The 72,089-nt window shown below is 49.4% G+C and overlaps 1 protein-coding gene across 1 annotated transcript; it reads right to left on the reverse strand.

Moving 5' to 3' along the window:
- Positions 1–6,598: 6,598 nt before the first annotated feature.
- On the reverse strand, positions 6,599–56,354 carry LOC125758304 (uncharacterized). Its single transcript, XM_049415343.1, has 3 exons — positions 56,032–56,354; positions 53,838–55,756; positions 6,599–6,732 (listed from the first exon to the last, which is right to left on the reverse strand). Exons 1-3 carry the CDS (start codon positions 56,352–56,354, stop codon positions 6,599–6,601), a joined length of 2,376 nt encoding a protein of 791 aa, XP_049271300.1.
- Positions 56,355–72,089: the final 15,735 nt, after the last annotated feature.

Below are 72,089 nucleotides of genomic sequence, written 5' to 3' on the forward strand. Positions count from 1 at the left end.
CTTCTTCTGTCCCTCATTCCCATTAGCAGCCATTGTTTACCTCCAAGGTAGTGCCTGGTGAGATTTCTCCTGTGCGTGATTAAACAATAAAAATTTTGTTCAAAAACGCCGTTGATTGATGAAATAAACCAACGAAAGACGCCAGATGTTTTGTAAAAGCAAAACGAAAGAACGCCAGATGTTTCTAAAGCAAAACGAAAAGACGCCAACTGCTTAACGAAAGACGCCAGATTTTTCTAAAGCAATGGTTTTCTAAACAATGAAAATTCACAGCGTACATGTAAAATTAAAGTGAGCTGCAAGTCGTCATAACTCATCTAACCTTTAGTATAATAGTATAAACGCGCCCGATCTCACGTCGGTGATGATGTACTGGGCAGAATTCACGGAAGATTCACGGTTTACCGATGAACCTCCGCAGCTTCGCCCACTCATCATCATTCACTCCGTGGATATGCTGTGATTTTTTTTACTTTTGGTACAGCGGCCACGCCGACTGACATATTCGGCTCCGCATGAAATGGCTTGAAACGGCAGAGCGCCGGAGGCAGCCTTGTAAAACAAATCGAATGCACGAAATAAAATATAGGATACGAAGGGTGCAAACGCGTTAGCATGCATGAGCTATAGTTACTACGTGCATATGTGCTACCCCCGTTGTCCTGGTTATCTCCCGTTTATTCTCTCCTGCAGCAAGTTTACGTTCGTCATTCCACACGAAAGTAAGTTAAGCGCCTTTTCTCACGATGAAGTGCGTGCAGGATGCGTTCATCAAACAGCCGCGGAACTGTGGACCAATGCGGTGAAAAACCAGCTGAAAGGATATATACAAAGTCCCCGTTTCACAACATACAAACTAACCGTTCCCTGTGTGATGAGTCGCTGCTGTATTATCTTGCAGTGACACAGTATCAAATACTGCCCAAATGTCCGCAATTTTAGCTAATAGCGGCCAAAATATCACGCGCGTAGCAGACGCTCGCCGCCTTGACGCGGCTTCCGCCACGGAGAAAGCCCACGGGTCCTAGAGTCACTGTATATGCTACCTTTAGGTAGCAGAGTAGCGCATAGGTTCGGCTAGCAACCACAGCTATGCGGTGAAGTCGCACTCCATTTTTGCAGGCGACATGCCTACCGCACCGCCGATAAACATGTCTGGCGTGTCGAAGGCCGGCGATAAACATTGGCTGTCGATGACTAGTGTTAATTGAGTGAGCTGCAGCGGCGGCGTCGAGAAATACAAAAATTGGCCCGAGCGTCAGCTTCTCCGGAATGCATGGTTGCTAGCGGCGTTGGAAAACAGATGCGCAACTCTGCTACCTAAAGGTAGCATATACAGTAACTCTAACGGGTCCGGCACGGCAGCGCCGCGGCGCGGGAGTTCACCGCAAAAGACCCTCGCTCCTCCCCTGTATTCGCGCGGCGCTTTGGACACTCCCCCTATTCTAGATCACTTGACCGTACCGAGCAACGCGCTAGAACGTACATGCCGACCATGACGATTATTCACGTGGCCTCGGCTGTGAGCTCCGGCCGCGGTGTTCTAAGGCACTCAGTCGGAGCAAATCTTAGAGGCCACGGTGCTGATTATTCTAAATGATACATAGCGCAAACATTAAACGCCTGAAAAAGAATTAAACAGCCCGTTCCTCTAAAAAATATCGTTAGTAAAAGTGTCTCACACTTTTCTTGCACGAGTGCACTTCAGCACTCTGTGGAATGACAAACAAATGAATGAATATGCCTCTGGTTTGAAGACACCACCCAAGTTTGTCGACCGCCCTTGACATGACGCCGCATTTCATCGTAACCAATGAAACGCAGCGCGCGCTCATGGTGGGATTTGACCTTTTTTGTACTAATAGCTCGTTCAAAAGGGGGCGTCGCCAGAGCTCGGAAAGATTCCCAGTTTTTCCAAACTCAGGCCATCCTGCATGGCACCCCTGATTCATCGCCTGCTGATGTATTTGGTTCCTCGATTGATGACAACCTTAAATCGGTCGAGCGTTCCCAGCTTCTATGCCTCTTGGAAGAATTTCATTCTTCGTTCGATGTCGAGTAAACTTCTCTCGGCCGTACGCCCGCTGTCACGCATCGCATCGACACTGGCGCCCAATCACCAACGTCCATGTCGCGCACCTCCAGCAGAGCGTCGTGCAACTTGCTTCGCCGCGATGTATATTCATGCTTCGCCGCGATGTTTCGCCACGATGTTATTCGACCCTCAAACAGCCCGTGGGCGTCTAATGCTCTCGTTGCGAAGAGTGACGGTCCTGTGGAGCTCTGTGTGGACTACCGACGACTCAATAAGATCACCCGTAAGGACATTTATCGCCTACCACGAATCGACGAAGCCATTTACAGCCTGCAAGGAGCAGAATTTTTTTTCACTCGATTTGCGCTCAGGGTACTCAGGGGCTCGAGCCCCCATGGCTGATGACGCTCGACCGAAAACAGCGTTTGTCACGCCCAACGGCTTGTACGAATTCACCGTCATGGCGGTGGGCTGTGTAATGCGCCCGCGACCTTTGAGCGCACGATGGACACCGTTCTGCGAAATTTGAAATGACACACGTGCGTGCCTTCGCTCCCTCGACAACGTCGTCGTTTTCGCCCCCGGACTACTCCACGCATCTGCAGCGCCTGCGGCATGTTTTGACGCGTGTGAGCGACGCCGGGCTAACGTCGTCTAAAGAAGTGCCGATTTGCAGCACGGCAGCTACAATAATAGAACACATCGTTTATAAGGACGGAATTCTCCCCGATCCACACAAGTTACGGGCCGTGACAGAGTTCCCCCCAAGCCTACGTCGGTCAAAGAGCTGCTGCAGTTTCGTAGGACAACACTCATACTTTCTGCGCTTCACGCGAAACTTCGCGACTATCATATCGCCGCTGACGAAGCTCATTGGCAGCAACGGATCCCTCAGTTTGTGGTCGTCAGAGTGCGACGACGCTTTCGCAAAGCTCCGTCGTTTGTGGTCTTCTCTACACATAAGGCGCCACTACTACCCTGCGGCCCCTACAGAGGTACACACGAACGCCAGCGGTGTTGGCCTCGGCGCTGTCCTTGCGCAGCCCAAACCTGGGTTCCCGAATATGTCGTGTCATTTGGAAGTCGTACGCTTACTAAAGCCGAGACCAATTACACCGTCACGGAGAAAGAATACCTGGTAATCAGATGGGCCCTTACGAAGTTCCGACCTGATATGTATGGTCCCACATTCGGTGTCATCACCGATCATCATGCACTGTGTTGGTTGTCTTCATTGAAGGATCCCTCAGGCCGTATCGCCCGTTGGGCACTTCGCCTGAGAGACTAGGACATCCGCGTGCTGTACCGCAACGGACGCCAGCATGCTGACGCCGACGCCCTGTCGCGCTCTTCCTTTCGTGACGACAATGCCCACAGCTCAGTGTCTCACCTTCCCGTTTCTTCCATCGACATTCAAACCATCGCTGGCGAACAGTGCAAGGATCAGTGGATTGCCTCACTGACAGACTTGCTGACGCCATCCATAGGCACCACCATCCACTCTCGCGTCGTGTCGTCATGCCAACCCTTTCGCCGTTCGCGATGACCTTCTCCACCGATGCAATTCTAGTAATACCCCGCAGTTAGCGTTCTGACATATGCGAGTAGTTCCATATCCGATCCGCAGTGTGCGCACTCTAGGGTACCGAAATTTTACCACCGCATACGCCAACGGTACTTTTGGCGATGGATGTAGCGCTGCATGGAGAAGTTCGTTCGCTCCTGCATCAATTGTCAGCGCCGCAAAACTTCAATGCACCTGTCGCCAGCAGGTCTGCAACCTCTACATTGCGCTGAGCGGCGGTTTGGGCGCTTTGGCATTGATTTGTGTGGGCGATTTCCTCTAATGTTGGCTGCTAACCGCTGGGCCATCTTCGCCGTTGACCACCTCATGCGATACGCCGACACCCTGCGGCTACAGCGTGCGACTCCCTGCGGCTACAGCGTGCGATGTTGCCTCCATCCTGCTCCACCGATTCATGCTGCGTCACGGTCCACCCCAGGAGCTGCTCAGTGATCGAGGCCGTGTCTTTATGACGGAAGTCGTCGAAGCCATTCTCAAAAAAAATCACAGCATATCCACGGAGTGAATGATGATGAGTGGGCGAAGCTGCGGAGGTTCATCGGTAAACCGTGAATCTTCCGTGAATTCTGCCCAGTACATCATCACCGACGTGAGATCGGGCGCGTTTATACTAAAGGTTCGATGAGTTATGACGACTTGCAGCTCACTTTAATTTTACATGTACGCTGTGAATTTTCATTGTTTAGAAAACCATTGCTTTAGAAAACACCTTGCGTCTTTCGTTAAGCAGCTGGCGTCTTTTTCGTTTTGCTTTAGAAACATCTGGCGTTCTTTCGTTTTGTTTTTACAAAACATCTGGCGTCTTTCGTTGGTTTATTTCATCAATCAACGGCGTTTTGAACAAAATTTTTATTGTTTAATCACGCACAGGAGAAATCTCACCAGGCACTACCTTGGAGGTAAACAATGGCTGCTAATGGGAATGAGAGACAGAAGAAGTCGGCTTTTAGCTAACACTTACACTTCTACAGAGACAGAAGAATTCGGCTTTTAGTTAACGCGCACGCTGCGAATTTTTTATTGTTCAACAACGCACAGGAGAAATCTCCCACCGGCACCACCTTGGAGGTCAAAGGGTAAGACTTGTTACCCACTACTACGAGCACGACGAGGGACGAACGGGTGCCGCCTTAAGGAGCTTCGCCCCTAAAAGTGCAGCGTTGTTCACCGCAAAACTACTGCTGACTACCCGCAGACGATTGGCCTTACCGAACGCTTTAACCTTACGCTCGGTGACATGCTCTCCATGTATGTACATCACCGCCGATCACACAGTTGCTATGCCATTCTGCCCTTCTTCACCTACGCCTACAATACCGGCCCTCACAACACTATTGGTTTTTGCCCCCTTTTCCTTATTATATTGTAGCGACGCGTCGCACACAATCGACACAATCCTTCCATACAAGCCGTATCGATCTGAGTATGCGCCTATTTCTGCCACAGCTAGACTTGCTGAAGAGTGTCGCGAGCTTGCTAAGACCTTTACTACACATTACCAAGAGCGGCAGAGGAACATTCGAGGCGACACCACCAATTCTGCGCCCACGTTCCTCCCTGGAGCGCTCGTATGGCTCTCGATCCCTACCACTGCAACTGGTCTCTCTTCAAAACTACTGCCGAAATACGAAGATCCCTAACCTGTCGTCGAACGCACATCCCCTGTGAACTACCGGAACGAACCCATTGAAGCATCTTCGGACATGCGCCGCCAAGGGCGCGACATTGTCAACGTGGAGCGCCTCAAAGCCTACTATGACCCGCTCAGAGTGACAAGATGTTAGTTCGCCAGGCGACTCCCTTTTCGTACCTGGGGCAATAGTATCGAAACCTTGGAACTCTGCCGCGGGTCGTCCTCTCCAGCACCTTCTAGTGGGTCGCCCTCTTCTTCTCCTTTCGGAGAGAACACAGCTCGTGCCGAGAGTCGGGTCCCGCCTTGACTGTCGCTGCCATCCATCTTGGCGCCCCGTGCCGCCTATAACTGCCTTGTTAGACACAATAATAATGAGAACTAGCAGACAATAACGCCAAGGAAAGCATAGGGGGTGTTATTTGTAGTATTTAGAATATAAATGTGAAGAAAGTAAAGTAGACGAAAAGATGACTTGGCGCCGGCAGGGACCGAACCAGCGACCTTCGAATAACGCGTCTGATGCTCTACCACTGAGCTACGGCGGCGGTCATCCTCGCGTCCACTTTCTGGGGTATATATGCTGATTTGGACGGGAGGATGACCGCCGCCGTAGCTCAGTGGTAGACCATCGGACGCGTTATTCGAAGGTCACAGGTTCGGTCCCTCTAAATACTACAAATAACACCCCCTATGCTTTCCTTGGAGAGTTCCGGGGTGTACTCTCACGCAGCTCTCTAACCAACTGAGCTGCTTAGCATCCACACTGTCCGTTTTTTTCGCCTGCCGTGCCACGACCGCCGGCTGCCTCCGAACTACAGGAGTTTAACGGCTTTCAGGACGACGCCGACAACTGGGTGGCGACCATGAACGCTCTCCGAGCTCGCATGCCGTGGACGGAAGACCAGAAGTGGTGTGTAGCCATAGACCGCCTTCGAAATGGTGCCGAGGCGTGGAATAGGTACGAAAGCGTGCGGCAGCAGTCCTGGGCGGAGTGGAGCTTCAAGCTCATTGCTGCTTTTGCCAGGAATCCCTATCACATATCTGCCACCACCCAGTCTACCATGACCGTCACCGCCGATGGAGCTCAGGTGAGATTGCACCTTGATTCTTCAGCTGTGCGCTGCAGTTCACCACTCTTACATTCAGATTTCGCGTCGGTATCCGACGCGCGTTCATCACAGCCAGAGACCACTACCGAATACGGACCTCGGGAAGGGCGTGACTCTGACCACGTCACTCTGAACATTCCCGACTGTGCAGCTGTGCCCTGCAATACCTCCAGGGACTGCTTGGCGTTCCGTCAAGCGGAAGGCACAGAAACATCCTACAAGGTGGGCTTCGCGGTTCAGATCTCAGGTTCCACATCGGGATCCACCTCACGAACTTCCTTGCAAGCGACCAGTACCATCTTAAAGTCGGAACTGTCGTAGTCGCGGGCCCCCAGTTTATCTTCGCTCGGAGACATGGAGCTCCGACCACCTGTACAACAACGATTACAGAGATCAGACTTCGCAATGAATTTCCATAACCGGGTGGACGTTCCAACACAACAACCTGACCTGCGCGTAGATAGCAGGAACATCCTCTCTGACCAGTTGGCGCCACATCTGCAGACTTCACGGCAGGTCGATTCCACGAAAGATCAAAAAACGGTGTATATTTGATGTTTCTGATTTTCCTGATAATGTTGTATGTTGTGTACATATGACTGCACAGCATGAAATCGCAGTTCATTTTCAAATAAAAATTTTTTTCACCACAGGAAAATTCGACAAGTGTCGCCGGTTGACGACGACCATTTTACGAAGAGTGCGTTTTCGTAAATTCGCAATCATGCTGGCAGCTACTGAAGCTATATATTACAAATATCTTTCTTTTTGGTGGAAGTAGAAGTAATGAGGAAGTAGCTGGCATGATTTCATGGAATTCTGAGCAAATTATGTATTTTTAAAAATTCACGAAAAACGCTGCTTTTTTGAAAATCAGTCTAATTTGGGACGCTATGGCTACTTCTGTTAACATCTTAGCTTGCTCATATTTGCAGTATGAATAGGCCTTTATGTGAATAATGAACCTCTGCATTTGTATTTCTCTAATAGTTTTCAAAGTAGTAAATTTTCATGCTCGAAACACCAAAAAAAGAAAAGTGCTCCTCGATTAAAAAATCTATAATAAAAAAAACCCAATCTCAATTTTGCTCAAAGTCCCCCAAAATGTTCTCAAAGGACTGCAGAATGATATTATGAAAAAACATGTTGCAGCATTTTTATTAGGACAAAAGCAGAAAATGTCAAACATTGTGTTTCCAGAGCGTTGTGGCTACTGCGTGAAGGACATCTCTAGTAACAAGAAAATACAGTAACACATCTTTATTCTCCTCTGAGCTTCGCTAAACAACAGTAATGATCTATTGTCGGAAGCATATGTCTTCACCACACCAGCATGGGCGCATTGCAGATCCGCGTGAAAGGAGGCACAGACGTCGGAACGTAGATGGCGAGGAATTACCAGCAACCATTTGCGGCCATCAGACAGGTAGTTTCGGCGGTACAGGAGGCCATCACGGATTTTAAAGTGGCGAGCAGTGCGTCGAAGCGAGCGGTTGGTTGTGTGTGGAGACGCCTGAGACAGATACTCTAGGAGAGAGGCTATCCATGGATCCTGGCGTTGCTCAGATGACATGTCGGCATGTTCAAGAGATGAACAATCGCAGCTCGAAATAGACGCAACATCATACTCATGGGGAAGTGGCGAACGAGAAAGAGCGTCGGCATCCGAATGCTTACGGCCTGACCGATAGATGACACGGATGTCATAATCTTGAAGACGGAGCGCCCAACGAGCTAGGCGACCAGATGGGTCTTTTAATGACGATAACCAGCACAAAGCGTGGTGATCAGTCACGACGTCGAATGGGCGGCCATATACGTAAGGTCGAAATTGCCCAAACGATGGCAAGGCATTCTTTTTCCGTGACTGAGTAGTTCTTTTCTGCTTTAGTGAGAGTGCGACTGGCGTAGGAAACGACATACTCGTAGAAGCCAGATTTACGCTGGGCAAGAACAGCGCCGAGGCCTACTCCACTAGCGTCCGTGTGGATTTCGGTTGGAGCATCCGGGTCAAAGTGGCGTAGGATAGGTGGGGATGTCAGAAGATGGCGTAAGGAGGCGAATGCTTTGTCGGAAGCGGAAGACCACGCCGAAATGTCTTGGTTGTCGGCAAGTAACTGTGTGAGTGGGGCGATTATCGTCGCGAAATCACGCACAACTTTGCGAAAGTACGAACAAAGGACTATGAAGCTACGGAGTTCTTTTAGTGTAGACGGCCTGGGAAAGTCGGCGACAGCGCGAAGCTTGGCAGGATCGGGACGGACACCATCCTTGCTGACAACGTGCCCTAAGATGGTAAGCTGGCGTGCGGCGAAATTGCACTTCTTCAAGTTCAGCTGCAGTCCCGCGTCCGCAAGGCAAGTGAGGACGCTTGCGAGGCAAGTGAGGTGGGAGTCGAAGTCCTTCGAGAAAACGACGGTGTCATCCAAATAGCACAGGCACGTGTTCCATTTTAGGCCTCTTAGGATGTTGTCCATCAGACGTTCGAAAGTGGCAGGCGCATTACAGAGGCCAAACGGCATCACGTTGAACTCGTACAATCCGTCAGGAGTTAAAAAACGCAGTCTTGGGGCGGTCGGCTTCATTCATAGGAACCTGCCAGTAGCCCGATCGAAGGTCTAAAGAAGAAAAGAACTCTGCTCCTTGCAGGCAATCGAGAGCGTCGTCAATTCTGGGCAGCGGGTAAACATCTTTTCGCGTGATCTTATTAAGACGCCTATAATCAACGCAGAATCTGATGCTGTCGTCCTTTTTTTTTTCGCCAGCACAACCGAGGAGGCGCAAGGGCTGTGTGAAGGTTGGATTACGCCACGTTGAAGCATGTCGCTCACCTGCTCGTCGATGACCCGGCGTTCAGCGTGAGAGACTCGATACGGATGCTGGGGCAAAGGTGCGTGGGTGCCGGTGTCAATGCGGTGAACGATGGCAGACGTGCGGCCCAAAGAACGTTGGTTATGGTCAAATGACGTCTTGAAGCGATCAAGTAGCGCCAAGAGTTGCGTACGCTGAGCAGGGGGGAGTTCAGAATCAATCGATGGAAGGAATGCCTCGAGAGATGAAGTGGTAGTGGTATCACAGGTAATGCTGTTGGCGTGAGGAGTTGTCGAGCCATCAGGCAGGTGACTGGAGTAAACAGAGACTATTTCCTCAAGGTGACCTATTAGTTCGCCGTGGAACAAGGTGGCTGGGGAAGAAAACGGGTTCGTGATATAGATGGCGCCGCAAGAGTTTTCTATAGTGACGACTGCGAATGGGAGAAGGAAGCTCTTGCGAGAGCCAAATGCTTCGGAGGGTGTAAACAGGGCAGTGACAGAGGACGCGCCGTCGCAAGAGAGCGGCACAAGAACAGAGGACAGAGGAGGAATGTGAGTGTCCGCAGCGACGACGACTCGAGAAGATAATGCCTGGTCAGAGGGCCCGTCATACATCGGCGTTTGACACAGCGGCAGTTCATACATCGTTGACAAATCTAGTTCGGCACGCGCACAGTCAACGACGGCATGATGAGCGGAAAGGAAGTCCCAGCCCAAGATGATGTCATGCGAACATGGTGAAAATACGACAAATTCAACTGCATACAAAACGTTCTTTGTGACTAGCCGAGCTGTGTACGCCATAGAAGGCTGGATGTGGTGCGAAGTTGCCGTACGGAGAGAGACGTCGGAAAGCGGAATCGTAATCTTCTTTAACTTGCGGCACAGTTCACCACTCAGCACAGACACAGCAGCACCAGTATCAACGAGCGCTTGCACAGCTACACCATAAATATACACAGTTATTTCGTTGGCGGGTAGAAATCGAGGCCTTGAAGTTTTCGATATGAGCGCAGCTCTTGCCTCGGGAACTGCGACGGTTAGTTTTCCGCTGGGACGGATGGCGGGCGACGAACCATAGGCGAAATGGAACGGCGCCGTGGTGAGGGTGACCGATGCCTGTCGAAGCCGCGACGACTTGACGATGACGTGTCCGACGTGGGGTGGAAGGAACTCGACTGAGGTGGCTCTGTACGATAGTAGCCGTACCCTTCTTCGCCAGCACCTTGGCGGGAATCACGGCGACGACAGAAACGGGCGACATGGCCAGGGAGACGGCAGGAGTAGCAGATCGGCCTGTTGTCGGGTGTGCGCCAAGGATTGGAGGACGGTGGTGCGGGACGGCGAAAAGGGGGCGGGTCCTGGCGTACAGGCGGACTTGCTGCGTAGAAGGCATTAGCCTGTCGACCAGGGTCCGTGACGAGTGGTAGCGACAGCGATGGTCGTCTGGCGACCTCAGCGTAAGTCAGAGGTGCGGAGGTAGGCGAATGATGGTAGGTGGAAGGGACTTGCTCCTCTATCGCTTGTCTGAGCGTTGGGGTCAGCGTATGCGCACTGGCCGGAACGTAAGGCACAAGAGACAGTTGTCGCGCCACTTCTTCGCGAACGAACTGCTGTATCTGTTGCATTAACGTGGTCTGGTCGGTAGAAACAGCGCCAACGGTTAATGCAGACGTTGCGGCCGTGTCGAAGCTCGGCTGTTGCGTAGAAATGCGCTGTCTCCGCAGCTCGTCGTAGCTCTGACAGTACTGAGTCACCTCTGCGACAGTTTGGGGGTTTTTGGCAACGAGCATGTGGAAGGCGTCGTCTTCAATACCTTTCATAATGTGCCGGATTTTGTCAGTATCAAACATGTCTGGATTGACACGACGGCAGAGGTCCACAACATCCTCGATATAAGACGTGGAGGTCTCACCAGAACGCTGTGCGCGGCCGCGCAAGCGCTGTTCGGCGCGGAGCTTGCGAACAGCGGGTCGGCCGAATACTTCCGCGAAGCGTGTCTTAAAGGACGACCAGTTAGGAATGTCAGCTTGGTGATTGTTAAACCACAGCTGTGCCACACCCGCGAGATAGAAGTGAAGGTAGCCAAGTTTATCGGCTTCATCCCACTTATTGTGCGCGCTACTATTTCGTATGAAGATAGCCAGTCTTCGGCGTCTTGCTCGTCGGAGGCGTTGAAAATCACCGGATCCCGCTGTCTTGGCATGCCGGAACAGGTAAGAGATGGGGTTGGGATAGCAGCTTGCTGGGCCATGTCGTCAGGAATCGACGAGGCGGGGGGTAGAGTCCGAGAACGAAGTTCCAGGGTGAAGAACCCAGCACGCTCCACCAATTGATAGTATGCGTTTAATAGTTTAGGTACGGTGAGCGTCTTAGAGGCGAGACAGCGACGGGACAGCAGTCAGTTCCCCGAAACGGAGCCAGCACGAGCACCAACCACAACAACCGTCTTCTTCATCGTTCTCTACGGTCACCGTATTTATCACTACAATATATATATATATATATATATATATATATATATATATATATATATATATATATATATATTGCTGGAGCAGGGTTCTGAGCTGTCCTTGCTTATGCTTCGGAAGGCTCAGATTGACGTCGAAAGCTGATTGAGGAGCACAGTTCGTGAAAGTAGATTCAGTAGAATGGGTAAGGGCAAAAGCACTGGTGGCTTGCACAATTGCTTCGATATAGGTAACCGTCGTGTCTTTGTTCACGTGTTTGCACTCGTTGATGAAATTTGTGATCACCACTGTTGCTTTCCCTCCACGCAGCTCGGCTATTCCGCTATTCCTCATGCGACGCAAACCTCGCGGTTGATCAAGTGCAGGTCTCCTTCATCGACGCCTTCAAGGTTTGCTGATTTTTGAGTGCCGACGGAAATGATGACGCTGGTACGAGGGGGGAGCGTGACATGGTCATCCTGTATATTCAAGGCGTGGTTTCCTGGTGGCGTGTGTGGTGGTAATGCTTGTTCTGTGGATGTTAGCGCCTCTGATATCAGGTCCATGACTGCACCATGTAAGCTTAACAAGCCCATACTAAGGATGACATCTCTAGAGCAAAGCTGTAGCACTAAGAAGCTCGCTGGATAAATGCAGTCGTTTATGGTGACTCTCATTGTGCAGATTTCCGCAGGCGTCACTAGGTGTCCTCCAGCGGTCCCATTTTCGGGGCCTACCCAAGCAGTCCTAACTTTCTTAAACATTGCGGCGAAAGACCCACTGATGACAAAAGAGCCGGCTCCAGTATCTACGAGAGCGGCGGCGTTGTGGCCGTCGATGAGAACGTGAAGATCTCTAGTTCGTCGCCTTGCGTTATGGTTAGGTCGCGGCGTCGGATCACGACTACGTCGGTTTGACGCGCTGCTTCGACATTGCCTCGTCAGGACTTCTACGGACAGCGAAGTTGCGACGTCAGGGCTCTGTTCGGCTTGCGTCGTGTTCTTTAGATGTCGTTGCGTCGCCGTCGTCTGCGGCGGAGGATCTTCTGTATCTTGTCGTACAGCAATCGCACATCCATCGGTTGCTGCCCTTAGTTTTCCAGATACGGGCTAGGTGACCGGCCCCGGGTGGGGCCAGAGTATGGTCGGCGTTGGGAAGAGACGTGGCGGCCTGGCGAAGGCGATCGGTAAGGTCCTCGGAGTGTCCACTGCGCTCCTGCGAGGTAGTCGGCGATGTCGCGTGGTCGTTCACCCCGCTGTGGACGCGACGCGTCAATGGCGAACCCACGCTGTCCCATTTGGCGGTATTGGCAGCGGCGGTAGTTGTGGCCAGCTTCTCCGCAATGGTAGCAGAGGGCGGTGGTTGGGGGCGCGTGAAACGCCGGTCTTCCTCGGGGCGTTGCGCTGGCTGATAGGTAGGCGGTATAAGCTCCGTGCGGACGTAACTCCGCTCGGCGTCCCTAGCGGCAAGAAGCGCAGATTTGGCGGGATGCTCTGACGCGCTCGCAATGGGGTGAAGTCGAGGAAATATGCCTTTTACGATGACTACACTTTTCGTGCTTCTCGCGCTTGGCTAGTGACCAGAGCGACGGTACGTCCGGTTTATCAACGCGATCAGTCAGCCGCAGGTGGTGGACGAAAAGAACAATATAGCATACAACATGGCTCCGCGATTGCACCCTTGCTCGCTCCACGCTACCACTGTGACGGCGCGAGGTATTTTCGCGGGCAGTTCGTTTTTTGCCGGTTCCGCTGTTCGTAGGAATGCCGAACTCCAGGAATAATTGCTGCGTTGTTGGGTGCAATAACCCCTACAGGAATTCTCTGGGCACGCGTTTTTACCGGCTTCCATTTAGAGAATATGAACGGAATCGGCGTGAACGGTGGATCGCACTCGTTCGACGACAAAAGTGAGTTTTGTAAATAAATGTTTTTTTTCTGGGGTTGCATTTGCCCGTGATTGTTGATCTGCCGAGCAACACCTCTTCCACGACGCCGTGAACGTGTCCCGCTTCGAGGAGGTCCCTGCCCTTCTTCAGATTAGCTCCTCGGAGGAAACTACATCACGTAGCTCTGTGAATCCAAACGTAATAATAATTGGCACGCTTCGCAATGCCATGGTAGCAAAACACGAGCCACGACGACGAACTTGGCTGCACTGATTAAGTCGGCGCAGTGAATGCAGCGCCATGGCCGTTCGATGGAAAGCGTTTTTTCATTCAGTGGCCGTGACAGTGCAATTGCTGGTATCGCCAGTTTCAAGCTGCCGCTGAGTTCGCTGCCGCGTTAGCCCGAGGGTGATAAGCTGTGATTGTTTAGTGAGCGAGGCGGCCCGCGTTATACGTGCGCAGTTTCGCTCAACGGGCTCGTCAACTCCGTTGTCTTCCGCCAGCTCATGCATTTAATGTTGCCGCGTTCGCCTGAGGATACACGAGGTCTGGCGAAAAGAAGCACCGGCGCTAACGCTACGTTCTCGGACAGCTGCTAACAATTTGACGTCTTTTGGAAGCAAACGGGAAAGGAAACGCCTCAAGCGAAGCACCAAAGCACGGCGCAGTGGCTTGCCGCCGCCTGCGTTGTCCCGCCAGATCTGCTGCCGTGGCCGCTTTGGCGCTGGAGGCAGCGCGCGACTGTGGCGGCTCCTAACGTATGCACGTTGCCCATGGCGTCGGTGGTGGCGGCGGCGTCTGGCGACGGTACTGCGGCTGTGCGCGTCTTGACGTGGGCGTGAAGGGGGGGGGGGGCGATGTGTCGGGCTGCAGCAGCGTAGCTCAAGGCTTGCGGCTGTGGCGGTGCTTGCCGAGGAACACCCAGTGACTGTTGAATTTCCTCCCTCACAACGTCAGCGATCGAAATCACTTCAGGCTGCGGAAAAGGTGCCAGTTTCGCAGCTTCTCCCGCACGATTGATCGGTTCAATTCGCGTAAATCGTGAGAGCCGAGGCCGTGAATAGCTGTGCTGTCTTCGATTGAGCGGCGATTGTACAGCCCGGAGCGCATTTCCTGCCTTCGTCGATGTTACGACACCGTGATATCTGGTGGAGGTGCTGTTCGTCCATGTTACGGACGCCCCCGCCACGCCGTGTACCTATCACTGCCACCAGATGTCACGGCGTCGTGACGTCAACGAAGGCAGCAGTCGGCGTGTTCGAGTTGAAACTCTTTATTTGGTCGAACTTGTGGCCGGGAAACTGAAAGTCAAACTACAGCAATACACACTGTACACTGATAGCGGCGAACAGAGCATCGGTGGTCAAAAAACTGCTCATGGATGGGACGCGCCGTCTTTTATACATCACGCATTGAACCTTCCAGTCTTATCATTGGTGGGCGCGGAAGCTATGGAATAATCTGCACTATTTGCATCATGTGCACAGCTTTAACAAAGTGATCTTCTCGAACACAACCTTCTCGAACACTGCAGCGCGGTCAGCGTCGAGCGCTGCTAACCGTCCTTGCGGGTCAAACCCGAATACATCAAAATAAAACAAGAATGGGCGTGGCAATATATATATATCCCTGATCCCTACATCAGGGAATTCTCTGACGAAGGCGGGCCCTCCTGATGAAACGTTCGAAGAAAAAATTTACCAATTTCCTCCGTTGTTCCGTAATTTCTAAAGTGTGCAAAGAACTGGATCCGGAAAAACATGTCTCGCTGCGCACAAGCACACACACACACACATATATGTATATATTATATATATATATATTATATATATATATATATATATATATATATATATATATATATATATATATATATATATATCTGTGTGTGAAGCGAACTTGACGTATAGCTTCAGTGGTTTGTGGGATAGAATAATGCAGTGCGTTTTTGAAACGTCACCGATTGCATCACTACGGAAAAAGTTGAACATACCGGATAGTAAGGTTCCTTGCTCTCTTCGGTAGTAATATGCATTGAAAGCAGTACGTGCGTGCCTTGCCAGATTTTGAATTTATAGTCGTTTGCTGCAAAGAAGGAATGGTAGTGTCAGAAATAAATACATATATGTTCAAGAATTACTCTTCATAGTTCGTATTTATATTTCTGAATAGAAATGTTACAAGTATCGGTTTTACAGCAAAGCTTTCTATGGCTAGGACCGGAGAAAAATGTGTCCGATATGCTGAAAAAACACCATGCGCACGGCGTGGTCATAGTATCTCTCAGATGATGCGCGAGCGCGCGCGCGGATTGTGGGGCGCGGGTTTGGTGTGACGAAACACGCGCCGCACGATCAGAGATGGCGTGATCACGCTACGCAGCCTAGGGTGCCTTGATGAGCATCGCGCACCTAGGCACCTTGCGCGTCCGATTGACGCCACCAGGCTAAATAACTGGCAAAGGTCGGACCCATGGCCTTAATTGCAAACACATTGCCCGCTAAGCTCCTTAGTATCACGATGCCGAAAAAGACCGTCGGCGAGTTGGTCACATTCCAGGCAAGCGCGTTTCAGGAGCTTCGCCAAGATTGCAAAGGGATTTAGTGGAGAATCTGGGTACCCGTGCGGAATCTGTGATCATATGTATGCGCACATTTGATTCCGAGCAAGTGTCGGTTGTGCGGGATGTGTCGTGACTGATTGCTTATGGGAGTTGCACTCCGATTCGCCACCACTAGCGGCTACGTGTTTCCACTCCTACCGGAGCACCTCCCAAAAATAAGTACAGTCGGGGATATGCTGGTGTCACTTCGCCTTTTCGTGATGCGCATGATGACCCACAGCCGTGGCCAGTATCGTATCAATAGGCAACTGATGACGTTGCTAGGGGAATGGTATGCCACGGGGAGAAAATTTCAAATATATATAATCGAACAAACAGCTTTCTGGTCTCTTATTTTCATATAGCGGTAGGGCTGTGTTTTTGTTTCACATTCATGATTGCCTACTCAGGCAACTGGAGCGTTAACATTCAGCAACACAGATTTAACGAAGGTATACCATCAAGTTTTTTTCGAGCCAGTGGCCATCCTATAAACGGCAATGGCGACACTATTCAGACTTTTCGAGCATGTTCACACGCCGTTCGAGGTACACCTCTGCAGCCCTGTTCGAATGTTCCAGGTGTTTTAGGAACTTGGACATCCGTGGACGTCCCTTTGTCTTTGAAAGCCTGAGTGTGGACAGCCGTGAACGTCCCTGTCTTTTTATGCGTGGGTGACCTCCCGGTGGCTTTGGCTTCCCCGAACAGTGGTGCACGCACTTGTGCTCGCTGTTTTCTGGGCTTCAGTAACGTCACCTCCTCAACAAGTCCTGCAAAGTGTGTTTTGTTGTTAACGACACTGAGTTCCCTGGATGCCGCGTGCCCCAGAGGGAAGGATACAAAAAACCTAAGCCTTGCACGAGTTTCATCAGCCAATGTCGCCCCACATGAATTACTGTTAGCTAACACAGCATCTGAATAACACTAAATATCCGTCCGCTGCATTGTCCCAGATTTCTGACTACGAAGAGTCCTTCCAAGCACCCGAAAGCTCAACAGCAGAGGCCACTGTGGTTCATCATCTGAAGGTTTCACAAGTGCATGTTAACACTCTTCTAGTGCAGCTCCAGGCGCCGCATCACACTTCCAGCACAACTCCTCCCTTCTCTCGGAATGATCTCCGAGAAGCTCAGGCATCCATGAACGTGCAGAGCACATGCTGTCCTGAGGCACCGGGGAGATCTTAGTCACGTGCTTTGGATGCTCTATTTTCCTGGCAATCAAAACACCCCACTGAAAACGGGGTTCTCGGTGGACACTTGATACATTGCAGTCCCTGTCAATACAGCGGTAAATGCGTTCTTCCGTGCGGGCATAATACCCATGTCCACAGTTGACATCGAATAATCGCCACGTAGAACATGAGAGCCGTGAAGATTTAGTACCTCTGGTCCTGCTCTACTTAACAAGCGTAGTCCTACATTCGTTTCGCTTTCCTTCAGGTGTCATCACGTGTGATGCGTCAGAATCAAACACGCCCACTCTCCCCATTCCGGGTCCGCAGCGCAATATGTCTGAAGTTTCACGGTGCGACTTATACTGAGATTTGTACCAGCTAGCCAGTGTGTAAATACACTAAGCTTTAAGTGGCCGAGCCCGAACTGCGATGTTGGCAGGTTCAAAGCGATAACTGCCTTCGCTTTGAACCTACAAAGTAAACATGACGCACGAATTTGCCAATTCGCTTCTTTTTTTTTTCATGAATCTTACTCCCGGTCAGAATGGTCGTAGCGGGCTTTTAATGTCAATTTCAATATCGACACCGCAGTTCGGAGTTCCCAGAATTCCTACGAACGATCACTACCGACTGTTTCAATACAATTCCTTCCAAAGCCAAACCTAGGGATTGTATCAATAGGCACAGCCAAACACTCTAGGGGTAACCTATATAGCGGAACCAATACAAACCATTTTGTGAATTGCTAGGTGACATCCAAAAGGTCTTCGTTTCGACGAGGGTTCATGAGGAATGGCCCCAAGACATACCAGGCAACATTTGCTGTCGTGATATTCGCTTTACCGATTTTATGTTAGCGTACGGAGGCCCACCACACGGTTGATCTTAATGGCAAACTGGACGTGACTAGGCAGTTCCGCATTACGCCGTGCTTCATACGTTGCTAGGCTAATGAATAGCATAACTCTTGGGAAGTCATCACATCTGAGGAGTAGACAGCGATATTGTTGCCGTGGTAAGATTTCGTAAAATTGTTGCAAAATTTACCTGTTATCGCGATTCGAAATGGGGAGCCGTCCGGGTTGTCTACGCGAGACAGTGTGAGTTTCTGCGTCTGGTGGTCAGCCTCGTACCAAACCTGAGGGCACCTTGCGAAAAAATTCATTGCCCTGCTGCGCTTACGCAAGTTGCCTTCTCCCGATTAGTGTTCCCTGACGTCACTCCACAGCTACTAGCACTTGTAACTGCATCAATTTGCTGCGGTTCCACATCGGCTTTCGCAGAAAGGAGCAAACGTATAGCACGCAAGCAACAATATCTGTCGAGGCCTTCGCAACTGAGTGACAGTCGTAGGGCTGCAATTTGAAAGCCCTTTGTGTAAGTTCTCCACAAGTAGTGTTCAAGTGCTTAGGCTAGAGTAACAGCCGGTGATCAGTTTTTATAACAGAATAAGTACCACCGATGATTATACCGAATGTTTCAAGAAAAGTATTACGGCCAGTTTCCCCTCGTTAGCTAAACAATTTGTTCGTTACAAGTGAGGGCGCGTCTCATGAACGCCACTGCGTGTGAATCATCTGCTCATTCATCTCAAAATATTCCTTCGGTGAAATCATTACTGGCATCATTCTGCAAGAGATTTAGTTCATTAGCGTCAGACAGCGAATGGATCAGTACCTTGATCGACTTTCTTCAGTAGCGTTTCAAATCAACCTCGCTATTTCGTTTTTGAACGTCACTTCCTGCATTTGCACAACAGCTTGCTGTGTGGTTAGGACGTGTGCGCGCAGCGCGGAATAAATCCGTGGTGAAACACTACCATATCGAAAATGTTATGCGACATTTTATTCTTAGCTGGGGCGGTTACCAGAGATTCGGATTTTCGTATTTCCGGGTAAGCGTGTCTTGTCTACAAGAAAATCGAACAGATTATTTCATTCAATTCCAGCTGATGTTTTCGTGGATTGATTTATAAGTCGGCTGCATGCATGGGCCGCACAACGTTGCCTAGCCGCTCTTCAATGATACTGGAGAAACAGTTCTTGGTTTGCTGACCTGTTTCATACCTACAAGCGCGTTTCGAAGCAGCAGAGAACGGAGTATATGGAACACTACAGAAGTTGCTATTAAATTCGAACTAACAAAGCGTCGCAACATTGATCAAGCCCTCCACACATAGACTATCTGATGGCAGGGCATTTCAGTACGTTGTGGTTCTGTGAAAAATATGAACGTCGCAAGGCGTCTGCCTCTTAAGAACTGTTCATGAAGTTTGGAACGATGGTCGCGTCTGCGTGAGATATACGACGGTGGCTTAATATGCGTTTCCTGTTAATACCTATTTTACAACATATACTATGAACAAAATTTAATCTATTCTAAGACTCTCTCGTTAGTCCCTTAATTCCTGCCAGTGAAGCTAGGGCTCGCCTATAGCGATGTTCAAATTTTGGCCATTCTTTTTCAACACAGACCCGAGGGCCTTTTACACTGGATGTTTTTCAGACATATCATCTCACTAGTATAACGGCCCCGACGAACAGAAGCGTACTTATGTACCGTAAGTACGAGGGAAAAATAAAGCCGTTTTTTTCAATTTAATGCCTAGTTGATCAGCATGTCGACGTCATTGGGCTAACTTGCATGTCGCCTGTATCTTTATCAGCTGTTCATGGCTGTTCAGTCCTAAATCTGACGTAAATAAAAAAACCTAAATATTTGCATTCTATAACCTTGCGTATAGTAACACTTTAGATTGTACTCATATGAATTGTATGAACATTTGCTTGTAGAGGTGATGTTTAAACATTGTAAAACATTAGGTTCCAGTTCTCAGTGCTTGCACCAAGATGACACATCCGTCGCACAGAAGATAATAAAGTCAAAATCACTCTCAAGAAAGCTATTCACGATATGCACAGACTCTTACGCCGACAGGAGGATGTCACGAGGACCCTCTAGATATTGGCAGACGAAAAACTGCAGGCGCTCTCTCGTTCGGATTCGCAGTTCGGAACACTGCGAATTTTCATTTTTCGAGCATCAGTGATGAAATATTGCCCTCTGTGACAAAATTTATCTGATTCTTTTTTGCGAGGCGCCAAGAATTTGTGAAAATACGTGGTGAAGAACCCTGGGCATGACATGCCGTTAGTGGTGACCCATAGCGTACACATTTCAGTTCCAGGAAGTTTTCTGCTGCCAGGCAGGTGAGTGATGTTCGATTTTATGTTATTTTTAGTTATTTTTCGTTCAAGCTCACGCTGTTATGCTGATACATAGCGTCAGTAGGTGTTACTGTAGTGCATTAGACCCGTAATGTGTGTAGTCGAGTGAGCTGGCGATATCCTATTTTATAACTGATAGACATAGCTTATAGTTTAAAATAAGGCGATTAATGTTTTTGTCAGAAAAGGGCTGTTATCAATTGTGTGAGCGACATATTCGTAGTAATTCGTGGCGGCGTTCGCTCCACTGTTATCGTGAACTACGACCAAATACAGACCTCGTCGCCGGATCAATGCTGTCCTCAGAAGCCCCCTTCCGATGGAGATTCAACGTGACTGAACGACAGAATATGTTTACACCCACGTTAATGGACGCCAGCTGCCCAGATCCTATCGGTATTCCCGCTGTCTACCTTGTCCATCATTACCTGTGTGCTGGTTCCAAGTCCAGCGCTTTTTTTTACATTGTTGATAGGTGGCAGCATACTGCAAGCCTTTTGTTGTTGTTCCGGCTTGTTGACACCAAATTAAAATACTTGTTCACTGTTTTCAGGGCGAAATGTTCTCCGTGCACTGACACGCTTCTCCCATTGAGAACACGGTGGCATGGAGAAGTCTAGGACGCTCACAGGAGGAAATTCTTGAGATTGCTTATGACAGTGATGTTGAAAGTAATCATATTGAATGCGATGATTTCTCGCTGGCCACAGAAGGCTGTGAAATCGCTGACAGTGAAAGCGACGATGAAGGTGCTCCTTCGCACACACGAGGGGCGAGTTGTGTTTCACGTCCCGTCGGGCTTCAATGTTTTTTTTTTACACTCGTAAGGTAGCTTGAGTGTACTTAACGTATATTATATTGCTGACACCCAAAGAAAAGCATTTTTCTTAGTGGATGTTTGTAGCGCAAACTGTGAATTTTATGGAGCGCCGCTTGCCGCCAACAGGCCCGATGAGCGGCAGCAAGTGCTAAAGTGAGGAAACCTGGAGTCGCGGCCACAATCCGCGCTGTGTATTTCCAAATGAACTTTTCTTGTGCCGCGTCATTCGGCACTTCCTATGATTTGGTCGAGTATTTTCGTGTGATATACATTTCAACGCAGCTTATTTCGTGTGCGCCGGTGAAATTGTCACGGCGTGTGCGTCCGCACGTTCTATACGTCCATATGCTAGCAGACGCGTGGACGCTCGTCCGGCAGCCATGTTGAATCGCCCAGTGCGCCACCTATAGTTAGTGAGCATTTCGAGTAGTCCACATAGTCTTCTGCGAAAATCCTGAAAGATAACGTGATGAGTATAGTATTTTCATTGATGTATATTCATTTATACATAAAATGGTCTTTGTACTCCATATAGGGTCACTGCAACAACATAACGGTTCATGCCGTTGGGAACCACAGTTTATTGGCTATATGAAAGGTATTCATATATAACGTGTAATTATATTTTTGTTCAATTTACATTCGTATTTTTCTTTAATGAATATATCATACGCCACAACGTCAAACGCTGTTCGCAAATCTAGGATGACGGAATTAATTATCTGCCTTTTGTTCATTGCTAGAGATAAAACATTCATGAATTCTACAAGCTAAGTACAACGGGAAAAATCATGCCGAAATCCGGCGTGGGTTAACTTTGGTAACTTATTTTAACAAGATATCACATAACTCTACAGAATATCCTCTATTGTTTCTCCATGCGCTACTGTTCTCCATGCGTACTATCGAACAGCACACGTCTGTATTTCTTAACATAATTTTTAGCCCCACTGTTATGTGGAGTAAAATCAACCGCTAGTTTGGTTTCAGCAGGCACTGCGCGCAGTAACATAGAGTGAAATATTCAGAACAGATACTAATGATTGCAGCTGCCATATCACCTGGCCTACTTGCCCTTGTAAGTGAGGAATTTGTTAATGGGTTCCGTACACTTGACAAGCCAGGCAAAGATTCACTAAATTGGAGATTCAAAGTATTGTAGAGAGAAACAGAATTGTAGTCCTCACAATTACGCCTGATGTGCTACCAAAGTGCGAAACGTTTTCCAAGCCAAGCAAAATAGGACTGCTTTGTCAAGTTTCCTAAGCTCTCAAAATCAAACTTTAACATCTTTACTTCGGATAACTCCTCCGAGGTCACATGTTTATTTTTTTTACATTAAATACACCCGCGTTGCCCCCCCCCCGCATCATGATGCGCACTTGCTGATGAAACGACTTATCTTTGTCACGTTTAGACAAAAGCACCGGCGTCCGCGCCTTCCTGTCACGATGATGATAAAGGTTTGTTCATTTGTATTAGCACTCAGATCATCAGCTAATATGTCAAACGTAATAACAGTTGTTGGGGTTTAACGTATCAAAAAGCACGATATGCTTATGAGGGACGCCGTAGGGGAGGGCTCCAGAAATTTTCACAACCTGGTGTTCTTTACCGTGCACCTAAATCTAAGTACACGGGCCGCAATCATTTTTCACTCAAACAGGATAAAACAGGCAGAAAATGCAATAGCCTAGTCTAATATAACCTCAGAATGGTCTCAGAATGTAAATTATGCTGCACATGACATGCGTGTCATGATTTACGCGTTAGGACCTGTCATTATGTTCGCCATGAGCTCTTGTCACGCCATACCAATTTTAGTATATATGAAATTAGCAAGGGCCCCAAGGCCGTGGAATGTAAATCATGCTGTCCATGACATGTTTGTCGTGATTTTCATGTTAGAACCTGTCATTTCTGTCCGTGATACGGTCATGTTATGCCGTACTAATTTTGGTATGCATCCGATTAACGAAACAGCCAGGAGAGCACAAAGTCGTAGGCGGCTACATAGATAGATAGATAGATAGATAGATAGATAGATAGATAGATAGATAGATAGATAGATAGATAGATAGATAGATAGATAGATAGATACGCTCAAAGTCGCAGAGGTTCGCTTTTGAAAAAGTGCGCAGCTTGCACTAGTGGCGCAAGTCTGGAACCATCAGCGGTGCTAGTGTTCGACCTGCCTAAGTTTTGCAAGTAATTCCAAGCTTTTGCTAGAGATGCTAAGTTTTTGCAAATATTGCTAAGTTGGCTAGTCTCGGCAAGACATGTCACGTGACTGCAGTAGAATGGAAAGGTGGACTAGGGGACTACGTGTTACATGATGTGATTTTAGTGACGCGACTACCTGCTACGTGGTTTTTGGCGGGAACATGTCACGTGACTAGCTTCTCCGTGGTTTATGGAGAGAACATGACACGTGGCTAGCCAATGCGCGATGCTGCGTGATTTCGGTTATGTGATCAAACGTTACATGATTTTAGAAGCGTGAGTAGTTATTTCGTGATGTTACGTGATTTTAGTCACCTGACTAATTGTTACGTGATGTTACGTGATTTTTAGTCGCTTGACTAGTTGTTACGTGTTGCTACGCGTTTAATGTCCCATGAGCAGTTGGTACGGGGTTTTACGTGATTTTTAGCCCCGTAACAGTCAAGCCATCATAGTTATTGTATTCCACGCTGGACGAATCGGCGCAAGCGCTTGTGGGAGCGAAAAAGTGGTAGAGGGCGAAGCGAGCGCGTACCGGTTAATGATGATGATAATTATTGTCTGCGCTACACGGCTCTACGAAAATCTTGTAAGAGCTCCGCTCTTAAAAATATTAGGACTCTGTCATTCTGTTTCGCACTGCGAAAACGTCAGAATTGATATAGCGCGCCGACTTCGCCAATTTAGTCGCGGCAACATGCATCCATTGAATACAAAGTTCTTTACATTCAAATACTAGCAGGCTGTACTGCCAAAGGAAAGGAAATTAAAAGATACAGAACTGAGGATTTCTCGGAGAATACTCGAAAAAAGCGGAAAGAGATATATGTCAAAGCAGACCGAAGAAAAGGTGATATTGAGCTTAAAACACGACATGTTTTTTCTGAATAACGTCGAATACAACTATAATGATTCGATTGGACAAATTGTGCGAGATGGATGACTGCAGCCTCGTGACTTACTAATTAGTATGCTTGTTGTTGACTTTCGTAGTCTTAAAAGTAATGTGACGAATTTTGCTGTCTTCTTAACGCTTCGAAGCCTTCCATCGTACATGTTTCTGAATCCTGGCTTGATCAAAACGCTACTGACAACGAGGGGTTCCAAGAAAGTTATGTTCGCTATCGTAAAAGCAATACTCTCGAGGAGGAGGTGCTTTCGTCCTCGTTGACAAAAAATATTCATTCTAGTGCACTTGACATGCCTTTTGAAAAAAAAACGAAAAAAAAAACCGAGGAAATGTGGGCCGTCAGCCTTCGAAATAGCAAATCACTATCGATGTGCTCACTTTACCGCCCTCCTGGTAGTACAGTTGAGGTTGTGCACGACCTAAATAGCGCATCAGAACTAGTAAATCTGATTACACGATAATATGTGGTAATTTCAATACTTCAGAGCTCGACTGGACAGTTCGAAACCCGGTTTCTAGCGTTCATAGTACATTATTTATTTATTTATTTATTTATTTATTTATTTATTTATTTATTTATTTACTTATTCATTTACTTATTACAGCAACTTCAGGGCTTGAAGGCGTTAAAGGAGGCAGTGGGTACAGTATATACAAAGTGAAGAGAACAACAACAAAAGAAGAAAAAGGCTGCTAAGAGTATACATGCTTTCAACAGCGGCTTCAAAGCAGTGACATTGGTCAGTTGGGCAATGGAGGTGGGCAGGTGGTTTGATTCGTTCAGTTAATGGGAATAAAAGATTCATGCACAAACATGGTACGTGAAAAGGGAATGTGTACTTTGTGTGGGTGGTCACACGTATGATATATGTAGTGTGGTTTCGAAAGCAGGCCTTGTTTTATTTGTGCATTGGTAAGACTTTATAAAAAAGAACGAGGCGAGACACTTTTCTGCGTGTACAAATAAGAGCGACTTCAACGCCTACATTATGACAAATACATTTCGGAAACATGCAGCTCTTTCACGTGACCCAACGCAGTTTGTGCAGCATCCTAGCCATGTAAGAAATATTCTTGACCTATTTTCGATAAATGTTCCCGAGATTGTTCCCTTCGTACTATTACTGCTTGGCATTCGCGACCACAGCACTGTTTCTTGGGAGTTGGCCGCTGTGGTGGTGTAGCGCTTCCAGTGCGCGGCTGGTGATCCGACGTTCGCGGGTTCGATCCCGGCCTCGGCGGTCGCACGGTAACTCTTTCCGGCATGGTGGTCCCCCCAGGTAACCACCTTTTCTCGATTTTTGTTCTCTTAAAGCGCGCGGCCCCGCATATCAACGTTCAAACTGCGCGCCGGTTGAACCTTTCCCATTTCGCCTTGGAGTTCGAAGTTCGGTTCGAGTTCGGTTGGAGTTCGAGTTCGGTTGAACCTTTCGCCTTGGAGTTCGAAGTCATGTGTCATTATTGTTTTCTTCCCGCTGGTCTCGACTCGAGCGCGCGGTACACGATGGACCCGAGAGTTTACAGGTAAGTCCTTTTCTTTGTGAATTCATATCGCAGGGCAGTATGTCACAGATGTAGTCAATACCATGGAAGCTAGAAATGAAGTGCTGCGCTCATTTTTTAGAGAACGCTTTGTCGCTGAAGTTGGTGGTCCCCTAGGGTAACCACCATGCATGAAGGGTATGGATGGCTGCAAATATATTATTTGTTCTTGGTGTTTCAGCGGAAGAGTTTGTCGAAATACCATCAGAATCTGACAGTTCCGCAGGATGTGACGACTACAGTGACAGTGACTGTGACTATGAAGTGAATGATAAAACTGTCAAAACGTGTAAAAAGAGACGTCAGGAAAGAAAAGCCATCTCTTCGGTGTGCGTGTCCTCCGATATAGACAGCGACGAAGATGACGCTCCTGTCATGGCTGCGAAGGTACCTGTGTGGAGTCCTTCCTATAAAATGTCGCCACCGTTGGACTTTCTGTCACGCGGTGGAGTGCCACTTTCTGTCCAAAGCACAGATAAAAGAAGACCTTATGACATCTTCAGCCGATTCTGGACGCCGTCTTTGGTGGAGCTGCTGGTGTTTCAGACAAATCTTTACGCTCAGCAGGAGGACAAGCCATACACATCCACCACATTGGAAGAAATGCGGTCATTTTTAGGGCTCAATCTACTGATGAGAATAAAGAGGAGTCCAAGGTACAGGGATTACTGGTCCAGCGCGCCTGACTTGCAGGATCCTTTCATTTCGAAATTAATGACCGTCAATAGATTCGGCTGGCTTTTATCACACCTGCATCTGAATGACAATATATTGCAGCCATCGAGGGATCACCCCAACTTTGACAAGTTGTACAAAGTCCGTCCACTCCTCACTGAAGTAAAAAAAACCTTTTGGGAAAATTACTTGCCCACCGAACTGCTCGCCATCGATGAATCAATGATAAAGTTCAAAGGGAGGAGCTCGCTCAAGCAGCACATGTCCAAGAAGCCTGTGAAGCGGGGCTACAAGGTGTGGATGCTTTGCGCCAGCAATGGTTATAACCTGAAATTTGATGTTTACACCGGCAAATCTCAGAGCGGTGTCCAGAAGGAGCTAGGTGCACACGTTGTGAGGAAGTTATGTCATGGTCTAGTGGGTAAGCATCAACGTGTGTTTTTTGACAATAACTTCACGAGTTACAACCTCTTGAAAGATCATTTGCAGGACGGCATTTACGCATGTGGGACAGTCAATTCCAACAGGAAGAACTTGCCATGCTTGCAAGATGATAAATCAATGAAAAGAGGCGACACAGACTGGAGTGTCAGCGACGACAGCCTCTGCTGTCTAAAATGGAAGGACAAGAGGACTGTTTACCTGCTAACGAATTTTCATGACCCTTCCATTGAAGTTGAAGTGAACAGGAAAGAAAAGGTTGGGACAGTGAGCAAGGTGTCCTGCCCGGCGGCTTTGCAAGACTACAACCATAACATGAATTTTGTGGACAAATATGATCAGCGCAAAGGGCAACATGAAGTAGACAGAAAATCACGGAAATGGTGGCACATGATCTTTTTCGACCTACTGGATTGCTGTGTCGTGAATGCTTTTCTCGTGCACCACGAACTCGAAGGAGTTCCCCTCTTCACCATGTAAGAGTTCCGGAGAAATGTGATGCTATCGCTTACAGTAGAAGCCCAGGTTTGTAAGAGAGGCCTAACACAGTGCACTAACACACTGCAGATAAAACAATCTAAGCCCCATGTAGATACGGCCGTACGTCTAACTCACAGCAAACACCAGCCAAAGAGATGCACGAAGCGGAGGCGCGCGATGTGCAGCACGAAATCTCAGCCTTCGAGAACTACATGGATGTGTGAAACATGCAACATCCCGTTGTACCTGCGGGAAAACAAGGACTGTTTTGCAGCGTTCCACCGAAAGTGACTTCTAGACCCTCGCGGCACGGTGGTCACCTCAGGTGACCACCTCATTTCTCTTGAACTTATGTGTCAAATTTTTTTTCTTTTGTTATAAAAACCTTTTTTGGAAGAAGATCAACGTATATTTTCAATAAAATATAGTATTCCTCCAAAAGTAAAGTTCTGTGCATGAAAGAGTTAAATGACACCATCTGGTCAAAATTTTCGGAGCCCTCTCTTCGGGGTTTCTTGCGAATTGAACATCGAACAATCGCGCATTGCAAAGGGTATTCAGTGGCGTATTCGCAATTTACTCAAAATAGGAACAAATTAAATATTACCAGCTCTTGGTGTCTACCATGATGTTTTCGAAACATGCGCAGAAGATAGAAATGCTTGCGGCCTGTGGCATATTGTCACGTGGTCGTGACGTCGACGAAGACAACAGTCAGCACGTCCGAGATGAAACTGTTTATTTGGCCGAACTTGTGGCCGAGAAACTGAGAACTAGAACTACAGCAATACACGCTGTACAATGATAGCGGCGAACAGGGCGTCGTCCGTCGATCAACTGACAAGCGGTCAAGCGCGTCGGCTTTTATACAGGCGCTATGGAACTTTCCAGCAATATCGCTGGTGGCGGCGTTATCTCTCGACAAAGCTGGAACATTCGCGTGCGGCGAGAAATCTTAACAAAACGATCTACTAAAATCGTGAAGCTTCTCGAACACTGCTTCGCGGCCAGCGTCGAGCGTTGATAAGCGTCCTTGCTGGTCAAACTCGAACACATCAAAATAAAAGAAGAAGCGGGCGTGGCAATATATTCAGAACTATGTCATTTGCCTACGCGACATCTAAAAAGACCATGCATCTCCACGATGTGAGTCATGACGAGTGGGCGAAGCTCTGGGTATCATGGGTGAGTAACCGTACGTTACCCGAACGTTGCCCCATATAATGTAAATTGAGTGACATAAAGTGATATAATGAGTCGACGACAAAGCTAGGTCCATAATGTCTACGTTGAAGTCGCCGAATAGTGTAAAGGGTTTTGCTTGTCGGGGTTTTATATTGTTGTCACGGTTATGATTGATGTTCGTATATTGTAAACCTTTTTTTTTATTCACATGGACACATCTATGTTTCGACTATACCAACGGTTTTCTATATATCGTGACAGCGGACAGTAACCGTCGACGACAAAGCTAGGTCCTAAGGTCCATAATGTCTACGTTGGAGTCGCCGAGTAGTATAAAGGGTTTGTGCTTTTAGGTGTTTTATATTGTTCTGTCGCAAATATGATTGATATTGGTCTATTGTAAAACCTGACGTTTCGATTTTACACGGTGCTGTGGCGTGCGCACGGACGCCAAATGGACGGACAAGCCTCGGCCTTAAGGTGCTTCGCCTCTAGAATTAAGGCAGCTTCGTACCAGGTGCGCCAAGCCTGAAGGCAGTGCGCAGCTGGGTAGCCTTATTTGTTTCTCTTCGGTCTTCTTTCCTCATTTTCTGTTTGTTCTGTCTTTTTTCTCTCTTTATTTATTTCTTCCTCTCACTTTATCTATCTCGTTCTCTTTCTTGCTCATTCTATTTTTCTTCCTATCTTTTGCATTTCTTTCTACGTCTCGATGGCTTCCTCTCTTTTTTTTATTTGTGTACCTGGTTTTGACTGCGTTACACCAAGCGACGACAGCATACGACAGCCCGCGCCCCTAAAGTGTTACCAACTTATCGTCATCAAGGCGCTCGAAGAAGAAAAGAAAGACTTCTCCTTGGCGCGAGCTAGCGCTTGATATGCTACAGATTGCTTTGCTATTTGTGGTTTTATGTACTTAATTTTTATTTATTCGTTTATTTATAGGTACTGCGACATGGCACCAGAGCGGATAACTGGGCTAGTTTGTGGGAACTCATGTTAAGGCAGGTAGCGCAAAGAGACACGGACACAAGCGAAGAATAAGTGCACAAGACAAGCGCTTGTCCTGTGCACTCATTCTTCGCTTGTGTCCGTGTCTCCTTGCGCTACCTGCCTTAACCTGGTACCAGACGTTGGCAGGGCAGGTACACATGAAAACGTACAAGCATTAAAGCACATACAAGCTCTTAGCGATTGCAGGCATTCTTCGAACATTTGTAAAGAATTCAATAAACATTGCTTGTGAACGCATGACAATATACGAACACAAATTCATAACATTTACAGATATTTTTTCACATTGCTAAGGAGTTTAGTGTAACAGTTTCGGCATTGAGGTTATTCCAGTCTGTTATTGTCCTAGGAAATAAAGAATATTTAAAGCAATTGTTGTGTTGAAGGCGCAACGGCTGCATTTTCGATGGAGGCTAAAATGTTTGAGGCCTGTGTACTTAGATTTAGGTCCACGTTAAAGAACCCGAGGTGGTCGAAATTTCCAGAGCCCTCCACTAGGGCGTTCCTCATAATCATATCGCGGTTTGAGGACGTTAAACCCCAGATATTATTATTATAGTTGTGTGAACGGGAAGTATGGTTTGAGCATGCCTGTGTCTTGTTTGATAACGTTATAAGTAAGTCAAAAATAGTGCAACTGTTAACGTTATAATGGCCGTTGATGAGCTGAAACAAACTTTAATCGGCAGACACAGTTGCGTACAGTCACCAGGGGTAATCTACAGCGTATGATCATCACTGAGGATCTTGAAAAAGCATACCATTTTAATTTCTAATTTAGCTCAGTGTTTTCTGATCCGGAGGGTGCCCAGCACATCAGCACTGATAAAGTTATTCATGTCTGTGATTTCATGTGTCCTATCCTAATCGATCAGCAGGGTATACAAACCCTCTTAGAATGGCTTGATTCATCTAAAACAACCGTTCCCAATGACTTGTCATGCGCGCTACTTTCTTGCGCACATGAAATTCCAGAATATAACTGCTATTTTTGTAAATCTTTAGAAATAAAACACCTGGCTGATCCCTCCGTCATGGGAATCGGCATAATACGAATGTGAAACGTGTCTACACAGAGGTAGTGCTTATCGTGTAGTGATACATGAGAGCTTGTACAATGTATATTCGTGTTTGGCAGCTATAGCACCAATTGGCGTGGATCACCCATGTTGCCGCCTAGTTTGTAGAGGTTTTAGCTAGAGCCGTAAACGCGTGCGTCCCATTGGCCTCTGCCTCGCACCACCAAGGCACGACATTCGCCCCTTGAAATCGTGTCCTTTCTGCAACGCGTATTGCAGCAGTTTTGTTAGTCGGTGCTTTCGCAGTCGAAGTAGTCGGCGGCGGAGAAATTCTGTTGGTGCATGTGGAAGCCGCACTACTCCGATGAGCCGGCGCACACTCACACGAAGAGAAAGACAAAGAACGTAACAGCGTCTAGGCTGCCTCGGCGACGCCAGCGCGGCCATGCAGTGTCCCTCGCTGGTATCGAGACGCGTTAACCATGACATGCGATATCGCGCGCAATCTCGGAGTAAGCGCTAGAAAGTGTCGACCGTGACACATTACTTCTTTTCACCTCTCACAGACGGCGGCACCGCCCCGCTCCTCCCCGCCTACCTACACCGCCAGCGGAGAGCACCTTGCGAGATAGAATGTGTGAAAGATAAAGGCGCGTCCGTGCTGTGTCCAGCATCTGCGAGGTAGCTTAATTTTACACTCTTCAATAAACTAAAGACCCAATTCGAGAGTGGCTCGAACATCTTGAGCCACTTATCCGTATAAAGGAATTCTAGTCACTATGTAACCATTCCGGTCTTTACCTCTGTATGTACTGTTTATGCACTGTAATATTATTCTATGATGTGCAAAAGTAAGTAATAAAGAAAAAAAAGCGAGGTAGCTTAGTTGGTTAAGCATCGGGCGCTTACCGTCGCGCCCGCAACGTCGTGGGTTCGATTCCCAGTGGCGGATCTTTTTCTTGGTTTTTTTTCTTTCTCACCCGTTGGCGTCCATTTTATGAACGTCGTATCCGGTAACGGAAGTACTTGGTGAACCCCGGCATCAAACACTTTCGTGTTAAAAAAATTTTACAAGACGAGAGGAAGACAGGGAACGTCAGACCAGTGCACAAATTTGCACCACGTGGTCGTGTACAGAACCATCGCCCGATTTCTTTGACCAATGTTGCTTGCAAGACATTCGAGTAGTTTCTTTTCAGCAACATTATGGATCATCTCCATGCATTGTCATTACTAAGTTCCAGGCAACACGGCTTTCCAAATGGTCTGTCCTGCGTTTCACAATTAACTGAGTTCGTCCATGATGCAGCCGGTGCTATTGACAATGGTTATTCTGTTGACTGTGTATAAGATTTAAGAAACCGCTGATGTGGCACGTCATTCCTTGCTAGTTGAATAGTTGTCGTGGTTCAACCTTGACCACACTGTCGTAATTGGATCAACGAATATCTATATAACAGACGGCAAAAAGTTGTGATTGGAGGAACTCAATCAGGTGACACGGTGGCATCATCTGGTGTGCCACATAACAGCGTCTTGGACCCACTTTTGTTTCAATTTATATCAATGACATAACTCAGGGAATCCGGTCTCATGTGTGATTATTCGCTGATGACCGCGTCGTATACCGCGGTATAAATAGTGACTCTTGTGGTCCCTAGCATGACTGGAACATGATTGCCAAGTGGTGTAAGATGACGCGTATCCCTCTCAATTTAAAAGAAAGCTGTACCTATGTATTTCACTAGGAAAATGAAGCCAAATTAATATGCTTTTATTATACAAGGCGCTAAACCCTCGTCAGCAGCTGAATTGAAATATCTTAGAGTGTGTTTTACCTCTGACCTTTCTTGGCGCCGACATATTGAATATGAAACAAGGACGGCTACTCGACCTCTCGGCTTCCTGCGCAGAAATGCCAGAATGTTACCCTTGCATTGTAAGAAAGCATTGTATTAAACAGACGTACGGTCTGCAATGGAATATGCCTGTTGTGTGTGGAACCCCTGGATACAGACATTCATAGACAAATTAGAGCGGATGCAAAATTGTGCAGCGCGTTTCATATGTGCTAACTATGAACTAGGATTTAGATTGTCAACTGCCAAACAAAAACTCAGCCTTCAGTCTCTTCAGGAACGAAGAAGCTTCGTCTGAAGTTCTGGCATAATACATCCCACTCTAGGACTGGCACATAATGTGAAGTATATATTTTTACGCCTTGACCGGGCACATAAAAGAAATGAGATGTGAAGCAGAATGCTATAGGATGTCTGTCGGAAAACAATCCATGACTGGACTATATTACCGCAAGATGTTGTTAGTTCTACTTCAAATGATGTTTTTTTTAAATCTCTATAACTCTATGTATATTTGTTTGAAATGCGAAGCATTTCATAGCGAACCGTTGGTACTTTGGGCGTTTTTATCTATCTATCTATCTATCTATCTATCTATCTATCTATCTATCTATCTATCTATCTATCTATCTATCTATCTATCTATCTATCTATCTATCTATCTATCTATCTATCTATCTATCTATCTATCTATCTATCTATCTATCCGCCTGCGTCTGTGTGCTCTCATGGTCGCCTCCTTAACTTGGTGTAGACCAAAATTGGCATAGGAGGGTAAGAGGATTTGACGAATATGACTGTCGGGTCATAACTTGAAAAATTCGGCAGATCCCACGTACCGTGGGAATCGATGTTATGGGAAGCATGCGCGGGATGGTCACTGTGGCGTAATTTTTCACATAGAGCGAAACGTTACGGAATGACGCTAGAGAAATGTGGAAGTGGTATAGGCACACTCACATATTGAAGAGTCGCATATGTATTATATAACCAGTTGTTTACAGTTGCGTAACAATGCCAATAGAAATATGGGTGTTACCAACACCAGACGCGGTAAGCTGATATTCAGTGCTTATATTCTTCAATACTGGATAGCGCGAATCCGAATAGGACAAAGAAGGAACACAGATGCACAGGACAGGCGTTACTCGCAACTAAGCTTCATTCAGGAAAGTTTCCCTAGGTATATGGCACGTAGCTGAGTGGCACGCGCAGGCGCACTGCGCGTACGCTACGGTCACAGTTGCAGTTGTTATGGTTGCGTTAGAGTTGTTATGCTTATACTTGTCCGTTATAACGGTGAACGCACGCACTTTTCACGAAGCCGTATGTGTAGAAGGGGTTCTTGACAGTTGTTGAACAAGGTCATCATCACCGTGATCAGTGAGCACCAGCAGCTGGACCGGGATTGTTATCGGAACCGCTCGTCATCGCGGCTACGAGAGGTCTAAGTGTAGTGAAGTGCGAGGTATATAGTGCAGGTAGTGGAAATCCTGGAAGCCTCTTACGATGCAATGATCCATCAGGCCTCCTGCACTGAACGTGGCAGCGAGGTATTTTGATGTGGTGCCCGCATCCAAACCGTCTTTCACCCAGTAAAAAGACCAGGCGTTTTTGGGTCTTGATAAGTCAATGTTGATGTCACCGGTAATGTTGAGAGGCCTGGTTCTCCCGGCAGAATTATTGTAGGGAAACATTGACCCCAGTGTTTTTGTAATCCTCATGGTCCACGTTGCGCACCACGTGGACGAGTGGATGGTAGGTTTATATATACCTAGGAATGGCAACAACAGTCATTGGTAATTTAAATGCGAGAGCGTTAAGAAAAAGCGACATCGGCAGCGTTGACACTACGAATGGAAAGAATAAAAATTAGGATCCCACCCGGAATCGAACCCAAGCATTCTGCGTGGCAATCAGGTATTCTACCAGAAAGGCGCTCCAGGTCTATAAACTGGTTTGAAAAAACAGCCTTTGCAGGTGTAATGTTGGTGCAATGTCAATTGTGGTCGTGGTGATGCTATCTAATTTTACAAGAAAGCAATAAACACTACATATGTACTCCTCCGATACAGGCGTCATATCGGATTTACGTACGTCAGTGGTTCCAGTGACGGCTCTGCTTTTATAGCAGTCTAATAAAGATCACATTTGTATTTCTATGATTCAGGAAGCTATATTGAAGTATTGCTCGAACCCGGAGGAATACAATAACGAAAGTTACGTATGATATTCACATGATTGCACCCTAACGCGCAGTAAGTTTACATAATGTTGACTTATGTACTCTAACGTGAGGGCTGACGTCACGTCGCACCATAATTAACACCTTTAAGCGCCAGTGTTGTTGACGTACCTGCTAAACCCACGATGTGCACTCAGCTACTACACTTACAAAACACGTCGATCCACCTTGTAATGCTTAGCTCAGTCATAAAATACGGCATAGAAGTACTCGCTGACTGTTTCACATGAAACCGATTTCCACAACGCGTGGGATCTACCGCGTTTTTTTAGATGCGAAGCATCTTATGGCGGAGTTCAAACCGGTGGTGTACAGCCTGACCACCCTTACTGCGCATGCACAAACCCTCTCCACATACCTCATCACCACTCCCTTTCCCCCTGTCCACTCCCCTCTCCCCGTTCCCCTGTCCCTTCCCCTCTCCATTTTTTCCCTCTCACACTTCTCCTTTCCACTCCCCCTCTGAAACGTGGGCTCGACATGCCGAAACGCTGCTGCGCATCGCCTCATGGTGCCCATTAGCGGGAGATGGCGTGATTTTTTGTGTAGTGCTCTCCTGGCTAGGAAAGCAAGGTAGTTTATTGGTTGTAAAGTGGTAAATTATGTGTTTGTGTTGATATACATATGTACCTACTACCTCTATTTTTATTTTTTTCTGTACATTTCCTCTGGACTCCCCCTTTCCTCCCGACTGTAATGGCTCCGGCGCTGTGGGTAACGTGATAAATGAAAAATATATGAAGCATCATCAGCGTTTAATAAAACACCACGCTCCGCAGGAACACAAGGGCGAGGTCAGTACCAATATCACGAGACTCATTGTAGACCTCACTTACGACATCAAGAATGAAGAGGGCAAGCTGGGATTTCGGCGGCCCATCTTCCGCTGTTATGGAATCGGACTGTTGGACTACCACTGAATGTGTTGTCACTGTATGAGCCAAATGTGGTTCGCAATGGCGTTCATCACTCACCCCAGTCTTTTTGCGCGTACTTGTATGAGTGCAAGGCCTCTCTGACCTATACTTTACTCATAAACGAAGTAATTCCATGCATGAACTGCAAAACAAACAGCGTGCTTATAGCTGTCGCGCGCGGCTGAGAACATTGGCAGCAGCCCACACCAGACGTGTAAAAGTTGTATTATGTAAAACAGGTGAATTAGGAGCGACACTTACGATTTATTATGCCCTTCTGATAAGACCATGGGCCTCCTGTGTCATTGGCGAGTCCCTGAAATGTAGTAAACATTGGAATCACTATTTCTGCCTTCTCTGGCTTCGGAAACCTGTGCCAGTAAATTTCTTTTTCTATTTTATTCATCACTCATCAACACTGGTAACTTACTGAGTAGAACATGTTGAAAAGACAAAAAATTTATAATTAGAATGTAAGTGGGCAACAGCCAATTCGCACAACAGATGCGCGCAGTACAATAAGTACTGTGGTATAGCAGTTCTACGTAGCTGTAAATATAAAGATCAAAGCCACATCACCTGTCGGCAGGAACAAAGCCAGTAGTCGTTTTCCTTAAAAAAAAGTGGTGGGGGGCGCTTCTAACCTCGGCCTGGACGGGGCTACGCATTCTGATGCTTCTCCTCGTGATCGATAATGTGCACGAAGCTCATCGTTAAACTCAGGATATAGACCGGTGCGCCACCACGCTGGTTCCGCCGCCGCCGAAGTCCTGACAGTGATGATGACGCCGGCGCCACCGCCGCGGAATAATTGCGGCGCGCCGCCGTTTGTGTGTTCTTTTAACATGAACGGGGAATCTGGACATAAAATACACCGCTTCACCGGGGGGTTATTATAGATGCGTCCCCCTAGTTGGCTGTCCCTTTCCGCTGCCGCTGATTGGCTGTACTTCGGCGAGCAGCGCACCCGTGGTTTCCGGTTCTTCTTCCGTAACCTAATTTTGACGTCACGAAGCTTTCACACTCTCGCCACAAATGAGTGGGACGGAATGAGCTTCAGTGCAACAAAGCATCCCGTATAGATACGCGTTTGGGCGGATATTTTGGAGGCCGTGCATAAACTCTCATGGCGTTAGCCATCGAATTCGGTTTAATGCTGTCACCCGCCTTATGCACCTGTGAAGGTCTGTACGCATCCCATGCACCATTCTCAAACATATGGAACACACACATATCTAAAGTTCTGAATTGACAAGTTCCTGTTTCTGTACATTTCGTTCACATTACTCTTACGATGGGAATGTATTGGCGGGTTCGGTGCGTCGTGGTGGTGAAGAGCGAAGTAACATCACGGCTCACAGCTTTGTCCAAAAACTGAATGCGCTCTGCCGAAATGGACTGTGGACATCGCGTTTGCATGGACACACCGAGAATAGCTCCCCGGAAGTTGTATATTTCTCTCCTCGAGAAGTCCCACAAGTATTTCATGATCTCAATGCTGCGGTGTCCTCCAGCCCTAAAGGGCGACGAAGCAACTCGGTGGACAGCATATTCGTGTAGTCTTGGACCTATACTCCATCTCGCAAGTTGACTGCATAGGAAGCACGAGCACTCCTCACAATGTATTCATTCCAGCCGCGTCGTCTGCTCGGCGACCCCACAGCGTCTGCTCTCGCGCTTTCGGCGAGTAAAGCGAGCCCACGGTAGTAACCAACGCTCTTAGCGTTGGGCAGAGCAGCAGAGCCGCAAAGAAAAGAACAATGCGCGTTGGGCGAGTAGAGTGACCACACGTCAGCAACAAAGGCTCTTAGCGTTGGGCAGCAACGACAATGGCAATGATAGCGCCGAAAACAAAGAAACATTGCCGCACACATTGAAGCTGGTTCCTTCCGCCTCGTAAATATTGTTACGAGGCATTGTGTATGAGCACGCCGTTCGAGACCAAGAGACAAAGAAGAAGCCAAAATGCCGCGCGAGATGCTGGCAACCATTCGTTGGCACAGTTGCTCGTAAATATTGTAAATATACTCGCTTGTGTCTCTCTCGTGTATTCCTGATCCCCGTGACAATTTGGTGGAGGTGCGGGGTAGAAGAAGCGCTGTACAACAAATCTGCACAGGAGCAACGGTGTTCTAATATGCTCCCGTCGACGACAGTGGTCATCAACCTGAAAGAGTACGGTGCGCCCTTGTCTCCTGATAGCGCTGGGACGTGGTTGTGCGTGCCACGTGCGGTTCAGCGTGGCCAAGGGTAATGGCCTCCTCCCCTATTAAATACGAAGCATTTCTTAGTGCACCTCAGGCACTCTGGGCGTTTCTATCTATCTATCTATCTATCTATCTATCTATCTATCTATCTATCTATCTATCTATCTATCTATCTATCTATCTATCTATCTATCTATCCATCTAGCTGCTTACGTCTGGGCGCTCTCCTGGTCGTCTCCATAACTTGTAATATATCAAGCTTGGCATAGCAGGGGATCAGTGTATGATGAACACGATTCTCTGGTCGTGACATGAATACCGCAAAGTACATGTTGCCTACGTCATGAAACCCTTTCTCTCAGTCACGTGTAGCACATACCCGTAAACAACAGTTAATTTTATACGGGTATGTGCCACTACTGACACAGTTTCAACCAATACAGTAACCGCGTACACAGACACTGACACGCAGGGAAAGCGATAATAATAATTGTTGGGATTCTTAGTCCCAAAACCACCATATTATTATCAGTGACGCCGTAGCGAAGCTCTGGAAATTTTGACCATTGGGTATTTTTTAACATGTACCGAGATAGCACAGAAGACGGGTATCTAGCATTTTGCCTCCATCGAAATGCGACCGCCGCGTCCGGGATCGAACCCGCGGCCTTCGGGTCAGCAGCCTAGCACCTTCACCGCTACACCACCGCGGCGGACGCAAGGAAAGTGAGGAAGCTGAAGACAGAACACCCCTCGATGACGCTCAACTACCATCTACACGTTCACGTGGTCCGCAACGTGGACCACGTGGATTACGCGAAAACCAAGGTGAATGTTTCCTACAATAAATCTGCTGAGCGAACCAGGCATGTCATCATTACCGGTGACTCCAACATTGATTTATCAAGACCCAACAACGCTTGGTCCTCATACTGCGTGAAAGACGGCTTGGATGTGGAGAGGGCATCAAAAGACGTTGCTGCCACGTCCACCACAGGAGGCATCATAGTTCATTTCATCGTAAGAAGCATCCAGGATTTCCACCAGCTGCACTATACCTCACCCTTCACTACACTTAGACTCCTTATAGCCGGGATTACGAACAGATCCGATGAGTAAGTCTGGTCCAGCTGCTGGTGCTCACTGATCACGGTGATGATGACCTTGTTCAGGAGCTGTCAAGAACCCCTTCTACACATACACACGGGTTCGTGAAACGTGCGTGCGCTCTCCGTCGTAATGGACAAGTATAAGTATAACAACTGTATCTGTGACTGTAACGTACGTGCAGTGTGCCTGCGCGTTCCGCTCGGCTGTGTATATATCTATAGGGGAAACTTTCCTGAATGAAGCTTAATTGCGAGTAACGCCTGTCCTGTGCAGCTGTGTTCCCTCTTTGTCCTGTTAGGATTCTGCGCTATCTAGTATTGAAGAATATAAGCACTACATATCAGCTTACCGCGTCTGGTGTTGGCAACAACCATGTTGCTGTTGGCATCGTTACGCAGCTGTAAACAATTGGTTATATAATACATTTGCCAGTCTTCAACATATGAGTGTGCGCATACCACTTCCATATTTCTTTAGCATCATTCCGTAACGTTTCACTCAATCTGAAAACACGCAACACTCACCATCCTGCGCATGCTTCGCATAGCATCAATTCCCACGGTAGGTGGGATCTGCCGAATTTTTTCACCAGAGGGGACAGTGTGGGAACGCTCGTAGAAGAGAACAATGACGACGGGGCGCTGTCAAGGCACGCGGTCACGGCACGCGCTAAACGGCTGCTGGTACGGGATCTGACAGTTTGCTCGGGCACTTTCTTCTGTCATGATTAGGGCTCCGTGTTTCAGGAGCGGAGCTCCTTATAGCATCACCTTGTCGGTCGTCGCTCCATCCGGCGTGCCCCCGCCGTCGCGTCTCCCGTATCATTCAATAGATGGCGCTGTCCCATAGAGATGCATGCAAACTGCAGTTGGGTGACGATATTGTCACGTGGTCGTGACGAAGGCAGCAGTCAGCACGTCAGAGATGAAACTTTATTTGGCCGAACTTGTGGCCGGGAAACTGAAAGTCAAACTACAACTATACACTGATAGCGGCGAACAGAGCGTCGACCGTCGATCAACTCAGAAGCGGTCAAGCGCGTCGGCTCTTGTAGAGGCGCTATCGAACTTTCCTGCAATATCGCTGGTGACGGCGTTATCTCTCGACAAATCTGGAACATTCGCGTGCGGGTCGCAATCTTAGCAAAACTGTCTACTGCAGTCGCGAAGCTTCTCGAACACTGCTTCGCGGACCGCGTCGAGCGTTGATAACCGTCCCTGCCGGTCAAACCCGAATACGTGAAATCAAGACAAGAAGTGGGCTTGTCATTGCCACCCTCTGAAAAAGCATCGTCCCGATGCTTGTGAAAGAACATCGAAGAGAAAAAAAAAAACAAGTGCATACGCAAATAAATTACAATAACACAGGAAAAAAAATAGAGTCCCCAGGTTCGCTAACGCGCAAAAAATGGCTTAAGGTGCACGACATGGACGGCTTGAGGTCGTGCGCGGCGTCGCTGGGAGTTCGTAATGCCGTCCGGGATGACCTCGTAGTCAAGATCGCCGAGGCGTCAAAGAACCTTGTATGGCCCGAAGTATCGCCGAAGGAGTTTTTCGCTACGCCCACGTCGGCGTATCGGCGTCCAGACCCAAACACGGTCGCCGGGCTGGTAGTCCACGAAGCGTCGTCGAAGATTGTAGCGACGGCTGTCGGTGTGCTGCTGGGTCTTGATGCGCAGGCGGGTGAGCTGTCGAGCTTCTTCGGCACGGTGTAAGTAAGCGGCGGCGTCGAGATTTTCTTCGTCGGCGACGTTCGGTAGCATGGCGTCGAGCGTCGTCGCCGGCCTCCTTCCGTAGACCAACTTGTACGGCGTCATCTGCGTCTTTTCTTGGACGGCCGTGTTGTATGCGAAGGTCACATACGGAAGGATGGCATCCCACGTCTTGTGTTCGACGTCGACATACATGGCCAGCATGTCGGCGATGGCCTTCTTTAACCGCTCGGTGAGGCCATTTGTCTGTGGGTGGTACGCTGTGGTCCGGCGGTGGCTTGTTTGGCTGTATCTCAGTATTGCCTGAATTAGGTCAGCAGTAAACGCCGTAACTCTGTCGGTGATGAGGACCTCTGGGGCGCCAAGACGCAGGACGATGTTCTCAACGAAGAACTTCGTTACCTCGGCGGCACTGCCTCTGGGCAGGGCCCTTGTCTGGGCGTAGCGGGTGAGGTAGTCGGTAGCTACGACGATCTATTTGTTTCCGGTATTGGACGTCGGGAACGGCCCCAGTAAGTCTATCCCGATTTGCTGGAACGGCCGTCGAGGTGGCTCGAGAGGCTGCAGAAGTCCGGCTGGCCTAGTGGGCGGTGTCTTGCGTCGCTGACAGTCCCGGCAGGTCTTTACGTAACGAGTGACGTCGGAGGAAAGGCGCGGCCAGTAGTACTTCTCCTGTATTCTTGCTAGCGTGCGAGAAACACCCAGGTGTCCAGACGTCGGCTCGTCGTGCAGAGCCTGGAGGACCTCTGGCCGCAATGTCGAGGGTACCACGAGAAGGCAATCGGCTCGAAGCGGTGAGAAGTTCTTCTTTAGGAGAACACCGTCGCGCAAGAAAAACGACGTCAGTCCCCGCGTGAATACCTTCGGAATAACGGTGATCCGGCGCTCGACGTATTCCGCAAGGTCCCTGAGTTCTGGGTCCGCTCGCTGTCGTTCGGCGAAGTCCTCGGCACTTATGGTTCCCAAGAATGAGTCATCCTCCTTGTCGTCCAGCGGTGGTGGGTCGACGGGGGCGCGAGACAGGCAATCTGCGTCGGAGTGTTTTCTTCCGGACTTGTAAACGACGGTAATGTCGAATTCTTGAAGTCGTAGGCTCCACCGTGCGAGGCGACCTGAAGGGTCCTTCAAGTTAGCTAGCCAACACAGTGCGTGGTCGTCGTCACAGATTTAAGGGCCTGCCGTAGAGGTAGGGGCGAAACTTGGATGTAGCCCAGATGATCGCTAGGCACTCCTTTTCTGTTGTGGTATAGTTCGTTTCTGCCTTTGATAGCGACCGGCTAGCATAACTGATGACCCTTTCCTGCCCGTCAGTCTTCTGCACAAGGACTGCGCCGAGTCCTACGCTGCTTGCGTCGGTGTGGATTTCCGTATCGGCGTATTTGTCGAAATGCGCTAGTATCGGAGGCATCTGAAGGCGTCGTTTCAGTTCTTCAAATGCTTCGATTTGCGCCGTTTCCCGCTTTAATGGCACGTCGGTCTTCGTGAGGTGAGTTAGCGGTTTGGCGATTCGTGAAAAGTCCTTGACGAAGCGCCTGTAGTAGGCGCACAAGCCGAGAAAACGGCGCACGGGTTTCGTGTCGGTGTGTGGCGGGAAAGCAGCGATGGCAGCTGTTTTCCGCGGGTCTGGGCGAACACCACTCTTGCTGATCACGTGACACAAAAACAGTAGCTCCTTTATGCAAAGCGGCACTTTTCAGGCTTCAATGTGAGGCCAGAGGTCTTGATTGCTTGTTGTACAGCCTCAAGGCGCCGCAGGTACTCGTCGAAGCTTGAAGCAAACACAGCCCCTTTCGTCGGGCTGCAGTAGCATAGCTCACTGCTTGCAGCCTCGGCTGTGCTGACTCGGGGGTGCCCAGAGATTGCTGGATTTCCTCTCGGACGATGTTAGCGATCGAGGCAACTTGAGGCTGTGGCGGCTGTGGCGATTATACTGGCGGTAACAGCTTGCGCAGTTCTTCCCGCACGATGGCTCGGATCGTTTCACGCAGGTCATCGGAGCCGACAGCATGAACAGCTGGGCTGTCTCGAATCGATCGGCGATTATACTGGCGGTTGCGCATTTCCAGCGTGTTCTCAATCGTCGTCGCCTTTGAGATAAATTCTTGCACTGTTGAGGGTGGGTTCCGCATCAGCCTAGCGAAGAGCTCTTGGTTTACCCCTCGCGGTGAGCAACCTGACATTCTTGTCCTCAGGCATGGCTGGGTCAGCGTGGCGGAACAGTCTGGTCATTTCCTCTCCAAAGATGGCAAGGCTTTCATTTGGAAGTTGGACCCGTGTGTCTAGCAAGGCTGCGGCCCTTTCTTTTCTGACGACGCTTGCAAACGTCTCCAGGAAAGCGCTGCGAAAGGCGTCCCAAGTTCGAAGAGTGGACTCCCGATTCTCGAACCAGGTCCTTGCTGCGTCTTCAAGGTAATAGTTCACGTGGCGCAGCTTGTCCTCGGAGTCCCAGTTGTTGAATGTTGAGACCCCTCGAAAGTGTCGAGCCAGTTTTCCGTGTCTTCGAATGACGACCCGCGGAAGGTTGGCGGCTCCTTGGGCTGCCGGAATAGGATCGGCGCAGGCTGCACGGGATCGGTCATCGTCGCTGCGGTCGGTGTTGGGACCTGGGGCTGCCTGGTTTGTTCGGGAAGTAGCCCGTGCTCTGGTTGCAGTCCCTTCTGCCTGCGGCTTGTTCGACGATCCGGGTTTTCTTTGCCGCCGTCCTCCTCGTGGCTTGGGCTTGGGTCAGCGCTTCGCGGGGGCGTCCGGATCATGGAAGAAGCAGCACCTCCACCAGATGGCACGTGGTCGTGACGAAGGCAGCAGTCAGCACGTCAGAGATGAAACTCTTTGTTTGGCCGAACTTGTGGCCGGGAAACTGAAAGTCAAACAACAACTATACACTGATAGCGGCGAACAGAGCGTCGACCGTCGGTCAACTGACAAGCGGTCAAGCGCCTCGGCTCTTATACAGGCGCTATCGAACTTTCCATCAATATCGCTTGTGGCGGCGTTATCTCTCGACAAAGCTGGAACATTCGCGTGCGGCACGCAATCTTAACAAAACGATCTACTACAATCGCGAAGCTTGTCGAACACTGCTTCGCGGACAGCGTCGAGCGTTGATAACCGTCCTTGCTGCTCAAATCTGAATACATCGAAACAAGACAAGAAGTGGGCGCGGCATTATACTAGATGGCGCTGTCCCATAGAGATAGCAAAAAAATTAAAAAAAAGAAATAAAGTAAAAATAAAGAAATAAAAAATAAAAAAGAAAAATTACGAAATTAAAAATTGGGCGACCCAGCAGGCCCGCGAGGCGGCGGAGAGGCAAGACCTCGACGTCCCCACGTGGGAGGCCTAGGCCCAGCCAAACAAATTGCTGGTCTCAATAAAAGTTTATTCCTCCTCCGAAATTAAAAAAGACAAAGAAATAAAAAATATATAAAAAGAATAAAAAAAAAATGAAAAATATTCAAAGCGGCGTATCGCTTTGAGTACTGCTGGACGAAACCACTGAACATTTCACGGTGTAACCATGATTGCTTCAGGAGCTTCGCCCAAGCTCTTCATTATTCACCTGTGCATATGCTGTAATTTCTTTTTTGGGGGGGGGGATTCGGCGTTTATTGGAGTTGATTTCTCGTAAATATCCGTTATCAGAAATTCGGAGCGTAATTTTTCATTATTCGCAACGCTCCATATAAAATTATATCTGAACACGAAAAACATCACAACACATGAAGCGTATTTAAGTTTTCTGGAAGGTCTAAACCCACAAACACATATACACACCAGCACATAGGTCTGAATGAAAAACATCCCGGCGCTCGTGCGTATTATAACATTAAAGCTTGTTGTATAGATGAAGACATACTTCGGAGAAGAACCTACGCACCTAAGCGCCAACAGCCGAAAGAAGAAGCACAATAGAAGAGCGTGGTGCTTAGGCATCTTGGTTTTTTTTTTCGAAGTTATGTACCAGCTATCCCAGCAACAAGTTCTGCTAAGATAATTTACTAGGTTGCGGTCTCTGATGGAAGCACACTCCTTTCGATAAAGTATGGAAAGGGTTATATTGGCCCTTAAATCTGGACTTTATCGGATGAATCTCAATTGTCAAAAAATTACCAGCGAGTGTTCGTCGGATTTTTATCAGATTTATGCGAAAACACGGAGCCCTAGTTATGATGCGTGTTTAGGAAGTGGCGTTTGTTGAAGCCTTGATGATGACGAGAAACAGTCCTTGTATTGCTGCAGAAGGCATGGGAGCTGTTAGGCAAGCTGGAATTGGGTTGGCGTGGAAGGATGGTTGAGGTTGTGGGGTCGTCGATGTAGCTTCTTCAGAATCTGGAAAGGCAAACGCATCGCTGATTGGCACGACTTCTTCGCTGTATGCTATCGTACTGCCCTTGCTGAGGTTTCGGTATTCTCGACAGCAGTTCGTTATCACCACGCTTCCTTTTCCTTTATGCAACCGAGCAATCTTGCGAGGCATATGTCACGGTGTAGCACCAAATGCGGCTTGCTCTCGAGCACGCCTTCAATATCTTCAGGCGGAATGACGAGCACGTTCAAGGCATCGTGACATGTGTTCGTATCCAGCGGTGTCGCTTTGTGCGATCATGGCCTCCTAGATGGCGGGCGCCCGGCGTGTTTCTCTCCGGCCGTCCCAATCGCACGCAGAGAGCGTGTCTCCAGAGGTGAACGTGACCCGCTCTTTTCTCTGCACTGCGGCGCTCCCACAGAGGATCGAAAAGGCTGCCGCGCTTTTGACGCAGCTTGCTTGTGGCGAGAAAAAAAAAACGGTTTTGCGCTTTTATATAACCTCGCGCTCATTTGGGAATGTCGGGTCAAGGCGTACGAGAGGCAATATCAATGCTGGGGCGTATATACTATCAAATGCGGTTTTTTTTCTGTGAACATGCGCCGCCCATATTAGAGCACTTATAATTGCGATGCCTCTGCAAGAGATCCGCGTGTGCTGGAAACTTACTGTACTTGGAAGTGTGCTGGCTGTATAGTATAGGCACCGTGCAGTCGGGTTCTCAAGTGTGACTGCAGCGCCAGAACACACAGCCTAGCGGATAAAGAAAGCAACGTTGAGACGGCCCAGGGACAAAACAAACGCGTTGCGCGTCTCTCCGCCTCTGTATGAGTGTGCAGACTGTGGCCGGGCCAGAAGGGGGGACGCGTGCGAGCGTCTGTTTTATGCCTGCCCCTAGCGGCCAATGTCAGTCAACCTGAGACGGCCCACAGCCAGCAATGCCGCTCCCTCTGGTCAGTGGACGGTGAACTGGCGAGGAATAAAAAAAAAGGCAGCCCAATCCGCAAGCGAAGTCAGTGCCGCGTTTTACGCTCACGGGTTACACTCGAATAAACGGGTTCCTTTTTATTTCCTTTCATGGAACTAGCGCTGCTTTTCATTGTAAAGCCGTTTCAAGAATTCTTGCAGACGCGCTGATGTAATCACAGCTGCGCCGCGACGTGGCTTTATTGCTTTTTAGACGCGTTCTACGTTCTAACAAAAAGAAGCGTTCTAACAACAAAAAAAGACAACATTGACACAGCTTCAACTGTATAGCCGTAACTAGTCGGCAACTTAATTAATAAATTGCTACTATTGATTCAAACATTGATTTCTACTTTCACGCCGAAATTTTCTCTCCTTTACGCAGAACGCCAGCGACAAATGCACGCAAAGGCATCAGATGCACGCAAAGGCCGCAGCATGAGCGCGTTACAAAGAAATAAGGTAGAGCGCACGCTGGAGAGGAACGCTTGCTGAGCCGGCGATACTCGGCACTCAGCATCAGCAATCGTCATGCTCTCTCCTCGCGATGTCGCCGACGCCATCGAGTCTGGCGCGAAAGCCGCTCTCGCATAGCGCACAACGCTTCCAACTCACCCGCGAGGCTTCCCCAGTTTCCCTTTCCAACTACCTCCCGTCGCGCCAGAGAAGCAGGAGACAGGGAGGGGGGTACAGGCGGTCGCGATACGTCTAGAACTGAACGTCGCCCGTTCTGCGGCGGCCATGGGCTGGTTACAGGCGCGTTTCGGTCACTTATGGTCGCCCATTCGCACTGTGAGTTTTACGGTGTTCGGTGGATCCGTTGGGCAATGTAAGAACGATCGATCATGGAAATCTTTTGCTTGTTCAAGAATAACGCAACACGCGTTCAGAGTTTGGTGTACCTGGTATAAGACACTTAGCGTTACATAGCAGTGAGAATTTGCACTTTTTCTTTCTTCAGTAGACCTCGACGAATACTTAGTTTTCTTCAGAAAGACGCCATTGTGCTGCATGTGCGACCCTTTCATTTGGATGCAGTCAAGAGTACAGTAAATAATCAAAATACAGATGCGTACATACACATTTAAAGTACATACAGATAGAGAAGTACAGATAGATGACATAATCAAAATACAGATGAAGAAAATGGAGACGATGACAATTCGGGCATATTCACTGTGAAAGACGTGGGTAGTAAATGTATGGTGATGAAACAGCGCTAAGAGACGAGGACGGAAGGCCACACAGACGAGCACACAGAAAGCGCTCATTTGTGTGTCCTTCCGTCCTCGTCTCTTAGCGCTGTTTCATCACCATGCCTCCAAACCAACTAGCCCACCGACAAGCACTAGTAAATGTAGGTCGGCTAATGGAAGGCTTCTACAATATTCCGGCAAAATTACTTATCACCTTAATTCAGTGTCATGACCAGGACACTCAGTTATCTAGAGCGCAACTGTGCTTCGGTTGACCACCTCATAAATATCCGTATGCGATAAAATAGTAAAACGATGTGTCGCGATAGGAGGGCAATATCATTCAACGACGATAACTAACCCAGTTTTTACCCATACACGTCTCCAGAAAGGAGGAATGCTAGAATGCCTCTATATTTCTCAAATCGAGGTATCTGGCAGCGAGACAAAATGGGCCTTAATGAAAAAAATACTGCTATATACAAACTGATACCTCCTTACAATGATCTATATCAGCAACATTCAGCACTTGCCATGCTTTTCTTAGTAAATTGGACCAAAATAAATGCAGCAACAGAAAAAAATACCTGCCTTCAGTGCAGCCAGAAGATTCTGGCGGTGCTTCTTGCTCGTACGCGGAAAAAAAATCGTGCGCTGGCTGGAATCTCGTGCGCTCTGCTTTCTGCCGCGGTCTCCGTCGCCGCCGGAATCCACAGTGAATGCACCCTCTTTGTTTTGCTCGGGAGCGTGCTGATTGGGACGGCCGGAGAAAAAGACGCAGCGCGCCCGCCATCTCGGAGACCTTGCTGCGATGATATAGCTATCGACCTAGTTCTGAAGTCTATAAATGCGTCGTGATCGTTTAAGAAGTCCATGCCATGTATGACATCCCTGGAGCAATGTTCCAGGATTGCCCAGCTCGCAGGATAAGTCCGGTTTTCGATAGTGACTTACTGTGCAGACTCCAGCCGCTGTTCTTAGATGGCCTCCAGCGGTCCTTATTTGGGGGCCTTCCGTGGCGGTCATAACTTTCTTCAGCTTTGCTGTGAATAGTCCACTGGCGACAGAAAAATTGAAGCAGACTTTGTAAATTCCAAAGCGTGCGCGGCGAAAGCTTGTGGCCATTCGACTGTCTATGCCATCGTATCTAGAGAATCCACACTCTTGGGGCGCTCCTCCAAACCGCTTGCCATTGACTCATCACCAGGCCGCTTGGGAGCCATCCGACTTACTCGACTGTTGCAACGAGACGTCTGACGAACGAACGTTGCCATGCGCCGCTTTGCCATAACGTGCTTGCTGAGAGAGTGTGGCGTAGCACGAACGAACGAAGCCGCCACGTTGCGCATCTATTGCGTAACGCCCGATGGAAGGAGCAACGCGCAACTGTTGCGCGTTGACAGACAGACGCCGCCGCCGAGTCGCGCAACGCGCGTTGGAAGGAGCAATGTGCAACTGTTGCTATGGGCCGTTGTGCTATCATGTGACTGCTGAGGGAGTGTGAGGGGGAAACACCACAGCTGGCACCGTTCCAGGGCACAGACGGACGGACGCCGCGAGTATGAAACATTAATGGCTGTAGGCTCAGGACCAAGGGTCGGCTGAAGCCCTCAGAGGGTACACAGAGGCAGAGCAAGAAAATGCACCTTTACTGCGCGGAGTCCTGGGCTCGAAACCCGGCCACCGTTCTACCGTGAGCGCGTGCACCCGAGCTACGCATCGTCTTCGCTGAAGCCAGAGCGATACCCACAAGGCTTTCGCCTTTATGGTCGGCTCCATTGTCATCCAGAACAGTGGAGTTGTGGCCTCGATGAGAAATTTGAGGTCGCTAGTTCGTCGCTGGCGTTGCGGTGAGATCGTGGCGTCGGTTCACGGCTACATCAGCTTATTCCGCAGCTTCTACGTGGTCGTCAGGTCTTCTGCCGGCTGCGCAGTTGCGTCGCCAGAGCTACGTTCGGCGTGCGTCGTGTTCTTCAGACATCGTCGCAGCGTCGTCGCCGGTGGCGGCGGATCTTCGGTATTTCGTCTTACAGCAACCGCACCTCCATCGGCTCTTCGTTCGCCGCCGTAACATGAAGAAACCAGCACCTCCAGGCAGGGGCGTAGCCACGTTAGGGCACACCGGGCCCGTGCCCCCCCCCCCCCGAATTTTTTTTTTGCCATAGCATACAGAGCAGAAAATGACACTCGACCACATCTGCCTGCTCATCCCCACTACATATCAAGGAGGTGCCCCCCTCCCCCCCCCCCGAAAAAAATTTCTGCCTACGCCCCTGCCTCCAGGGGCGTAGCCAGAATTTTTTTTCGGGGGGGGGGGGGTTCAACCATACTTCATGTATGTTTGTGCGTGCGTTTGTATGTATGCGCGTATATACACGCAAGCAAAACTGAAAAATTTCGGGGGGGCGGGGTTTCAACCCCCCAACCCCTCCCTTGGCTACGCCCCTGAGCACCTCCACCAGATGGCACGTGGTCGTGACTACGAAGGAGACGGCAGACTGGTTATTAGAGACGTAAATTTTTATTTCGGCTAACTTGTGTCAGGTAAACGAAAAGTAAAACTGCAAGAAATACACCCTGCTCACTGATAGCGGCAAACAGAGCGTCGGCCGTCGATTATCTGATCTCCGGTAAGACGCGTCAGCATTTATACGTGTGGCACCGGTCATTCTGCCGATGCCAGACGTATAAATATGTGGTGTCGGAGGCGTCCACGGGGTAATCGGTCCTGTCCTGGTGATGTCCCGAAAGGGGAGAAGTTGCTGCACCGGATTTACAGCCACGGGGTGTTAGAGAAGAACCTGCAGTTGGGTTACCTGCACTGGTGACACCACGAGGGGTAGTGAGCCCATTGTAGGCGGCCCTGCAAATCCAGGGTGTTGATTAGACATGTGCGCCGTACCCAAAATCACCGGCGGCGGCGCGCCGGTGTTTCCACCTGCGGCGGCGGCGCGTGAACGGCGCGGGGTTCATCGGACCGGCAGTGGCGCGGCACGGGGAAGGGGGGGGGGGCGAAGCAGTGAATGCGATAAGTACACGCCGTAATGTTACATGAACGAGGGCTAGCAGCTAACTCTTTTTGCCCCGATCTCATTTAACTTTACAAAACGCTGGCGTATGGCAATGCGACCACTCCCGGGAGAGAAGTGGTTTTCGGGCAGTTTGTCGTATCAGTGGTCCGAGTGCGAAGCAGTGAGATCACAGCGCTCACAGCGCGTAGAAAATCTACGAGCCGTTCGCTGGGGGATGTCTGCCGAAATAGCGCGCGTGCCAGCGCTCTCGACGGCGCCCTTATAGTCAAAGTTCACAGTTGCTGCTCGAGTTACGCAGTCCCTCTCCCCAGACATCTCTTCCTGCTCATTCACCCAGCAAATGAGGCGCGGGGCGTTTCCTTCTGCTTGATGAGCAATCGGAGGCAGGCATAGCACGCGGGTTCATGTTATTCCGTGTGACGGATGTCGCCTAATTAATACCCGAGGCCTAGACCAAGCATTCTTTCTCTTTATTCCACTGCTCGTGTCTAGGTCTTCTTTCTTCTGTTTGTCCTCCTGCTGGTTGCCGCGCGGCCGCAATCGTTCGCAACATACTCCCAAGGGGCCAAGGCGATCACGAGGCAGTTGAATCTCGCTGACTTGCCTCCAGAATGTATAACTTTTGAACGGGTCGTTTTATGGTGTGTCCCGATGCTAGTCGAAGGGTGCAGATGCGCGCGATGTTATCCCTTCCCGGGTGCACTGCCAGAACCCTGCCCAGCTGCCATAGTGGCGGATGTGTGCCTTCGTCATGCACAAGCACCACGTTACCTTCGTGTAGCCGAGGTAGTTTACGATAGGCGCGTTGTGCGCGGATTGAAGTAGAATGAGGTAGGACCGCTTCCATCGGCTCCATAGCTCCGCTGTAAGACGCTCACGATAGCGCGCGCGACAGATCAGGTCCTCTCTCGTCGATGACATGCCATAAGAATTGCTGACTTCTTGCGGAAGGCAGATGAGGCGTCTCCCAAGCAAGAAGTGTGACGGAGTCAGCGGTTGCAGTTCATCAGGGCTGCTATCAAAATATGTAAGAGGTCTTCTGTTTATGACCGCTTCCACTTCGCATAACACCGTAGCGAGGGCCTCAGCGTCGAGACTGTTGCGCCCAAGCGACCGTTTCAACGCGTTTTTGTCGATCTGATGAGGCGCTCTCACCAGCATCCCCACCAAGGAGCTCTCTCAGCGATGAACTTCCATTTGATCTTGGTGTTGGCCGCATATTCTCGCAGAGCCGGCAGAATGGTCTTGAGCACTCGCGCTGAGCCGTGAAAAGACAGTGCGTTATCCGAGTAAACGGTGTCGGGGATTCCACGCCGCGAAATAAAACGGCGGAAGGCGAGAAGCGTTGTTGTCGTTGTCATGTCGGTTGTCAATTCCAAATGGATAGCTCGAGTGACAGCACAGGAGAACATGAGTATGTAGGCCTTTCTGCTAGTAGCAGCCGTGTCACGTGTGTAGAGGGGCCCGCAGAAATCCAACCCAACGATAAAAAAAGGACTGGCTTCCGTGATTCGGTCTCGTGGCAGTGGAGCAAAGGGTGAGGTCTCACCGACAGGCTTGTAGCGTTTGCAAGGCAAACAACTCCTCAGTACCCTTTTAACGGTCTGTCGTCCTTTCACAACCCAAACCTTCTCTCGAAGCTCGCAAAGCGTAGCCTCTACTCCGCTGTGAAGGACGCGTCCATGCGCGGCTGAAACCACAAGATGGGTGAAGGTGTGCCTTGCTGGCAACAGGATTGGGTGCTTGACGTCAAAAGAGGCTGCTAGCTCCTGCAGACGACCTTCAACGCGAAGCAGACCACCTTCGTCCAGGAAAGAATGTAATCGAAGAACTGGGCTCGTGGACGGTAGTTCTTTCTCTGCGCGGAGGGCCTGCACTTCTTCGGAGAACATTTCTTCTTGGACCCTTTGCAACCAGTAGTGTTCTGCCTTGTGAAGCTCTGCTGCTGTTAACGGTCCGGCTGTGGAACACTGTTTCTTTGACGCATTTGCAGCGAAGCGGAACACCCACCCGGTGACTATTAGCAGTCTGTTCAGGTTGCTGTACTTGCTTACAGATAATATAGCGTTCGAACCAAAGCCCGCGGGACACACCGACGTTTCTTCTGGACTCTATTCGAAGACTGCAATTTCTTCTGAGAATTGGTTCTTCGGTATCATGAAGCCAGGTTGGACCATGCCACCACAGTGTTGACACAAGAAGAGGAGGTGATGAAACCCCTCGTGTGACCAAGTCCGCGGGGTTGTCTTTTCCGGAACAGTGATGCCACTGGGTCGGCGATGTCAGGCTATGAATCTCGGAGACTCGATGACGTACAAACAGCTCTCTTTTGGCAGGCGTTTTCCGTGTCCAATGCAATGCCACGAGTGAGTCGGTCCAGAAGTGTACAGGAACGGAGCTTAGCACTGGTACTGTTTTCACGTATGCGCACAACCTTGCGCCGACGACGCATGCTAAGAGCTCTAGACGTGGCAGCGAAATATGTTTAAGCGGTGCCACACGGCTCTTGCTTATGAGGAGCTGTGAGTTGCAGGCGCCGTTTGGTGAGAGCGCCCGTGCGTAGATGGAGGTACCATATGCTCTGGGACTTGCGTCGCAGAACACGTGTAGTTCGATTGAAATCGTTGCATCAGCTGATTGCAGGAATATGTAGCGGCCGGCGGAATATGGATTCATGCTGGCCAATTCAGTGCGCCAACTGTTCCAGCTTGCTTGTTCTTCCGGAGGTAGGGCATCGTCCCATGCGCATTTCTTCTTCCACAAGTCTTGAAACAGTAGCTTTGCCCTGAGCGAAAATGGAGCTAGATACCCCAACGGATCGTACACTCTTGCTAACGTCTGGAGCACAATGCGCTTGGTCGAAGGCTTGTTCGCAGCGAAGTCCGACGCTTCGTGCACCATGAGGACAATTCTGTCGCCTTCACGTTCCCAAGGTACACCGAGGACTTTGATTAGGGTACTCTCTCCGGCTTCCGTTTCAAAAGCAATCTTGTCTTTAAGGAAGATTTTTTCGCAAGGCATGTGCATTGGAAGCCCACTTGCGCAGTTCCATGCTTGCTTCCGAGAATATCTTGCGTGCTTCATTGTACACTGTGGCCGCTTCTTCCACATTCGGAAGTCCCACGATAAGGTCATCGACGTAAAAGGCTTTCTCTAGTAATGCTACAGTCTCAGGATGTTGTTCTCGACAGAGTGCTAAATGATGTCGAATGGTAGCTGCGAGCAAAAATGGGCTAGACGATGCTCCGAACGGGACCCGGGTCATTCTCCAGGTCACCACAGATGGAGATGGATCATCATCCGAGGGCAACCGATCAATCCAGAGGAATCGCAGCACGTCGCGGTCTTCCGGGTGAATAAGCATATGCAAGTATGCTTTTTTGATGTCCGCGATGAGGACTACCGGGCGACATCGGAAGGTGAGTAGCAGCTGCACAATGTCAATTCCAAGCCTTCGTACCCTTGAACAGAACATCATTCAGGCAAGGATGGCCAAGCGCGTGCGAGGAAGCGTCAAACACCACCCGAAGTTTTGTCGTAACGGCCTCTCTTCGTATGACGGCATGATGAGGCATATAATACACATTTTCTCTTGGCAGTAGCTCTTCTTCAACTCGCTCTGCGTGGTCCTCGTTAAAATGCGCTCTGATTGCCGTGTCATACTGCTTGAGGAGTTCGGGCTGTGGTCTGAACCTATTTAATTGTGCTTGCAGACGGCGCTCCACCAACCATCGATTGTCGCTGCCGGCAGGTATTCCTGGATCCTTTAACATCAGCGGCACCTGGTAGCGCCCGTCTAGCTTGACAATGCCCTCTTCAAATGCCTCAAGTTCTGGCGGAACCTTGCTCTTTTCCTGAGCAGGTGCTTTGATCCCGATGACGTCGAGACGCCACATCGCAGAAAGATCACAGTCAGGAACTGACTTCGTGCTGCAGTGCAGGAATAGAGCGCTCGTAGATGCTGAACTTCTTTCGCGTTCCGTGGTGCCCTGAACGGTCCAGCCGAACTTGGTTTCCACGGCCGTCAGGTTGCTGGTTAAATGAGCAACCTTTCCAGTCGCGACCTTCCAGTAGACGTCGGAACCAAGTAATACGCTTACTTCCTGTGGGTGCCATGTGTCGGGATGAAAGTAGTCTGCTGCATCATAGTTCTTGTCGCACAAAAGCTGCAAAATATCAGTGCTGAGCGGCGGGCTTGTAACTGCACACACTTCGGGGACCTCCAAGGCCTGCACGGTTACCGCTATGTCCCTACGTTGGCCTCGTAAAGTCAAAGCTACCCGTGGACTGCGCATTACTTCGCGGGGCATCGAGTGGCCGAACGTCACCAAGGAAAGTTCTTCGGTTCCGATAACCGGGCATCTGAGGTCCTTTGAGACATCCGCTCGGATGAATGTGCGCTGGCTACCGCTGTCAAGAAGAATGCGCACGAGACGATCTTGGGACTCGCACTCGATCCAGACTCGTCCTGTTTGGAGAAGAACGGCGTTGATTCCGCTCAGGGCGCTTGGGGCCGATGTCACTGACGGCGTGTTCGTGCCTCGCCCGGCGATGCGAGGCTCGTCTTGGTTCACTGTCATCGCGTTTGCACGGGTAGGGGCTGCGAGCGTGAACAATTCACAGAGGATAGTGAGATGTCGTCGGTTGCACTTACTACAGATGATGCTGCGCGCACGTCGGCAAAAACGCGCCATGTGGTTTTGCAAGCCGCAACGGTAGCAGCAACGAGCAGTGCGCAACCGAGCCCGTTTTTCCTCAGCTGAGAGTTGAACGTTGCAGTCCGCGATGGTGTGCTGACAACTGCTGCATAAGGGGCACACCTCTTCCGTAACTGCAACAGATTCGGCAGCAAGGGCGGACGCTGTAGGCAAATGTCCTATCGGTGCTGACGGAGGTTCGACATCTTCTTCGGGCAGTAACCGCGAGAAAGCAGACGGTGTTCGTCCTGGCCTGCCTTCTTCTCGAACCTCAATTTGTATGCGCAGGAAGCTTAGCATTTCTGCATCCTGACGAGCTCTTTCTTCGGGGGTCGCTGTACCGGACGTATCCTGCGCGGCTTCTTTGGACTTCTGCCGGTAGAGGATCGCGAGGTCGTCAGGCAGGCATCTCATTAGGACGCGGTTGAGAACCACGTTGTACTGGTCGGGTGAGACGCCCAAACCGGTCAGTGCCGAGACGCGAAATTGTACCTTGTCGTAGAGTAGGTGAAGTTTGTCGACATCTGCCGAAGACTTGACTGGTGGTAAGGCGAGCAGGTGGCCGATGTGCTCGTTGATGAGCAAGTCGCGTCGACCAAATCGCTCCGTCAAGGTTCTGATGGCGATCGCATCATTGTCCTCCGTGAGTCTAATGCCTTCGATGGCACTCTTCGCGGCGCCACTGAAATACGAGAGGAGGTACTTAAATTTCTCAATTGGCAAAGGTCTTCACTACGGTGGTTCGTGGCACTGAAGTGGTCCCAGAAGGTCTGCCAGTCGCGAAGTGCGCCGGAAAATGTAGGTATCTGAAGTTTCGGCAGGACCACTGCGCGATGACGCGGCACGGTTGCTGGGCCGGGTGTCCCCTCTGTTACACGAGGTGCAGCGTCAGTGACCTCGGTATGCGCTGAGCTGCCGGCCCCAGCGACGTCGGCGTTCGGTAACGTAGCCTCGGGCCTTGCAGTCCTCGTTGCCGTCGCTGTGTTGGCGTGTTCGCGCAGGAAGAAGCGCGCTCGAGACACGGCATAGGACACCTTCCGGTCGTAGTCTTCCGCGGCCCCGAGCTCTTCGTCATAAGCGTCATCGTCCGTGGCGTCGAGGATTTGCTTGTTGAGGTTGCCGAGCTCGACGTTCTTCTGAGTCAGGTATGTAACGTGCGAATCAAATTGAGCGGCATGGGGAGCCGTGGCCTGAAGTTCGTCGATCAAAAGCGTAATGGTTCGTGTGACGCTGGCCCTGACGACGCCACGGTTCTTGCGGAGCCGCTCTAATGATGCCATGGAAGCTGGAAATCTTGGAGGGGCGATGACCGGGGGTTTTCGGCACCAGAAAGAATGTCGCGTAATTAATACCCGAGCCCTTGACCAAGCATTCTTTCTCTTTATTCCACTGCTCGTGTCTAGGTCTTCTTTCTTCTCTTTGTCCTCCTGCTTGTTGCCGCGCGGCCGTAATCGTCCGCAACAACGGAGATGGCCAGCTTGTTTCATCTCTGCTTTAGCCATGTTCCTTGCCAACGCTCTAGAGCTTTTACTCGCGGGTAGAACATACAATGCGCGGAGGGATGTTATCGATTTAGAGTTTATGCGGAACATGACGGCGACGATGAAAACCTGTCCTGAGTGTCCATACAATTGCTAACGCAATAAAAAAATATACAAAGCCGTGGAAGCGGGCTCGCCTTTTCCTGGAAAGCTTCATCGTCTCCGCTGTAAAGATTTCGTCCGTTGGAAGAATCATATAATCCGCCGCCTTTTCCATTGGTTTCGTTCTCGCCTTCGATACCCTTCTTACAGGGGACATCTCCTCGCCACTTATTTCTTCATAAAGCACGCGCACAATGTCAGCACTAAGCGTTGAACCTATCAGGATTTCGCGCTTGTCGGCTATAACCTGTTATCTCTTCATGCGCGGTTGGAAACGCACAAAATGGAGCGAAATCAGTTAATCGCGCACGATAGTCGTGCTAGAGAAGCAAGAGCGGGTGGGCGGCTGCATAGCAAAGCAGTGTGGGAGACAACTCACAACTGTTATTTCTCGTATATGGACCAGTCGAGAGTATGTACCCTGATTATGTCACGTGAATCATTGTTCTGGCATCACGAAGTGCACCAAAAGACAAGAAACGCTAAAAGAAAATAACGCGCGCGTTTCTTTTTGTATTTTGGGAGGCTGTTTAGGGGCCCTTTATAAAAAACGGCGTGCAAACACGTACACAGGACAGTAGTCAAGACACCAGAAACGCCGCTAACAGCTGAAAAATCGCGCAGCGGCGGAAACCAAGGTAAACACAAATATTTATCTGCGCATTCCCACGTAAGAGGCCATACCTATCAATCAAGTACGAGTAGTGGTCCACGTGAGAGATAGCTCTTCACTCTCTCGACTTTACTCTTATGTCCGTGTTGCGACGTCACGTCTTCTTAACATGAATACCAACCAACTAGCTCAGCTATATTCTAAGTTTGCCATTCTCTTTACTTCTGTATTTATTTATCGATTTACTCGAGTAAGAACGAAAGGGAAAAGGGTACTAACGCCCCGAGATATATATATATATATATATATATATATATATATTACTTATCTATTTTATTTATTTATGCCTAGTGTACAAGTTCCAAGACTCCAAGAATATGCTATCCAGAGAGTTGAGTCGTCGCCCTTTAAGGCTGGAGGACGCGGCAGCGTTAAGGTCAGGCAACACTCGTGATATTTCCGGAGAAAAAAATTACTACAACTTCTGGGGAGCTACTGTCGATGCGTTCCTCCAAAGGAGGTGTCCACAGTCCATTTCGGCAGAGCGCAATCAGTGATTCGATAAAAGCGGTGAGCCGAAAAAAGCGGTCACCTCGCTCTTGACCACGTTGCCGCACCGAACCCGCCAGCACATTCCTAGCGCAAGAAGAGAGCGGACGAAATGCACAAAAACAAGAACTTTTCACATCTGAATTTGCATATGAATGTGTCCTAGATGTTTGAGAACGATGCAGGGAATGCGCACCGACCTTACAGGTGCGTTAGACGGGCGGCCGCATTAAACCTAAATCGATGGCTAACACGATCAAAAGACATGTAGACCGAAAATCGGATCTCCGAGGGCTGCGTTCGTTGCATTGAAGCGCATTCCGTCCCTATCATTTGTGTCGAGAATGTTTGAAAGCTCCGTGATGTCATGACGGTGCTGCAGAACAAGAACCGGAAACAGGGGGCGCGCTTCTCGCCGAGCTCCCGCTATTCAACGGCCGCTGAAATGGACAGTCTATTACATAAACACATCGAGAAGAGCTCCTCCAGCAAAGTGCTGTATTTTATTTCCAGATTCCCCATTCGGATTCAAAGAAAAGACTAACGGCGGCGCGCCGTAATTATTGCGCGGCGGCGGCGGCGGCGTGATCTCTCTTGGGACTTCGGCGGCGGCGCGAGCGGCGTGACCAAAAACAGGCGGCGGCGGCGGCGCGGCGCGGCAGCGCACACCTCTAGTGTTGATTCCGCAATGTCTTCAGTCCAGTGTCTTGCAGCTGCTGCCCGCGGATCATCCTGGCGTGCGCAAGGCATATACGGTCGCCCGGTACCATGTTTGGTGGCCTGACCTCATCAGGACATTGCGCACATGGTGCAGAGCCGCGAGGTCTGCCAGGAGCATCAGCAGGCCTCACGTTATGTTGCTCATCACCGCCTGGCCTTTCCCACACAGGCCCTGGTGACGCCTTCATGTATATTTTGGGGGCAACTTCAAGGGCAACTAGCTGGTGGTGCTGGTCGACGTCCTTTAACGCGATCACGTTAAAGAGCTCGTTCCTGAGAAATTTCGATGTCGGCGTCGTTGGTTGTTAGTGAAAAATCACCATCTTGTCCGTGACCGTAAAATCGAGAAAGATGCAAATAAAATAAATAATAAGAAATATTAGGTTCGAGTTAAAATCGAACCCAGGCCTTCTGCGTGGCAAGCACGTGTTCTACCACAGAGCCACTCCATTTCTTTTTTTTCTTTCATATTATTTATTACCAATATGCGTAATTAGCATACATAACGAACCAAATACTCAAGGCGGCCTCTACAAGCGTAAAAGAGTTACTCAAATGTCCCAAAAGGGTATGGAAACTATACATTTCATTAAGAGTGGATACCAGTCTGGTTAAAACTGTAATTCTTGATAAAAGTCTTTTAGCTGAAGGGTCACTCTATTTGCATTTCAGAGCCACTCCATTGCTTGGAATGACACTTAAATTTAGCTTAATGCTTCACAAACATACGCGTCCTGTGTGCAGGTGTCACAGTACGAGATGTAATATCTCAGTAAAACGGGGTGCAAGCGTATATTGCCATCGGGCGTCACATCATTTGAAATGCATAACGAGTTGGCGGTTTAAAGCCGGCCACTCATTACAAAAACACACTCTTTACTGCGCGTATTCCCTTAAGAACACGTAGTGGGTGCATCGCAACTTTGAAAAAGGATCAAGCGCGTAATTGCTGCTGGTTTAATGAATACAACCCATTAGAAAGGGCATACACATTAGTGCGCGCATTCTCTTACACATAGTGGGTACGCTGTTGTCATAAAAGTGTAGTTAGAGGGGCGGAAACCTTTACCTTTACTATAGGTATGTCCTGTGTGTGTGTGTGTGACTGGTGACTGAACATAGTGACAAGCGAAACAGAACGCGATGGGGATGGGGCCGGATATCGCTATCGCGTTCAACTCTGAAAGGCGAAGCTTAAGCGTCCCCCAAATTTTGAAGTGGGCGGAAGGCGTACCTGTCAACTGTGATGACGAAATGCACCGGTGTGTGGACGCGCGGGCAGCTAGTACGAAAGACAGGAAGTCAGCCTACGGGCGTTGTTTCTTGTCTCCCTTCCTTACAATGCCTCAATGTACGAACCGTAAGGGCGTCCCCGTGGGTAGTCGGGGCTATGGGCCTTCCTTCTAGGGAACACTGTACGCAGTACCACTATCATGGAGCCCGCGAACCTTCTATTGCCGGAAGCGCCTATGCCACCATTAGAAGACGGCGTCCAGGCTTCCTTGTTGGCCCTGAAGCAGGCTTACTCGGCGCCACCGAAACAGCGCCTGGTCTGCCGTTTCCAAGGAACGCCGTCTAGATTCGCGTTACATCTCGCTTAGGAATCCATCGGCACCTGAACCGCTTAAGGGTGCTGTCCAAGCTCTCCCTGACATAGATCCCGCCGCCGAGAGCACAGTGACCACAGCCTACTTCTGAGACGTGGTCAGTGGCTACGAGTGCGGTTCACCCTGCAGCACCGCGGAGCTGCTGCATACCATCGCTCAACTCTGCGTCACGACTAACACCTTCTGCCGCCTTTCCAGCTTAGTGCGCAATCAATGCCATGTTGGCTGCGGCCGCCTCACAATATCTTGGAGGCAGCTTACCTGAGAACGGCAGAGAGCTCTAGTCTGCCCTTACGCCGCTCTCAAACCAACTGCGCTGTTTGACATCAGCGGATTACGGATTTTCGCCTGCCGTCCCACCATTGCAAGCTGCCTGCGAACTATCGGCGTTCCGCGGCTTTTATGACGACGCCGAAACTCGCGTGACGACCATCAATGCTCTCGGAGCTCGCGACGCCTCGACGGACTAGCAGAAATGGTGGGTGGCTATCGATCATCTTCGCGATGCCTCTAAGACATGAGACGCCTACCAAGGGATCAGGCTAACATCCTGGCCTGAATCGTCTGCCAAGATGAATAGCATTTTATTTCGGCCGCTTTCTCCCTCCTTCCTGCCGACTCATTCTCTACCGCGGATGGAATATGCGAGGCTCACCACCAACGTGCCCACTCTCAAACTCGAGCTCGCCTGGGGCGAGAGTTCGGTGGTTCATCAGTGCCCTACAGCCCCATGACAGACAAGACCACCTTGAAGCAACAACAGTCGGCGACGTGCCTTCCAAGGCCGACAGTGCGTGCCAACACGCAATTACCAGCTCCTCTCCTGCCTCACACGTATGCCTTTCGTGAGGGACCAAGAGAGCCCGTGGCATAGGTCGCTGTGTTCACGACCCACCGGAGCCGCTTCCGCCAGTGAAGGGCAGGACATTTGCCCCCGCGCTAAGCCCAGAGCCTCACGACGTACTGTCGTCTTACCTGAAGAACCTTGCGCTGAAACCACCAACACAGGCACCCCATGCCGCACCCAAAACGCCTCGAGAGCCTTCGGGCGTCCGCCACTTGCAATGTGACGTGCCCCTAAATGAAGTCGAAGTGTCTGTTAAGGTTCGGATCATCGCCATCGGAGATCTGCCAGTAAAGCCCAGGTCTCCTGCGTATAACATCACTGTAGCGGTCACCTCGAAGGCATGAGTCACTTCAAAGACCGCTAGCTCGAGTGCCCTGCGAGAGCTCGACTTGCCTTCCACTCAGATTCGGAGTTTCATCTCCTTTATAAGGATACATAACAGACCACAATAGCGACGCGCTGTGCGAGCTACGGCCCGCGCGACCGACTAGAATTTGTACGTCACCTAGAATTTCCACTGTTTTGCTGCCGCGTGCATCACAACACACGTCAGCGAGACCTACGACCACAAAAACACAGCCTCTGGCGCCCGCCTGAGTCGCCATCGGTAGGTTTTCTTTCCCCTTTCTCCTTACCCCTAGTCTGCACCAACATTATCGGTGCCAAGATTGTACTCGACACAAAAGTCATAATCTATAACATGTAAACTCCAGCTTAATACACGACTATTTTACTGTCTATTTTCCTTAATACACGACTATTTTACCAGTCTATTTTACTGTGAGTGGTAAGTAGTCGTGCGAAAATGCGTTATTCCAGAAAGATTGAGCAGTTCGTTTGGAAGTGCTGAGTCGAACTGCTGGCCATGGTCGGTGACTGTTGTAGGTGGGCAGCCCATTCTGGCAATCCACGTAGACACGGAAAGCTGCTGCAACCCTTGGCGCTTAGATGTCATACATCGGTGTCGCTTCAGGCCACCGTGTGTAGTGGTTTATGCATGTTACTATGTAGCAGTAGCGCTTCGAAGGTAGAAGACGGCAGACGAGGTCAAGTGCACCATGTCTAGGCGATAATCCGGTGGAAGAAACTGCTTGCCAGGGGCAACGGAATGACGCTGTATCTCGGATCCCTGATACGACAAACACCAGCACACCCACTCGCGAACTTCAGCTGCGGCCAAACGAAACGACTGTATACAAAAGTCACAGTTTCGCCGCAAGGGCGAAGCAATGAATGCGGTAGCATGAATTGGAATGTCGCACGAAGAATGAGAAGCAGCTCGATACTTGCAGCGCGCCGCTGAAGCAGGAAGGATGCCCGAAAAGAAGGCACAGGCATGCACACGGCGAGCGCACAGGCATGCACAGGGCGAGACGTAACAACTGCAACGCGCTGGAAGCGTCTTTTGAACTGCGGCGCGCGTTGGGTGATCCCCTGCGTTTCCTGCCACACGGGGGCATCTGATGCAAGGTGTGCCCGGTGTTCTTTGTTTTCTTTCCTTCCACATCACGAGTGGGTACAGAAAAGGGCCACTTTGCTGTGTGCGTCTCAAAGGCAGTTTTCAAATTGAAAGAAAATTAGGAGCGTTGCGTCTGCAAGTGTCTACAGTGGAGAATCAGACGCTCTTAGATATTTCTTTTTCTTTTAAACTGCGGCGCGTGGGGTGACTCCCTGCGTCTCCTGCCACATGGGAGCGTCTAATGTAAGGTGTGCCAGGTTTTCTTTGTTTTTTCTTTCTTCCACATCACGAGTGGGTACAGAAAAGAGCCACTTTGTCGTGCGCGTCTCGTGGGCATTTTTCAGACTGAAAGATAATTAGGAGCGTTGAGTGATAGAAAACATACTCAAGCTCCTCCGAGATTCGCTTACCACCAGCGGTAACTGGTTATATAAATAGCTCGCCATTAGTTCGCCGGCGCATGCATGGGGCATGGTTGTGTTGTCTAATGCAGCGGGCTAGGGAGCGAGGGGTCGGTGGTTCGAATCCCCGGGTGGGTGCTACGAAATTCTTTTTTGCTTTATTTTTCTTTGTGCCTTCTTTATATAAATGCATACATATACTTATCCGAGACATGACGGCGACTGCAAAAGTCAGCCGAGAGTGTTAATATAATTGTTATCGCAATAAAAACCCCAGGTCCACGTGGAAAGCGCAGCACAGTCACTGCGAAAGCTTGATGAGCGGCATTTCTATAGCCCGTTATAAACTCTCTTCGGGCTACTAATACAAGTACGTTAGCAAGGCACCCACTAAGCCATAAAGTTTAATGTCTGTGAAGTTGGGAAGCACCCACTACTCCATTATTCCTCATTTCGCGGTGAAGCGAGATACCAGCTACACATGTATAAGGCATTATGTGCACTTTGCTGCCTTCAAATAAATTCTCTCTCTCTCTCTCTCTATCTCTCTATTGTTGATGCGATGGCTGATGACGGTGAAGTATCATGACTGAGACCTTTGTAATGGGTTGGAAGCTTTAGGCGACCCAGTAGTTACGTAATTCGCATTGTGAGACGCCCGGTCGTTATTTCACTCTCCCACCACGCTATATAACATATGTTAACGTAAGAAAGAGAGAGAGGGGGAGGTAATTTTATTGAGACCCTGAGGAGGTGGACCACGGGGCCTTATGGGCTCCTTCGCAACCAATAGAAGTGCACTTGCGAGGAACCCACTACGCTATTTTTGTGAAGTAGGGACGCAGCCACTATGCCATTTTTAACGCGATAGCGTTAGAGAGGTCGTTTCGCAGTAATTCCGCCGTAGGCAACGGTGACAGCGTCGTTTGTGAGCGAAAAATCGTCCGTGAACGAAAAATCGAGAAAGATGCAAATACAATAAACAATGAAAATCGTCGGTCCAATGGAGGATCGAACCCGGGCCGTTTGCTTGGCAAGCAGGTGTCCTGCCACAAAGCCAGGATGTTATTGCAAATGCTTCGGAAAAAAACACTACACAAATGCCATGTAGTGGAAGGAGTCTCCTCAACGCATTTTGTTCGGCAGGTGTCACGACGAAAATTAGCCCATTCTGCGATTTGTAGGCGCATTGGCGAGGCCATCAAACTACGTTTTTTGCTCGACGCCATGCTTCGAAAAAAGCCGGGATAGTGCACCCATCGCCGCTGAAAACAATCACACGCAAACTTGCCAACAGCTGCAAAAATGGACAACTATGTTCATCTAGCGAAAAGCATGTCAAGCAAACAGCAAATATTAGATAGTGTGCTGCCATCTGGGAGGCATTGTGAGGAACATGTCTCTACTCGAGCACAGGGAAATGCTTTAGATAAAAAACCTGTACAACAACACATATTAATAAGTATGCACTTAGTGGTTGAAGTGCGCACTAGGGGCCAGATTTCGCTATCGCGTTCAGCTCTTAAAGGCGAAGCTTAGGTCCCCCAATTTTTCGTCATTCTGCGGAGAACCATGGTACCCGCTAAATACCTGTAAGACATTTTGCCCACTTTGTTGATGCTGTGCCTGATGACGATGAAGAATTTTGGCAGAGCCTTTTGTAACAGTTGAGAAGTATCCAAGAACCCACTCGTTACGCAGTTCGCTTGGTGCGACGCCTGGTTACAGAATGCGAGTTCTGGGACCGCCTGGTTGTTATTTTACTCGTCTACCACGCTATATTACATGTTATTATCGTTCTTTCCCGACATGAAGCCTGTATAGGGTCTTTTCATAAAGCAGTTTCAAGCACCGGCATGGCTCTGTGGTAGAATACTGGGCTCCCACGCAGAGTGGCCAGGTTCGAACCCCGTTACATCCTGTATATAATTTTTATTTCGCGCGATAGCGGTTACGGACACCGGTGGCAGCGGCGACAGACACCTCCGGATTAAAAAACGGCCGTTGTGATCTCAAAACAGTTTTCGCTGTAAAAATGCGGCAGATCCCGCGCCTTTTGGGAACCGGTTTCATGCGATGCAGCTGGCCAGGGATTGCATGTAGCGGCATCATCAACCCTCACAATTATCATCATCGTTTTACCACTTACGCGCCGCGCCTCTAGCGCAGCTGATGCTCAGAGCTCGAGGAGTAGAGAACGAGCTGTAGCTGCTGGCGGTCTGGTCGCTTGCAGCCGCCGCCACTAGGGTCGTTCGCCTCCCGAATAAAGCGGCGAGATTTCGGGACGGCCACGTCGGCCGCCTTCACGTCTTCACGTCCCTCTCACTGTCGCTACAGTCGTGACCCGGACAACCACGCTCTTGACGAGGGGCGCTGCCATGTTCCACGACTGTGACCGCCATTGAAACCTTTCCACCTAACCTACCCCCGAGCGTGGTTCTATCAGCTCGACGCCAATCTCGCGATCAATGGCTTCAAAGGACACAACACGATGCACGCCATCCTGCTTGACGCCCTCCCGGCTGAGCTGCGTCATCTCTCCGCCGCGTCGTCCTCCAGCCCGCAGCCATATGACGACCTCTGCGCAGCGGTGCTGGCCCGCTACGGCGTAACGTACCGCCCGCTACCGGGGACCCGTGAGTTCCGGTTTTGCCCTACGTGAACGCGAGCGGTACCACCCGGCCCGCAGACCTCGCATGACCGCGACCTACCTTCCCCGGCCATGTCTCCTTCCACCTCTCTTCCGGCCACCAACGAAGCAGTTACTGCGCCCGTCCACCCGCCCGACGAAGTTCAGAACATTGTTCAGAACATTGCCGATTTCGCGTGGATCGTCATGAGCCCTGCTGCGCATGCGCGAGGATCAGTGATGTCACATAGCTGGCTCACCGGAGACGGCATCTCACGCGCTCTCCGCCACCGCCGCGTGCGACTCGCCGCTGCTTGTCTGCGCGTTCGGGAGGAGTGCCGTCGTTGGCGCGGCAGACAAGCTGGCGCCGGCGCGCGCGCAGACTCCGCCACCGCCGCGCGCGACTCGCCGCCGCCGGTCTGCGCTTTCCAGAGGAGTGACGTCGTAGCCTTCGCAGACGTACTAGCGCCAGTGCGCGCGCAGCTATTCACCTTCGCTGTGCAGTCGCCGTCTGACACTGTGCTGGAGCCACTTGATAGCGCCTCTGACTGGCGTTTGCAGGTGGGTAACGCCATGGAGAAGGAGAGCGCAAATGCTGCTCAACGGCGCAGAAGAGCCGAGAAGCTTATCTCATCGGATCCCGAGGTAGTCGCCTGGCAATTAGCGGTTCAGCGTACGAAGAATGAACAGAAGAAGGCTAATAATCCTAGACAATCTGGAAAGCTAAGAATAATCAGCTGAACCTTTGCTAACGCTGCATATATCCTGGCATAGCCGATCTAGGCCACTGCAATTTTTTTTTATCTTTGAGCCAAGGGCTAGGAGGTTGATCGACGTATTTTTGTAAGTGTAGTTGTTGTGTGCACATCGTTGGCTTACCAGGAACGACGACTACGTTGGCGTTTAAAGAGCAACTTATGACCTGACGTAACGTCAGAAATCGCGTTAGAGCACAGACGTCAGTATTATCGAAACGAAGTCTACTTTATGGTGCCAGGATGTGAATATCATACGTAACGTTTTCTTAGCGTATTCATCCGAGGTCAAGCAACGCTTCAATATAGCTTGCCGAATCATAGGAATTAAAATGTAATGTTATTAGACTGCTTTGAAAGCGGAGTCAACACGGAAACCACAATTAAAGTTAACCCGACATGAAGCCTGTATGATAGGAATAAATATGTAATATTTGTTTGTGTGTTATAAAATTAGTCAGCACAACAACAACAACTTATTACGGCCGCACAGGGTCTTTTTCCAAAGCAGCTTCAAGATCTGGCGTGGCTCTGTGATAGTATACCTGACAGCCACGCAAAATGCTTGGGTTCAATCTCTGCTCAGATCCTTATATTTATTCGTTACATGCGTCGCGTCAACGCTACCGATGTCGGTTTTACAGCGAAAGCTGTTAAGAGAATCACAACAAGGGCCTCTTTTGGCACCGTAGTTGTCCGCTGCCGCCGCCGGTGTCCGGAACCACTATCGCACGAAATAATAAAAAAAAGGAAATAAGAAAAAATATCCAGGATGGAGCGAGGTTCGTACCTGGGCCCTCTGCGTAGGAGCCCGGTATTCTACCTCAGAACCATGCTGGTGCTTGAAACTGCTTTGCAAAAGGCTCCTCTACAGGCTTCATGTCGGAAAGAAATCGCATTAACGTATGTAATGTAGTGTGCTAGAAGACTAAAATAACAACCAAGCGTCACACAACGCGAATTCTGCAACCAGGCGTCATACAATGCGAATTCCTCGAGTGGGTTGTTGAATTCTTCCGATCCATTATAATGGGCTCTGCCATAATTCTTCGTCGTCATCAGTCACATCATCAACAAAGCACACATAAGGCCTTACAGGTCCTTAGCGGTTACCACGATCCGCATAATGACGAAAAATTGCATAGTGGCTGCTTCCCTACTTCAAAATAACTATGATGATTTAGAGCGTAGGAGGTTCCTCGCAAGTGCACTTCAAATGGTTGCCAAGGAAGCCCATCAGGCTCCCATGATCCACTTCCTCAGGGTTACAATAAAGTTCCCTCTCTCTCTCTCTTTCTCACGTTAACGTATGTTTTAAAGCGTGGTGGGAGAGTTAAATGACGACTGGGCGTCACACAATGCCACTGTCGTAACTAGTGGGTCGTAAGCTTCCAACCCATTACAAATGATTCACCAATAATTATTCATCATCATCAACCGTCGCATCAAAAAAGTACACATAATGCGTTACACATCGTACCTCGCTTTCTGCAGAATGACGAATAATGTCGTGGTGAGTGCTTCCCAATTTCGCAAAAATAATGATTTGTGGCGTAGTCGGTACGTTGCTAGTCTACGTGTATTAGTAGCCCCAAGAGAGTTCATAACGGGCTATATTATCGCCGCTTTTCTAGCTTTCGCTGTGACTGTGCTGCGCTTTCCGCGCAGGCCTGGCGTTTTTTTCCTAACGCTCTCGCATTTAAATTACCAATGATTGTTCTTGCCGTTCCTGGGTAATATAAATTGTCAACCACCTGTGGCGCATACCTGCATGCCGCGGCCCATCGTGTACGGGTATGTGCCACACGTGTCTGGAGGAAAAGTTTAACGACGTACGCGGCGGGATTTACACGTTATTCAGCAGCTGATCCAGCGGGCTCGCAAGGTTGCGCAAGGTAATGGAGCCCTGGATTGAGGGCCCCGCCCTACGATGGTTTTCCGTAAATTCAGTAATAATTAATGTTTATTCTTTGTCTTATGTGATGACCAAACAGTCATATTCCGTCAAGCCCTCTTACTCTTTTATACCAATTTTAGGCTGCACAATGTTAAGGAAGCGATCATGAGAGCACCCAGACGTAGACGGCTAGATAGAGAGATACGTAGATAGAAACACTGAAAGTGCCTTAGGTTTGCTAAGAAATGCTTCGCATTTAAAATCATCGTTGGAAGGATTCCAGGATGCGGCAAAATGTGCACGGCTCGCAGAGACGTCGGCGAAGCGACGCCGGAATGAATGGTCGTAGTGTGCCGGTAGAAGTATCAGAAACGGTTGATGTACCATACAGTCTCAGCACGACATCCTTGAAACGCAGGGAGGTTGGCGCATGATACGACGTCGAGTTCGTCATTCTGGCGACTTGCGAGTAAATCGACATCAATAAACGGCTCTGTGAACACAGTAAACTGACGGCCTTAAAAGAAAGGACGAAAATATTTGCCAGCCAGATAAACGACGAGTAATACATGGCGGAACACTCTGTAGCGAGACTGCGTATTCTATGTGAATTCCACGCATTGTCGATGAATTTCTGCACAACGACGCCCACAGCGGTGCTGCAAGTTTCTGACATTATGGCTTTGGGTGCGTATGATTTACTGTGCCTAACAGCGTGGCAATGGCAAGGGCAGACTTCACTCTCTTGAAGGCATCTGTGGCCTATTTAGTCCACTACAGCATTCGCTTGCGCTTGGAGCCAAGCAGAGCGCCCAGCGGAGCCACATGTCGCACGTGAATAAATCGTGGGTAGAAGTTGATTAATTGAGGAAATATCGAAGCGTGGTTGTTGCGGCTGGTTGCGGAAAATATTCGGTGATGCGAATCTTGGCAGCAGTGGTCGAATGCCATTGGTGGCCACTACATGTCTTAGGAATGAACTCGAGCTCCCATTGACCGAATTCGCTCTTGGCGGCGTTGTTGACAATTCTTCTGCTTGCAAAGCAAGGAAACCACAGCCGCAAGTGCTGAACATGCTTTTCTACGAAGCATCTTGAGGGCTAAGGTCGTCCGTTTAAGCGAACACGAATGTCAAGGCTCAAGTGACGGAGGCACTGAAAGCCAGGGTCACCAAATTGTGTGGTCGAGCGACCGCGTGGAGGGCGATTTCTCGGAATTCCCAGGAAGCACAGCGAACACGACCGTGATGACTCAGTTAGGTGTTAATGGCGGAGTACTCTAGGAGCCGAGCGAATATCAAGTCTCCTAATTTACTGGCACAAATATCAAGTCTCCTAATTTGAGTGGCACCAATCAAGTCTCCTAATTTTACTGAATATCAAGTCTCCTAATTTTACTGGCACAAAGGCCACTTCGTGGCCAGCTGATAGAAGCACCATCACTGTCAACCATGCAGGAAGGAATACTAAGAGGCCGTTACTTCACATTTAATGAAGCCACAAGGTGAGGGATGGCGAGGGCTCCTCCTTGCCAGGTTGTTCACCCTTCAGCTCGCTTGCGCATGCGCAACTGGCGCCGCGCAGAGCGACGCGAGCCGGCGAGAGCCGAGCAGGAGACCTCGATTGCGCCGGGCCGCCGCCTGAAAAGCGAAACGTTTGTGCCAATCAAGAACCAACGCGCTGCGATTCTCGCTTGTAGCGTGCCTGGGTGCCTCTCACAGCCTCGTTACGGCCCATATTGTGCTTCTCCAATAAACTTCCCGCTTTGCACTTCGTGTAATCAGTTCCATGATAGAAAGCAACGGTACAACTCGACATTATGATCGTCGCGGACAGCTCGGATTGTTCGGCGGTACGCAACATAATGTAACAGTGACCGGTGAATGGGTTTGCCTACTCAGGAAGAAGATGCGCCTCCGAATTATTGTTTGCTCGTGTGTGTGATTATACGTTCGCACGAATGACTCGAGCCAAACCACGGCAGCAAGGGTCGGTCGATTGCGACTATTGACTACAAAATGTAAACAGATTGCGAATAATTCAAAGAGCTTCGCAAATCGCCTTACCGTGTCAAACCTATAGGTTCAGACACGTCTTTAATTCTTCACACGGGAAGCTTCGGTGAGCACACCGGGTCACTGCTTTCCAATCGTTAATTGTGCCGTTGTAAACGGGAACGGGTCAACGCCGCCTCCCGCATTAAGAGCCGTCGGCGCTGTCGTTCCCTTCTTGGAATTACATCCTTCCGGCGCTGAGGGACACAGTAGCACAGTGCGGAAGAAGAACAGCGAAGCAGCGGCGCCAGCCATTTTCGGAGAAGCTGTCGCGAGTTTAAAAAAACAAGCGCTTTCGACAGCAAGCAAAATTAACTAAGCACGCAACCGTAAAGATCAACGCCCTCTACAAGTTTCCTACACATTGCATCATTGAATTGAATTGAAAACAATATTGCTAAACACAGTAGGTCATCAGTGGAATGCAACGAATACATAAAAAATGCGGATTTGCAACTCCAGCCGGCTCTGTCAACAGCGCCGTAAATCTGTGGTGATGCAGACGATGCGAGACGACGGCGTGACCAAGGAATCCCAGCAGTGGCATAGCCAGGGGGTAGGGGGGGGGGCATACCGGGCCTTGCCCCCCACCGAATTTTTTTTGCCATGGTATACAGAGCTTAAAGTGACACTCGATCACATTTGCCTGTCCGACACCCACTTCAGGTCAAGGAGGGGCCCACCCCCGCGAAAAACATTTCTCGCTACGCCCCTGAATCCCAGTAGCCAAGGGCCTCTCCTTAAGCTTTCCTTCCCCCTTGCTGTTCTAGCTGGAAATCTCCTCGGCCTGTTAACATCAGGCTCCTCAAAAAGGGGATTTCGACAACGTTTGTCACGACGCTGTAATGTGCTTTAACAACACAACTGCCGAAGCAACCTCGTTCGCCTACTCCAATCCTTGCGAAATGCTAGAGGTCCATGTTCTGTGCGATGTCAGTGCACGTTAAAGAACACCAGATGGTCAAATTTTCCGGAACCTTCCACTACGGCCTGCCTCCTAATCATATATTGGTATTGACACGTAAAAGCCCAGGTATTATTATTATACGCCAATCCTGTTTAAGAGACAGAACGGCAACATACTCTTCCCGAGCTGGATTAGTGTCAGCCCATCCTACAAATGGCAGTCCCTAAGGCTCATCAATCCACCCACTTTTCTGTAACATTGCAATATACGAATCGCTAAAGTTACGTCTGCCACCAAATGTTCAAATACAAGTGTACGCAAATGACTATAGGTTCGCATTCGATAAAAAACTTAACTACCATGCCCACATAGAGTATCTAAAAAACAAAGGTGAGTATTCCACGTCTCGCATTTTATAATTCCTGCATATACATCATAATATGTCCGTTACCAACAAAGTCAGGCTGTGCAGGTAACGCCTTACCGCCGGCACACCCTTACCGCCGGCAGGGATTTGCCGGCGGCAAGTTATCTTTTCGTCCACTTTACTTTCTTCACATTTATATCCTAATTACTACAAATAACATCCCCTATACTTTGCTTGGCATTATTGTCTGTTAGTTCTCACTGATATTTTGTCTAACAAAGAAAAACGAGCCCTTAAAAGTCACCTTCTTTCCTTCATTCATAGCGAGGGTCTCGCGCTGGCAGCCTTCATGCCTTCAGGTAGTATGCGATGGATGATTGGTCAGCTGCCGGCTCGTCAGAAGGATCACGTGCTACGTTAAGCCAAGAGGCCGAAAAAGTGTTCCACACTCGCCGCCATGGCTGCGATCGGCGCTAACACTCCTAGGTTTAAATGCACATATATACCCCATAAAGTGGACGCGAGTATGACCGCCGCCGTAGCTCAGTGGTAGAGCATCGGACGCGTT

This window comes from Rhipicephalus sanguineus, chromosome 4, assembly GCF_013339695.2.
Source record: "Rhipicephalus sanguineus isolate Rsan-2018 chromosome 4, BIME_Rsan_1.4, whole genome shotgun sequence".
NCBI lineage: Eukaryota > Metazoa > Arthropoda > Arachnida > Ixodida > Ixodidae > Rhipicephalus > Rhipicephalus sanguineus.

What these genes read in the sequence shown, in the direction of transcription:
- LOC125758304 (XM_049415343.1), bottom strand. Translation starts at nt 56,354, where the DNA reads ATGGCATCATTAGAGCGGCTCCGCAAGAACCGTGGCGTCGTCAGGGCC. An exon ending in ACGGCAACGAGGACTGCAAG is followed by an intron (nt 55,757 to 56,031) that starts GCCCGAGGCTAC and finishes CTCGTATTTCAG; the next exon opens with TGGCGCCGCGAAGAGTGCCA. An exon ending in GAATGATGTTCTGTTCAAGG is followed by an intron (nt 6,733 to 53,837) that starts GTACGAAGGCTT and finishes GTTGTTGTACAG; the next exon opens with GTGGTCGGAGCTCCATGTCT.